The sequence below is a fragment of the Capra hircus genome, chromosome 20 (genome assembly GCF_001704415.2).
Source record: "Capra hircus breed San Clemente chromosome 20, ASM170441v1, whole genome shotgun sequence".
NCBI classification, from domain to species: Eukaryota; Metazoa; Chordata; class Mammalia; order Artiodactyla; family Bovidae; genus Capra; species Capra hircus.
The window spans coordinates 4,458,830-4,529,665 of NC_030827.1; the positions used below are offsets into that span (position 1 = coordinate 4,458,830).

General features: G+C 52.3%; 1 protein-coding gene across 1 annotated transcript; it reads left to right on the plus strand.

Moving 5' to 3' along the window:
- Window positions 10,435–55,319, plus strand: NEURL1B (neuralized E3 ubiquitin protein ligase 1B). Its single transcript, XM_018065684.1, has 5 exons — window positions 10,435–10,616; window positions 32,350–32,895; window positions 47,114–47,833; window positions 50,132–50,257; window positions 50,574–55,319. The coding sequence occupies exons 1-5, from the start codon at window positions 10,586–10,588 to the stop codon at window positions 50,816–50,818; spliced, it is 1,668 nt and encodes a 555-aa protein (XP_017921173.1). The 5' UTR covers window positions 10,435–10,585; the 3' UTR covers window positions 50,819–55,319.

Sequence of the window (70,836 nt, forward strand, 5' to 3'; positions counted from 1 at the left end):
TAATGTCACACTTGTCACAGAACATGAGTCGATTTATGCCTGGCATCTGTCTCGATTCCGTTGGTCTGTTTGTCTCTCCTTGTACAAATACCACGTATCTTACTCCGCTTTCTGATGGGTATTGGGGTCTACAAGGCGAATCCTTTTACTTTGTTCTCTGTTTTTAAAAAGGGCTATCATTTACCCTTTGTGTTTCCGCATGGATTTTTACAACCTGTTTTTTAAGTTACATATGCACACATATCCTTGTTAGCATTTTGATTAGGTTGTGTGCATGTATGTATAAGTCAGTTTGCAGAGAATTGATTTCTTTAAAATATTGTATCCTTCAACTCCTGAATATAATATACCTTCCATTTAGTTTTTGGATTCCTCTCAATAATGTTTACAGTTTTCTGAATATATTTCAGGTGAACCAATTAAAAAAAAAAAACCCAACTCTGAAGCAAGTGCTAACACAGGCAACGTCTGGCTATGGCAAAATCATGAGGACAGCAGCGCCCCCAGAATGTGTTCTTTGTACCCCTGCCAGCTTGGTATCGAGGTGTCTTTGAGCTGTGCCTAGCCTCCCCCCACCCAGACCACCTCCCGTGTACACCCTGCACACCTGGAAGCTGACCCGGATCTGGGACGTAGTAAATACGTGTGAACTAAGCACTCCCCACCACACTCCTGTCCCATTGCTTGAAAAAATTGACAACCCATCCCAACATGCTAAGGATGGGTCAGGCAGTGGTTCAGCTTCCAGATAAAATGCCATCTTTGAAAAGTAGTCTATTGAGTTCTTTCCCATTAGAAAAATTTTATGTGTGCTCATTACAGAACATTTAAAACTTACCAACAGGGATGTCCCTGGTGGCCCAGTGGTTAAGACTACATACTCCAAATACCGGGGGCCTGGGTTTGATCCCTGGTTGGGGATCTAAGATCCCATGTGCCACGCAGCCAAAAAATGAAAAAATAAATAGAAAAATTTTTTAAACTGCCAACAGATAGAGAATGAAAAAAAGAGCCCCCATGCCTTATCACTCAGCGGAAACGACTTGCCATGTTTTGATGCGTTTCCTTTCACCTTGGCTTTTTATACACATGGTGTATTTGCTTACTTTGCTTTCATAAACTTGTCATCATTCTGAGTTAATAGCTCTGTGTTCAGCCTTTCTCATTTGACATGAAAACATAAGTTTTCTCTCCTTTGACTCCAAACTCTCTGGAAACGCCATGGCCAGGAGCTCTGTAAGGTTCTGTGAGTGACACCTGTTTAGCAACCATTACCTGCGGCAGGAGGTGCTAGTGAATTCAAGCTGGGGTGCACAGTGCGTACCGAGGATCTCTTGGCATTTCTTAGCTTAGTCCCCATCCATTCGGCATCACATCCTCAAGAAAGACACTTAGATGCGGATTTCAGACCAAAAAATTGCAAACAGAAGCTTATGAGGCAGGGCTTGCCTGGTGGTCTAGTGGCTAAGACTCCGTGTTCCCAATGCGGGGGGTCCACGTTTGATTCCTGGTCGGGGAACTAGATTCCATATGCTGCAACCAGGAGTTCTCATGCTGCAGCCAAAAAGTCCATGGGCCGCAATTAAGACCCGCACAACCAAAATAAGTAAATAAAGTAAATTTTAAAAAAGAAGCCTATGAGGCCTTAAAGCAGAAGTTAGAACCTGTAACCATGGCTGTCTGTGGGTCACGCGTTTCTTAAGAATTATTTCCAGATGCCCATGTAAATGCTTCAGGTCTGTCAGCTCCTCTCCTCACAACCCTCTCAAGGAGCTTCTATCATTTGTCTCATTTCATAGATACAGGGGCTTCCCAGGCGGCACTAGTGATAAACCACCCACCTGCCAATGCACACAGTTTCGATCCCCAGGTCGGGAAGATCCCCTGGAGGAGGGCATGGCAACCCACTCCAGCATTCTTGCCTAGAGAGTCCCATGGATAGAGGAGCCTGACGGGCTACAGTCCATTGTGTCACAAAGAATCAGACTTGACTGAAGCGACTTAGCGCACATACGTAGATACAGAACCTGAGGCACAACGACGTTGCGTGGCTAGACCAAGGTCACAGGCAGGGAGTGCCCGAGCTGGGATTCGAACCCCAGCCCTCTGCCTCCTGGGCTCCCACTCCGGGAGGATGGGAGATAAAGCGGGCTCTTCGAGACACCCACACCTCCTCTCCTGGTCTCTTTCCTCTGGGCCTGTGGAGCCTCTCCCTTCTGCAGGTGAGAGGTGGGTCCCATGTAGGGGCCCCACGACAGGCATGAGTCCGCTGCGCCCAGCTGTGAGACACAGGCACAGCCTTGCCTTCTCCTGGCTTCAGTTTCTTCATCAGGGAAGCGGGCCAAGAGGCCATGAGGGAAATGTCTCGATGGGCTGGAACCTGCTCCTCGGTGCTGGGCTTCTGCAGCCCATTCATCGCACGAGCTCTGGGGCCTCCTCCCGATGCCCACCCCACCCCTGCTGGCTCAGTCCCAGCTCCTCCCATCCTGCCCGCACGAACTGACTCCCCCACAGCCAGCTAGGGGGCGACACCGCCCCAACATAAAGAGTCCTCTGGAGATTTCCCCAGTTATGGGACCAGTAGGGGCAGAGCAAGTAGGAACCAGAAATTGTGGGTGGGGGGCAGAGTGGGAGAGAGAAGACTATATTTACCTTCCTGTATCTATTTCTCTGAGAGCATTAATGTCCCTTGTTTACAGAGTGTCCTTGTTCCCCAAGAGTTTGGCCTGTCATTGAGTCCCCATCACTCTGAGACACCAGGGCAAGTAAGAAAGTGAATCGCGGTTTGAACCCAGGTCTGTGGGACCAAATCCTAGACTCCAACCTGGCCCTGAACATCCAACTGCAAGGCTGCAATACCCATGGCCTGAAGGTCACAGCCCCACTCATCCGATCCTCCAAAACCCAGAAACTGATTTTTCATGGCCCTTTTACAGATGAGGATGCTGAGGCCCATCTGAGGTCTTGGGTGGGTAAGCGCTTAAGCCCCAAGCTGATTTGGGCTTTCCAAGTCCCAATCAGTGTCTGAGCTTCTCCAGCCAGCAGCCCAAACACCTCCTTTCAAGCTGGGCAGACGATGAGGCAGAAACCTCTGAGTGTGAACCAGACCATGGGGACGAGCCTCCAGCATGGGTTGGGGTGGCTTCTTGGATCCCTAAATAAATAAGGAGTCTAGTCCATCAGCCTAGAGAGCAGGCTGAGGCCCCAGCCTTTCTCCTCCTGAGATGGTTACAATGGCTGCCAGAGATGAGGAGACTGCTCTGAACCAGTCTCCACACCAGGTTCTGGAGCCACAGAAGGAACGCTGACCTCACGTGCTCTTCCCAATCAGAAGGACTGATGCTGATGCTGAAGCTGCAATACTTTGGCCACCTGATGCGAAGAGTCGACTCACTGGAAAAGACCCTGAAGCTGGAAAGGTTGAAGGAAAAAGCAGAGGAGGGTGCCAGAGGATGAGATGATTGGATAGCATCATCGACTCAATGGGCATGAATTTGAGCAAACCCCGGGAGATAGTGAAGGGCAGAGGAGTCTGGCGTACTGCAGCCTATGGGGTCGCAAAGAGCTGGACATGACTTAGCGACTGACCCAGCAGCAGCAGCAACAGACCCTGGCCCGCCTCCCTTTTCAGAGGAAAAATCTGAGGCTTAGTAAAGGAGGTCTCTTGCCAGACATCACACAGCCAAGCAAGGACAATGCGGGAGTTTTGAACAAGCCACCCTGGCCTCAGGGTCCCTGCTGTGCTGCTGTGGTTCCTGGTGTCATCGTCCCACCCCCCACCCCCCAACTTGCCCCACCAAGATCCACTTCTGTTCCCTGGCCATTACCAGCTTCACTGGGCTCCTGGAAAGAAATGCAGCCCAATCGCGCTTGATACTATAGATTGTGGTTTGGAGCAGAAGCGTGCTCCTCACTGGGTCTTACTTCAAACTCGCAGTAATTCTAGCCTCAGCTTGTCTGAACTAAGCATCCACTCTGAGCCAGCTTCTTCCCAGGCTGCTTCTCATTTCATTCTCGTGCTAGGAACTATTGTCCCCATTCTATAGATAAGGAACTTGAGGCTCAGAGTCTGCATGTGACACGCTTCAGGACCCTCGGCTGGGCAGTAGCGGGCTTGTGTGCACCCAGCCAGGGACCCAGAGCTGGACTTTCTCTCCCTGCAGCATACCCCGTCAGAGCCGGAGGAAGACCTTGCTTGCCCCCGCAGCCCAGAGCGCACTGGAACCCATCCATGGTGCCTGGCCTGGCCCTCTGGACAACAGGACCTTGCACACAGAGGCACGCACACCCCAGCTGCCCTGGACCCCAGTCTGCCCCAGATCCTTGCCAACCTGGGGTCCCCATCAGCTTCCTGATGCAGCCCACACGGCCCCAGAGTCTCTGTGATCCCCGTGATGCTCTAGCCAGGGCAGGGCCAGCTGAGGGTGGCAGGAAGCCACGGGTCCTAGGCCTGCCAGGCATAACCCACACCTCACATGATCTAAAGTGGCACCACGGGGCCCCAGGTTGGCACAAGCCCTCCAACCTCCTGCTCAGGAGCCACAAAACTGGCAGCTCTGACCCGGCTCTGAGGAGCCCCGGCAAGATGGGAGACACCACGGTATCCAAGGCTTCCTCCACTGGACCCCGTCATGTCCCCCATGTGATAGTTTCAGGTGAACAGCAAAGGGACTCAGCCGTACATATACATACAGCCATTCTCCCCGAAATTCTCTACAGTGACTGAGCTTCATTGCGTATTTGCCACGTGCCAGGCACTGTTCTGAGCACTTGACAGGTATTACCTCATTTAATCCTCAAAACAATGCCATGAGGCTAGTCCTTTTACTAGCCCGTTTTATCCATGAGGGGAGTAAGGCACAGAGAAGTTGAGTAACATGCTCAAAGCCACACAGCTAGGCAGGAGGGAAGTCAGGCTATGAACCCAGGACCCAAGCCCGCAGCCAGCACCTCAACCTCTCTGGATGAGATCCAACCCCCAGCCCTGGGGCTTACCTATTGATTCGTCAACCCATGCATTCATTCAGCACTGAGCACGTATTCTGTGCCACAAACTTTGCAATCATAATCTCACTGGAAGTTTACAGCAGCTAACAGCTAGGCATTATTAATTATCATCCGCGTTTTACAGATGTGTGCCATGGGCGGAGTTCCTCACGCTGGCCCCCGGCAGATGTGGCAACCGATGTTCAGAGAGGGAAAGTAACTGCACAGAGACACACAGCCAACAAGGTTCAAGGGAAGTAAGCAAGTAGCGTAGCTAGGGTTTGGCCCTTTCCACATTCGTTATTCCAACTTTCCTTTAAAAACCCAGGTCCCCCTGGTGGGGTCTCTACAGCTCTGGGAGGGTAGCAGCAGAGAGTGGGCTCTCACGGGCCGGGACAAGCTGTACACTGGGCTCAGGGGTGGGTCAGCACAGGCCAGCCCTCAGGTTACTCCAGGCTGGGCTCTCTGCGAGCTCTCAGCCACCTGAGCGGTCAACAGAAGAAACACACACACTCTGAGATCAGAGCAGGCTGGGTCCCTGTCCAGGTCCTCCCATCTTGGCTGTGTGGTTTGGACAACTTTCTGCACCTCTCTGAGCCTCCCAGCATACCTTATAGAATAGATATGATAAGGGCCCCTAAACCTGCTGGAGGAGAGGAAGATTTTAAAAGGCAAAAATACAAAACAGCCCCTTAAACTTTAACTCCTTTTCTCCCTCATAGGGTTATTGTGAGGATTAAATAAATCAGAACCTAACATGTTCAGTCAGATTGTTCTCTGTCTGTGTGGCTAGACCAAGCTACCTACAGTCTCTAGGATTTGGTTTCTCCATCCATAAAATGAGCACACTAATAACACTATCTCCTAGGATCACTGTGAGCTTAAAGCACCTAAAGGACTTACCACAGCATACCACACTCAATAAATGTTATTAGCTATTACAGCGTCATGATTAGCATTGTAATTACACAGTGAATGCAAGTTACTGGGATCATAAATTGATTTAAATTCAGCCCCTGCCACAGGCTCCCATTCCATGCCCAGCATGAGCGTGTGTCTCAGAGCATCTACGCTCCGTCTGTATGTTATGAGAAAGCTGAGTCCAGGACATGTACGGCCCCAGTCTGTGGCAGAGCTGCCTCCATTGAATTTCAGGAAAATGTCAGTGTGTGGCCTTTTCAGATGGCCAATATGGGACTCATCCATCTGAATGCTGTCTGTGTGTCTTCAGGGAGACTCTGGAGGAAGGTTCTGTCCATTCAGCCCTCCTGTGTATCAGTGATGAGCTCCCCTTTGGAAATGATGTGGGCACCAAGTACTCTCTGCAAGAGAACAGGACAAGAAAAAGCCACACGCCAGGGCTTCTTTCCCTTTTGGTCTCGGCTGCTGCATAAACTGTGGCCAGATTCAGTGGCTCACAAACATGACTCGCTCTTTGAGGGCAGCAAGGTGTGAATAAAGGTATGGGAGCTAGAACTCAAGACACACGGCACCTCTGCTCAGCGCTGTGCCACACCGGATGAGTGGCTTTGTTGTTCCGAGGCCAGTTTCCTCCTCTGCATAAGCAGAGAGCTAGGAGTCTCTGAGTTCTGCTCCTCCTGGCAGGGTGAACTTGGCAGTTCCTTCCTCACACTGCGCTTCAGTTTCCTCTCCTGTCAGACAGGAATTACATTAATGCTAGGCTGTGAGAGCACTCACAGGGTCCAGCCTGATACCCACTGAGTGGCTGGCACTAAGTAACCAGGAGCTGAAAAAAATATTGCTTTTGTGGGTGAAGACCACTGGGTTTGGAAACCGAGGGTTTGATGATCAGGGTTTGCTGAAAAGTAGAAGTTTCCTGCAACAACTTGAAAACCAAGCTTTGTGGTTTGAGTGTTCTTGAGCTGCAAGGAGGAGCCTGTGCAAAGGCCCTTGGGTTCCCTGAAAGAAGGGGTCTTTTATCCAGGAATCTACAGTGGACAAAACTCCCACCAGCTCAGTGCACCTGACTGCCTGATATGCCTGGGGCAGGATCTGCGAGGGCATGCCCAGAAGAAGCAATGCCAGGGAGCACAGCCAAGGCCCTCCCTCTACCCGCTGCCGTGGGAGGTTGTGCCAGCACTGCACAATCAGAAGAAGCAGCCTCACCCAGGGGCCCCTGCAACCCAAGCCTGGGTCCTGGTGCCGAGGGAGGCTAGCATTGTCTCTTCGATTCTGGGTGTGGCTAAGGGGGAGGAGGCTGTGTGAAAGTCAATGCAAGGGGAGGTTATGACCAGAGGCTGCTGTCCTAGCCCAAGGATGCTCTGCATCCCCTGCTTCTGTTTACACACCTCCTGGGTGACTGGGATCTCCCTCTCCCCCAAAGCCACCTGACTCACCTTTGTGGAGCAGCTTTGTCTTCCTTCTCAAGTGTGGTGCCTGTAACCAAAGCAACTTCTCCCAGAAAGGTCTAATCATGTGCTGGAACAGCAAGCTCCTCCTTCGTTCTACAGACTATACCTCTGTTGATGCATCCCTATTTGGTTTCTCCCCGCACATATCATTGTTGATCACATCCCAGTCCAGGGCTGCTGCTGCTGCTGCTGCTAAGTCGCTTCAGTCGTGTCTGACTCTGTGCGACCCCAGAGACGGCAGCCCACCAGGCTCCCCCGTCCCTGGGATTCTCCAGGCAAGAACACTGGAGTGGGTTGCCACTTCCTTCTCCAGTGCATGAAAGTGAAAAGCGAAAGTGAAGTCTCTCAGTCGTGCCGGACTCTAGTGGCCCCACGGACTGCAGCCCACCAGTCCAGGGCTAATATCAACCAAAACTCATTCCTTCGCAACTCTTTTCCACCCTTCCTTCTCCCATCCCTTCCTCCCTCCCTTCTTCCATCTTCCTTTCCTTTCCTCTCCCACTTCACAGCAATGCCTCTCTGCAATCAGGTTGTTCAAATGTGTGTGCTACCCTTACTGTGGGCACTGGGGATTCGTAAGGGAATATGTCCCGGGTCCTGCCCACAGGACGCTTCTCATCTGCCACTAGAGAGGATGGAGGGGTATCAGGTACAACCACTTGCCCTGAAGATGGAATTAACAGAAAAGACAAAGTGCAGAGGGACCTCAGAGGAGGTGAGCAACTACCATATATGCGCGACTATTTGGTAACCCAAGTAAAGGTTATGGGCAATCTCTATTTTCCCAATAAAAGATGCACAGTAAAGGTGAACGGTATAAACTTTGAGGGGTGGAGGTGAGATAGTCAGAAGTCTATTTGTAATATTTATTTCTTTATTGAGAGATTGTTGTTGTTTAGTCGCTCAGTCATGTCTGACTCTTTTGCGACCCTATGGACTGTAGCTCACCAGGCTCCTCTGTCCATGGAATTCTCCAGGCAAGAATATTGGAATGGGTTGCCACTTCCTCTTCCAGGGGATCTTCCTGACCCAGGGATCAAACCTGTCTCCTGTCTGGCAGGCAAATTCTTTGCCACTGAACCACCAGGGAAGACCTTATTGAGAGATAACTATTTTAAATCATTTTTATATAAAATATTAATTTGGGAAGAATGCTTTTGTCCAGTCTAAATTTCAAGAAACTACTTGGGTTCAAATTCTTTGCACATGGCTTTGACAGCAGTGTCACCATCATCTGGTGGGAAGGCAGGAAGAAGACTTCTTGGTTTTCCACAGCACACCTTCACCGCAGGGACCAAGATGTTAAACACGGCTCTTTTGGATCCACATGTCAGGTGACCACGGGACACTGCTCCCTCTGCAGGTACCATCTGCAGAGCATTTGGACAGTTGGGGCTTTATTTGCAGGCATGCATTTTTTATTTGCACAACACTGCCACTTATTTGAGCACGCTGAAAGTGACCTTTACAAGGCCTGTTGACAACACCCTCCCTTTGTGACCTTCCCTTTGGGACACTTGTAGTCACAAAATACTGTTCGCATTGCACTGTTTTATATGAGTAAACTTTTCTAGACTTCTTTTATAATAATACTGACCTCTATATGCATCCTAAATTCACAAGGACTGAGGGTATGTGAAACTAATGTACCCTTCCCAAACAGGACCCCCTGTTTTAAAAAAAAAAAAAAGACTGACAGAACACCCATAATATGAGAAATCAGTAGCTCAGACACAAGGCAACCTCGTGTTCAAGCATGTGTAATAAATCAGGGGTGGTGGGGAATAGAGACGTATTCCCAGAGGTGGAGGTTTTCACCTGACCTTGAAGAACAAAACCCTTTGGGGTGGACCAGGCACTCCAGACAGAAGGCACCAGAGAGGCTGAACTTGGTGCAAGGGAGGTGTCTGTCCCAGATACCCCCCCTTTCATTCACACAGCTCCGGTCAGCTTCACTCGGAAATTTGAGGCACCTGTTCTCCACTCTCTGAGGCTCAATCTGCCTGTTTGAGAAGTGGGGGTAATAACATATTTCATAAAGTCACAAGGGAAACAAGAGCATGGAAAATAGAGTCAGGAAAAAAAAAAAACAACCTGGGTTGAAATTAGCTTTTCTTGGGCAAGTCATTGCCCCTCCCAAGCCTCAGTGTTTTTATCTGAAAAATGGAGCGCTGTCCTGTGAGGCCAGGGGCTAGCAGGCTTCATGCCCTGCTGAGGGTGATCTGGGTTCCCCTCCTGGGGAGGTGGGGTGAATGAATGAATGGGGAATGCCTGTCGCTCTCTCTGCCTAGGACTCCGCCCCAGCTGTTCCTGTGCTGGTTCTTTGCTGTCCCTCGGATGGAGCTGGCCTTGCTCCCAGGTTCTCCCTAAACCCCCAGAGTCACCCCTTCAGTCCTGTTTTATTTCCGTCCTGGCTTTGATCGTTGTATTATCTGATCCTAACTGCTTGTTATTGCTGTCTTCACTGCTAGCAGGCATTGTCTGTGTCTGCAGTGCCCAGCACAGCGCATGGCACCTAGGATGTGCTCAATACATATTTTAATTAATGATTTATAGGTTCCCTCCTCCCAATCTTTGGACACTGCCTAGGTTTCTCCCACTTGTGGGTGCAAGATCCCACCCCCACCCGTCACCCTGGTTGGACTGTTTCTAAGCTTTTTACACTGCCTAAGGTGACCTTGTGTTCGTGTTTTCTTTCCGGACCCTTCCCACGCCCCCACCCCCGCACAGAAGCTCTGCGTGCGAGGGCTTGGCCCCCCTGTGGCCCAGAGCCTGGCATACATTAAGCCTTCTCAAAATGTTGGAATTAACGACTGAAAGGCCAGCTGGCTGACGAGCCTGACACCCTCAAGGGCACCCAACTGCCCAGCGCGCCTTCCTGACCCGGGCGCGGGAGCGGCGAGAGCGGGATGCTCGGCGCTTCCCCTCCCGCCTCCCGGAGCAAACTTTCAAAAGATGCGGCGGCCGCGGCCCCGCCCCTCCCGGCGTGGTTGGAGGCGGCGGGAGGCGGGGGCGGAGCCGGCGGGCCCGGGCCTGTGGCTCCGCCTCCTCCTGCTGCCGCCGCTTCCCTCTCAGCACCCGCCCCAGCTGCAGCCCGCCGGCTCGCCGGTGCAGCCGCGATGCCCCGGAGCCAGACCCCGGCCCGGGTCCCCGGTCCAGCACGAAACTAGCCTCCCTGCGTCCCGAGGGCGCCGGCGCCACCGCCAACGCCGCGCCCCGACGCAGCGATGGGCAACACGGTGCACAGGACCCTTCCAGGTACGCCGGGAAGCCCTGCCCGAGAGGCAGGCGCTGGGGTTCTCCTCTCCTCGGGGGACCCTCTGGGTGACTTCCGGAGAGCCACCCCACCCCCACTCCCCTTAGCGCTCTCGGCGGGCGCAGTGGGCTAGAGTCTCCAGTGCCTCCCGACTCCCGGCTTAGCACGCGCGGAGCGGCTGGGCTTTGCGCTCCGGGAGGGCGGGTACCGCGTCCTGGTTACCTTGGGGACCCCCGTGCTCCTTCTCCCGGCTTCCGCTAGATGCGCCAAGGGGCAGTTGGGGCGATGCTGCGCGCCCCGCGTTGCCTTTGTTCCAGCCCGGGGGCGCTGATGAAGGAGCCCGGGGCGCTCCGGGGCGTGAATGCAGCCAGGCTTCTCAGAGCTTCCGACGGCCAGAAGCCGCCGGTTGTGCCGAGACTGCAGCGGCTGAGAGTCGAGGGCGGGGGGTGCTCGCAGGGGTACCTCAGTTACCAGCCGCTTAGCGCCCCCGCGGCACATGCTGCTTGGTTTGGCCACGTTCCCACGCGCACCCCGGCTGCGCCCCCCTCTGGTGTCCGCTCAGCTGGGGGCTCTCCAGACCCCTCGCAGTCGCCGCCGCTGAGCGCATCGCCCTCTAGTTAACACAACCCCAGAATGTTCAGGGCCACAGTAGGGGGATTCAGAGCTGGGAAGAGGTGGGCGTGGGCTAGAGCAGGCTTCGCTAGAAAATGCCAGGTAACTGTAGGAACAGACCAGCGCTGCTCAGAGGCTTGGAGGCTCAGTGCCCAGTGTGCAGAGAAGCTTCGCGGTAAAGATGTGTATCCCAGAATTATACTGAAGAAACTGAGGCTCTGTGGAGGGGAAACGGCACACCCAAGGTCATGTTGCTGGTGTTGGGGGGGCCGCGTTGAGATTGGGATCTGTGTCTGTCTGCCTACCTTTCTCCCCTCCCCCAAATCTTTAGAATAAGTCTTTATTCTGCCTTAGGGCTGGGCATTTGTAGCATCCTGGGCAGAAGGTGAGGGTCACATATGTGAGGTTTTAGGAGGAAAGGAAGGTACCATCCCATCTCTGCTCTAGAGCTATATCAAAAAATAATTCTATATAAAAAATAATTGTTTCTTCCTCTGGGAGGGACTGAAATGCATGGTGCTGAGTCCTGCGTTCTCGAAGCTGGATTATAGAAGAGGAGCCTTTCCTTCTGCTTATAAGCCCCTGGGTAGCTTTCAGGCCAATGCACACAGAATTCACCAGTTCTCTGGGAGGTGAAGTTGCCAGCAGAGGGTCACCAGCTAGTCAGTGACAGAGGTGGGATTCGAATCCAGGTCTTCTTACCCGAGTGTGGCCACGCCCCCTGTGGCCAAGGCTATGGCCCTAATGGGGATGGAGAGAACCCACCCACCCAGTTTGGAGGTGTCCAGGGATGTTGGCAAATAGAACAGCAGATGTCCTCCTAGCCACAAAGATACAAGCCCCCTTTGTGGGATTTCTTAATTAAGAAATGTTTATGCTGTTCTAGTAAAAAGAAAAAAAAAGCCATTCTGCCACCTGTGGGTTGGCTTTGGGGTAGATGAAGGGACAGACGCCCGCCAGGAAGGCTAAATATAGCTGGATATTTATGAAGTCTCCATCCCACTCAGCCCTCTCTCTCTGTGGACTGGGTCACCCCGGGGCTGGGAACCTGGGGTTAAGGTTGGTTACTCGCAGCAGTAGCTAAGCGTGAAAAATTCAGACTCCACTGGGACTGAAGCCTGCACTGCGTTTAAAACTGGAATTCCTGCACCACATCAGGCTGCAGGCGCCAAGAACACGAGGAACCATTTATTGTTTTCTGACCTGCCTGTACTTAGTTTCTCACACACGCTGTGCCGTTTTTTACACCTCTGTGCTCAGTACCTGATGCTCTCCACACCCAGAATATCCTTTCACTGTCTAGTCTATCTTTCAAAACCCAGCTCAGTTGTCACCTCCTCCAGGAAGCCTTCCCTGACCACCCAAGCCCAATCCCATCCTTTACTCTGCCACCCCAATACCTTCTTGTCTCTGCACGTTCATCGGACCACTTTGCTTTGTCATCACCCAGCTCCATGACTCTCCTTGGGGCTACATGAGGACAGAGACCACATCTTGACCATCTTGTATCCCTGGTTGCCCAGCACAGAGCTGGGCTCGGTGAGGCCCCAAAGCTGCATCTTAGGCAGAAAGAGCCCTTGGCTCAGCATCGCCCTGTAGAAATCCTTGTGCTTTCATTCTCAGGAAAAGGACACATGCGTGGTGTTCCTTCTATGGGACTTGAAATAGAGAGCTGGCATTTGCTGAGCACCTGGATTCCACGCCAGGCTTCCTGCATATGTGGCTTTATTTACATGCCAAGCACACTTCTCCTTAAAGCTCCTGCACTTGCCGATCCCTCTGCCTGGAACATTCTTCCCCCAGACCTCCACATGGTGTCTGCTCCAGGCAGCTCTTGTCATCGCCCCTGCCCCCAGCATGGCCCACTCCCTCCCCCTGCTTTGGGTTTTTCCTTAGCGTGGGTCACCATGCGCTACATGGCCTGTGCAGTTAGCTGTTTATTGACTGTCTCCCCCAGGAGGATTTTGCCCATTTTGTTCACTGCCGTATATTCAGCATCTGCAGCAGTGGGTAGCACATAATAGATGTTCAGTAAATATTTGTTGAATGAATGAATGAACTGAGTTCTCGCAACAGCCCTATAAAGTGGGGATTATCATCTCTGTCTTACAGATAAGGAAACCAAGGCTCTGAAAGGTAAAATGACTCATTCCCCTTCACATGGCTTATCCAGTTGGCAGAACCAGGATTGAAATCCAGGTTTATTTAGCTCCAAAGTCCTGCAGTCTTCCCATGACATGCAGTAGCCTCCCAACGGATGGTTCAGATACCACTTATTGAGTGCCCCGGAGTACACCTGCTGTGCTATTGCATATGGTAAGGAATGCCCCCCCAAAAGGAATGTCTTTTGTGATCGACTAAGGGGCAGCACCGTGGTGGTCCCTTGAAATGCCCTATAAACAAGCATTAAGGGTTGGCGTGGAAACTCATGTGTGCTATGCTCTTACTGCATCATTACCCATTCCCTTTCTAGTTTCAGTTCAGTCCTGCAAAATAAGTTGTCATTCTCTTCCACTTCACAGAAGAGGAGACAGAGGCCCAGAGAGGTTGCAAAACCTGCCCCAACTCACATAGTTAGGCAGTGGTGAAGCTGGGCTCAGCAGACCCAGGCCTCTCTTTTAATACCACCACATGGCCTTTTTTTTTTTCCCTGCACTCCTTTAGCCTTAATCTGGGTTTTGCAAAGGAAAAAAAATGAGAAGTGTACACAGGGCGGGGGAGGGGAGAGCAGAATTCCACAGGGAGGGAGGGAGAAGGAGGCACTCTCCCCCTTCTCCACCAGCCCATTTCAGTCCCTTCCCTCCATGCACCCCTGGGGCTCACTCTGGGACTCACTGGTAGTTCTGGTTGGAGAAGAGGCTGAATTCAAACTGCTGGTTGGGTTTAATTATTAAGCCAGTCCATGCTTGACCAAATCAACAGCCCTCTCTAGTGTTATGTCAGTGAGTGGTGTCCCGAAGCTCTGGGGTATGGGAAGCGTGCTCGACCTGCTCTGTGCCCTGAGTCAGGGGCTTTACCCACATCACCTATTTCAGATCCTCCTAACACCGTTTAGAGGGTCTGTATTTATCCTCATCTTACAGGGAGGCAGATGGGGGACTGGAGACATAAAGGATAAAGGCACACCGTATAAGGCGGAGATCCAGTCTTCCTAACCCAGACGGTCAGTCTGCAGATGCTGCATCCAGACCGGAGGCATCTGCCACTCTGGGGCCCTCCCTGCCCAGCCTCTCTCTTTATTTGACATGGCTCCAGAGCCATGTGGGTGTTAGGCCTCCTGGGTCTTCTGCCCTCTGGCAGAGGGGGCCAATGCTCCGAGGACCCAGCAGCCACTCTCCTGCCTAGACCTGGACTGGCTCAGCCCTAGGAGGACAGCAGCCTCCCATCCCGGCGGCTGCACGGATGACCCAGCCAGTGCCGTCCCCGTCTCTCTGCGCCTCTCCTCCTCCCTTACCCACTCACAGTACAAAGTTCGGTTGGGCCTGCCTGCCTTGCCTGGCCCCGTCTGCCTCCCTCCCACAGGTCTTGAAGAATCACTTTTGTAGCCCTCCATCTGAGGCCTGAGCCTGAGCCTCTCAAAGTGACAGCAGTTCCTCCGACAGCCCTGAAACCTGCCAGGCTGTCAGCACGCGGTTAGGGACCCTGGCCAGTCAAGGCTCCTTGGTGATGGCCCCGCGAGGATGCTGGGGGCCGGGCAGGGCAGAGTGGAGCAGCAGTCTCACTCATCCGCGAGAGTGAGAAAGAGGGACGGGTCTGTCCAGTGCATAGGGAACGTGGAGAAGTTGCTGTGGAGAGTCCGGAGCCAAAAGGAACTAAGGCCTCCCTCCGTTTTTACCCTCCTTCTGGTCCCACTTCTTCTCCGTTCCTCTCTGTCTCCCCTGGCAGGAAAGGAAGGAGCCCTGGGGTGATGGGGGTAAGGAAGGCTTCCTGGAGGAGGCGACATCTGAAGGAAAGTCCCACTGAATATCTGCCTCTCCCCACTCTTCTGTCTGCCTTCAGGGTTTTCTGTGGCTCAGTTGCCCTGAAGCCACCCTGATCTCTGCTTAAGTGCTGTGCACCCAGGCTGGGGTGACCCTGGGGTGTGCTCTGCTCTGCATTTTCCTGAGTGTGCACCTCTGTTCATTTACCTGACATCTGTTGGGCACATCTTGTGTACTAGCCCTGGAATGAATGAATGGACAGCCACTGGCACCCGCCTCCCCGGGAACTGGCCACTGGTGGAAGAAGGATGGAATGCTCTAGTAAAACAGTCACATGGTTGGTTATATCACCACAGAGCACGAGGTACTGTTACCCTGTGCCTCAGAGAGGGAGGGGCTGACACCCTAAACAAGGCCTGGCCACCAGATCAAGTGGTCTACCTACTGTGGATCGTGTGAGACCAGCTTTTAAACAACCGTTATTGAGACGAAAGTGACAATGTTAGTCGTTCAGTCGTGTCCCACTCTCTGCGACCCCCACGGACTGCAGCCCACCAGGCTCCTCTGTCCATGGGATCCTCCCGGCAAGAATCCTGGAGTGGGTTGCCACTCCCTTCTCCAGGGGATCTTCCCAACCCAGGGATCATACCCAGGGTCTCCTGCGTTTGCCGGCAGACTCATTACCGCTGAGCCGCCAGGGAAGCCCTTTAATGACATAGACTAGGATAAAAAGTAAAATATCGGGTGTGTTCAGGCAGGAAGTATTCTTTTCTCAGAAGTTTTTGCTTCCGGTGTGTGTGTGTGTGTGTGTGTGTGTGTGTGTGTGTGTGTGTGTGTGTTGCGTGTTACGGCGTCAAATGCATTTCTCTCTGGGGGTGGCAGTGGTTAAGGGCTGTGATGAGCATGCTCAGTGGCCGACCGCAGTGGGAGGTCTGGCGTCCTGGTCTAGACACACCTCGTCATCAGACTGCCTGGGTCCACCTCAGCGGGACCACTTCCTAGGGCAGGGATGGTGGGCAAGGACTCCCCTCCGAGTCTCAGTTTCCTCAGGTGAAGTGGGGGTGCACAGCTCCCTCACAGTGGGCGGGGTGAGCGTTAGACGGCATAGAGCAGGCAGAGGCTTTAGCACAATGCCCAGGGCTGCCACTGTCGTGGTTCTTGTTGCCTCCATGGAAAGGAGAGCCCTGAGACCTGTTCCTGGGGTCCCTAGAGGGGGTTGACTGACAAGTGCCCTTTACTTTCTGCCTTGAAAACCCTGCCCCAGGTGACCACAAGGCTCGAATCAAAAGCCTGGATTGGGAGGCCTCCCTTTCATAGCACGAACAGTAGCTCCCCAAGGTTCCTTGAGCCCTGTCCAAGACCTCTCATTTCTGATGAGAAGAATCTGCATGGCAGGTTGCATTTTGCAGTTTCCATTGGCCCCCCAGACCGCCAGGTCTACTGGGAGAGACTAGCAAGGACAGGGCAGTTATCATAAGTTGGGGAGGGGAGCACAGGGGCTGGGAGGAGAAGCAGGGAAGGCTTCCTGGAGGAGGTGCTGTCCAGCCGAGACCAGAAAGCCGAGAAGTTAGCCACAAGGGAATGGGAAAGGCTGCTCAAGGCAGAGGATTCGATGTGCAAAGGCCCAAGGGGAGGGAGAGCAGGGCATGTACAGGGGGAGATGCAGAGTTTGGGGGTCCCCATGCAAGTGGGGGTGGCAATATGAAGTCAGAGTGGTGGGCGAAGATCAGGTCAGAGGAGGAGGGGTTTCTGGCCTGCAGTCAGGAGACTCAGCTTCTCAGATGCCACACTGCCCACTGGGATGAAGCTCTGTGTCTGCTGGGCTGGGCCACAAAGGCTGCTCAGAGCAGGCTGTTTAATCTTCTCCGTAGACAAAAAGAGTCAGCTCTCTCCTCTTCTGGACCAAAGGGCTCTCTGTACTTGGTGGTGCTCTCTGAGGGCTGAAAATAGAAGCCCAGAGGCCAGGTGTGTGGCAGGAGCTTAAAGCAGAGAGGGAAGAGGAAGGGGGCCAACGTGCTGTAGGTTGTGAGCACCCACCTGGGGGGTGTAGCCAAATGGTCAGCACTGCAGCACGCCTGCCCCGTGCCAGGCCCTTTCTCTGTTTCATCCCCTTTAAACCATCAGGACATGTCTTCCAGACGTTGGCTCCCACTTCACAGATGAGGACACTAAGCTCAGAAGGATCCTGAGAACTGGCACAGCCTAGGTGGCAAGGGAGTAGCAGAGCAGAATTGGATCCGAAGTCTGCCTGACCCCAAAGCCCCTTCCCCGTCACTGTGGGACACTGCCCCCGGGGCCTCTTGTCCTCATCCTGAGCTCCTGAACCCCCCTCCCCACAGGCTGTCCTTCCCGCAGGCACACCTTCTTACTTTCTCTGTTCTGGGGAGGTGAAGCACCTCTGTCCTCAGCAGCCAGAGTGAAATTGCCTATAGAAAAGGACCAGCCCCCAGCCCCACCCGCCTCATCCCAGGCCTGGAGACTCTAACTCTTAAGGTGGAGGTGGCCTCTGGGAATCTTGCTCTGGAGGAGAAGGCGTGAGCTGGAGCTCCGCACCCCTTCCTCCCGCCCCGTCTGCCTGATAAAAGCTCGCCTGTGCTTGGTCACCTCCAGCCCCACTGACACCCGCATCCTTCCCACTGACGGGGCTCGCAGCCCCCTCTCACTCAGAGCCACAGGCAGCCCCTGCCAGTCCCGCAGCAGGGGCACGGGGCCCAAGCGAGGGCACTTCGCCACCTCACACCCAGGCTCTCCTGCAGGCCAGGAGAATCCTGTCCCCACGCTGTGCTGTCATCATTAGCAGAGTTGGTGGCCCCATGGGCTGGGTGCCCCCATCCCTCAGTCTGAGTCTTATTATCCAGACAAATGCCTTGACCTCTCTTTGCTTCGATTCCCTTTTCTGCAGAAAGGAGATAATGATGTTAAGTCTCAGGCCTGCAAAGTGTCTGACAGATAGTGAATGCTCGGGGGGCACCTGTTATGATTGTGTAGTCACTAGGCAAGCAAGCCCCTGCTCCCTGCTGAGCCCGACACTCCCAAGGGAGACAGACACAAAAGAATAATAATAACCACCAGCTCGTATCACTCAACCAGTCTGTGCCAGACACTATTCTCAGCAGGCGCCTGCATTTAGCCCTCAGGACAAGCCCTGTGAGACGCTTGCTGCTTTTAGTGCCCTATAACTGTTGGGAGAACAGAGAGGGAAAGTGACTTGCCTAAGGGCACACAGCACAAGTAGTCCAATGCGATTCCGACGAGAAGGAAGGGGTGTTGAAGCTGGATGGATGACTGCCGGGTTGGGACAGGGGGTCAGGTGGGTGGCATTTCACATTTGCCCTGGAAGCCTTCGTAGTGTTAAAACTGTGAGCCTTTATATTTGTCTGGCAGCTTTCTTTTTAGTTGCTCATCAACTTCTGTAGTTGTCTGTCTCACATCCTACATGTCTCAGGTCCATGAGGCAGGGGAACAGACTTGATAGGGAAGGGCACTATGGACCAAGCATAGACACGACCAGACGTGTGGACATCGGTGAGATCTCAGCTCAGTCAAAGGAAGCACTTTCTAACTGTGGAGGCTGTCTGGCAGCAGGGCAGGGGAAGAAGTGTCCTTCGCTGGAGCGGCACTGGCGTCAGGCCCGACTGGGGCTTGACGTGGATGTGGCAGACGCAACTGGAGCAGCAGATGGGTCTGGGATAAATTGTCTGCGAAGGTGCCTTTGACCCAGGGGTTTTATAGGACGTGCTCCCCAGTGCTCATCTGCTGAACGCATGGAGGGCTCTTCATAATCTCTCGCTTATATAATCCCCCTGCCAGTTTTGCATATTGGGAGGTTTTAGGCCCATTTTATAGATCAGGAAGCTGAGGCACAGAAAGATGAAGCAACCTGCCCCCTTCTGGGTCTGTACCTTCCCCCATGACCTCCCAGCCTCAGCACTTTCACACGCTTAGCGTGTGTCAGTCCCAGCTCACTCTTGGGTGTCAGTCCCAGCTCACTCTCATCCCTTGCCTTTCATTCTCCTTTTTTCTGGGACCCAGGGCAGCCTCTCGTCTCATGCTGGACAGAGGGGAGAAAGTTCTTTGATGAGTAAGCCATTCCGGCACATGGGTAGGGTGAGAGAGTCGGGGCGGCACTGGCAGCTGGCAGAATGCCCACAGCCGTGAACACGTGTGTTCTGTTTACGTCCTCAACAGTACGTGTTGTTTATGTCATGATTATGTCCCGCAGACACACGGTTTCTTTCCTTTTCCCCAAGGATGATGGATTTATGAGATGGGTGGGCACCTGTGTGCCCTGGGTCTCCAAGCCGGGTTTGCTTGGTAACTTTCCACCCCACAGGGGCAGCTCCTTACCCTCAGAAGACATTCCCTTCCCCTTAAGACTCTGGGCATTTCAAGGGCAGAACACGGAACAGTGGAATTTCCCTGTCTCTGGGGATGGTGTGGACCTTCATCCCTGCAGGACTCTGTTCCCAGGACTAGAGAATGCTCGGAATCACCACGTCCCACCTCCCATCTGACAGATCAGAACACTGAGGCCCAGAGCCTTACAAAGGGTCACAGAGAGATTGCAGATGGGGTCTTTGGCTGGAATCCCTAAGAGAGGGGGTAGAAAGAGCACTGGTTTTGGAGGCAGTCTTGTGTTCAAGTCTCAGTTCTATATCTAAGCTGTGTGACCCTGGGCAAGCCACTCCCCGTCTCTGAACCTTGCTTTCCCATCTTTAGGATGGGGAGAATGATGGTGCCTCCCTCGTGGGATTTTGATGAGGAATAAATAGGAGACTCCATGAAAAGTCTGAGCCGATATAAGATGGGGACTGCATAAGGCAAGGAATCTGTGCTCCTGAAGCTGATGAAGCAGAGAGGAGCAATAGGACCCAGTAGTGCAGAGTCACACTCTCAAGGCCCGGTGACGAGTCCAAAAGTACTCCCTGGCTGGCTAGGGGGGCGATTCCACATAAGAGCGGGCATGGCTTTGGATTCAGATCTGAGTCAAATCCTGACCTAGCTGTTTGCCTGCACCATGACCCTGGGCCAACCCCTCCCCATCTGGACCTATGTTCTCATCTGAGAAACAGAGTCATAGGGATGTAGAGAGGCCCCAGGGAGCCAGCAACTCTAGGATCAGCAGCGCTGAGGATGTATGAAATGGAGATTCTTATCAGGACTCACGAGTGTGCACTTCCAACATTTGCCCTTTACCCCTTGGGTCAGAGGGCAGAAGGCCATGCAGAATCCTGCAGGTATCCTCAGCCTACACTCACCGACTCTCCGGAGCCCTCAGGTATTTGAAGAAAGGCCAGCCTGACAGGTCTGGAGGGAGAAGAAAGAGAAACCTGGATCTTTGGAGAAAGGAGGAGAGTGGGAGGGGCGCCCTTGAGGCACTTCTCTGTGGGCCTCAGAGCCAAACACAGCAGGGAAGGACTCGACCTTAGCCGAGGACCAAGCTTTGTGCTGTTCCTTCCCGGTAGGGATAACGTCTGCCCTTTGCCCGAAGCACCCAGAGCGTCTTCTTCCTAGCCGTGGGCACCCAGCTGGCATGTGTTCTGACTCTGACTGCACCACTTCCCGGCCCTGTGGCCTGGGGCCGCTCTCCCAGCCTCTTTGAGCCTTCCTTCCTCAGCGGCAGTAGGTCTGGTAGCAGTCACCTCCTTCAGCGCTGTCAGGAGGATCACAGGACATCTGGTGGGCAGAGGACCAGCCCCGGGCTCTACATGGCCCCTGGGAGTTTCCCTCTCTGATCATGCCCATCTCCAATCCCCTCTTCTGACCTTGGGGCCCTTAAGCACTGGGGCTCCCCCCCTTGCTATAATCTGCTTTCTTTTTTTAGATGCTGCTGATTGTTCATCCCAAGTTCTGCCATCCCCTGACCTTTGAGTTGCTCAAAACAGGCTGATTGATGACAAGCAACACCACCCCTGCCCCCCCCCCACCCCCCGAGACCAAGCCAGGCCTCACTCCACCTTTGTCTCTAATACATAGCCAATTTTTTTTTTTTTCTTGCAGTTCAGGGGATAAGTGAGAAACCCTGGGGAGGAATGAGGCATACAACAAGAAGGATGAAACTTCCAGGGTCAGACAGGACCAGACTCAAAGACAGGCACTGCCCTCACAGTCTGGGTGGCCTCTGGCTGGGATGTCTGCCTCTCTGGGCCTCAGTTTCCTCTTGAGGAAGCCACCTGGCAGGGTGAGGCCATAAATGAATGGGCAGCATGGTTTGCCCTTGGTATACATGGGGGTGCCGCAGGGGTAGGCTCCCACCCCTCAGGGCCAGCAAACGCTACCCAGCCCTGATGCTTATGAAGAGCATTTCTTCAGCTCCAGGAGCCACAGCAGTGAAGTTCTAGGAGAGTTTCCAGCTGCATTTGATCCTGAAAAGTAGAGCCAGTGGATCTGCTGATTCAAAGTTGGGACCGGGTCCCTGCAGGTTCCCGCCTGGGGCTGAGGCTAGGAGTGAACAGTCAAGCTTCTGGGCCCCACCCAGGCTGGGGGAGTGGCTGCCCTCAGGGCGAAGAGAAGGAGCCTGCTGGCCAATCAGCTGGCTTATCAGCAGGCAGCTGCCAGAAGCTGCCTGGAGGAGAAGCAGGTGCCGAGGGCAGGACTGTGCCAGCCGTTGGAAGCAGTGTTTGAAACCTGGCCTGGTTTTCCCATTCCCGCCCTGCCAGGTCCTTCTGATAGGCAGGGAAGAGAGGAAAGGACGGTTTCTATGGGAAGACCCAGGACTTGAATCTCATTCTTCAGAGAGATGGATCCTCAGGGATTCCTTCCTTGCTTCCAACCCTTCAGAGGCCCCCAGTCTTCTTGAGGACCTTAACCTCCTCTGCTCAGCCTTTAAGACCCTTTGTGATAGAGCCCTTGACTCCCTCTCCACCCACCCCTCTGCCTTCTACACTCTGTTCCCTGCCCTTCCCCAAGGGAACTCAGCTTGTTCCCTCCTCCAGGCCTTTTTCTGTACTGTTCCCTCAGCCTGAAACACAGTTCCCCACCATTTGTCACCCCCCAGAGTGGCCCCCGTGGGAAGCTTGGCTCCAGCCCTCAGTGCTGGCCCCCTCATGAAATCATGGTGTCTGCGTCCATCCCGCACTGGCCTCAGCTCTGCGTGAGTCGTCAGCGCGTGTGCGCCTGCAGCCAGCGCAGCCCCGGCCTGGAGCAGACGCTTTGTAAATGTCAGATGCAGGAGGAAGTGATGCCCCTGAGAAAGAATGAGGGTGCATCCCCCCACCATCCTCCACAGCAGGGGGCCCTGACCCTGCGTGCCAGCGCTTCTGAAGTCGGAGTTTCCCGGGCCCCTTTATCAAGAAGAGACCTCAACCGCGGGGCCCAGAAGAGGGTCAGAGCCAGCCTGGGAATCCCAGCTCTGTTGAACAGACTTGAGGGTGGGGGGTGGGGATGACCTCACCCCCTGGGAACTCAGTGCATCGGAGCCCACTTGAGCCAAGAGGGCTGCCACTTAGACCTGGAAGGAGCAGCCTCTTCTCCCAACGGGCAGTGCCGCGTGACCTCCAGCCCCCTCCCAGGCCTCCTCGCAGCTGTCGACAGGAGTGTCAGGCCGCTGCACTGCACGGACCGACTCTGTTTGCAAAGAATAGGAGCGGGGAGGAGCCGGGTGGTGGTTCCCAGTGTGGGCTGGCCCCTTTCCACCCTGAGTGCTGCCGACCAGGCCTCGGACACAGAGAACAAAGTCCCGTTAGGCTGGCGTCTGTCTCCTGGGCGCATGTCACTGCTCTTTTTGGCAGAGGTGAGGGAGGCGTGGTTGTTTTCTTTCTAACCCACTTTCAAACCCACCAATAGAAAAGGTGCTCTGTTGCTGAAGGAGACCGACATCCTTGCCCTGCTTTGGGTGACAGAAAGCCTGCCAATACCAGCCTTGCCTTTGCCTCTTTAGAGTGTGTGCACGTGTGTGTGCTCGCGTGCACACACACACACACACACATGTGCACCATGCTGTTTCCTCCCACTGTCACTTGAACCAGAGACTTCTTACTGAAAGTCCATAGTCTGAGGTCAGATGTGTGTGGGTTCGGGAAGCCCCAGACATCATCCATCAAATTGTGTGAGTGGAGTGTGGCTGTGTTCCAAGGGAGAGAGGCCGGCACAGCTCTCATCATCCTTAGCAAGGCCCCGGCCATCTTGGAGAGGGGCGGGGGTGGGGAAGGGCCCCTCCTGCCACTGCCCGGCTCTGCTGCCGTGGTCTCCTCATCTGGAAAGTGAAGGCAGTACAGTCTCCCCCTGAAGGCTTGTAAGACTGTCAGCTCTACACACAAAGAGCCATGAGGGTGTGTACCCAGGGCTCAGTAAAAGGCTAGTTAAATCCTCTGATGAGAGGGAGGGGGCAGGATAGACTGTCCTCAGGGTTGGCAATTCCCTTTCCTGGTAGAGTGGAATCTGCTGAAAATCTCAGCCAGAATGCCATCTGCTGAACGCCAGCACGCTGGAGGCCGTCAGCTCGGCATCCAGAGAAGCCAGAGCTGTGCTTCCTGCCATCCTCCCGGCGGTAAATGCCATCTCCTTGGACTCTTTTTAGATCAAAGGAAAGGCTGGGTTGGGGCGATGAGCGGCATCATTCAGAGGGTGGCACAGCGCGTGTTTGGGATGCTGCTGGGGTGGCTTAAAAATAGGCCTCTGTCCTTGGACATAGGGAAAGTGACCCTGGGGTTCTCAAGAGGCCTTTCCTGGCCCAGGTTTCCAGCCCTCCAAGGGAGAAACGTTGTAGGATGTATTCTCCAGACCCACAGACAGCCTTCTCGGACCCGGGAGTAAACCTTTTCTCCGTAAAGTAACGACAAAAGGTCGCTAAAGGGAGGAAGCCCGGTTAACTGAACAGCTACTCCGTGCCACACGCCACGCCTGACTAATCTGTCCTCACAGCAATCATGCAGGGTGGAGGTGACTCTCACCAGTTTTCTAGGTCTGGTTGGGGGCCCGGAGAAGTTAAGCATGTACCTCAAGATCATACAGCTGCAAAATGACGAAAATCAGAATCTGAACCCTTGTCTATCTGACTCTAGGCCTGTGCTCTTTTTAACCGCCTCTCAAATTGAGATTTAGGAGATAACAGCGTGGGAGAGATGGCGTGAGGGGCTTGCCCAGGTGTCGGACCCCGATGTTGCCCATAAGGGAGGGAATGAATGTTCAGCGCGTGTCCGGTGTGCTGGGGCTCCCGCTGGGCGCCTTCTGTGCTTTCACCGCCCCTCCCTGCGGCCTGGGGGAGGGGCAGGTCTGTGTTCACATGCCATCAACGGGTGGTGACTTGCCCAAAGGCCCCTCAGGCCAGTGAGCAGCAGAGCAGGGGCTCAAACCCAGAGCCCATGAAGGCTGTTCCAAAGCACATGCGAGTAAACCGCAGAGCCACCCCTGAAGGGCCAGCTCAAGGAACAGCTCTGCTGTCCCCCTGCCTTCCGGAACAGCTAGCCCAAGGTTGGCAGTGCCAGCACTTGTTTTTCCCAAACAGAGCCCCTTTCTCCTTAACTGCCACAGCCACTCATCCCCTAACCCCCACATCTCTGCTCATAAAATCTTTGTTTTTTTTTTATTGGCCATATCCCATGGCGTGCAGAACTTCCCCCAGATGGGCATCGAAGCCGCGAGCCTTGCTGTGAAGTGCAGAGTCTCAACGACTAGACTGCCAGGGAAGACCTCTGCTCATACATTTTTGAGTTGGGGCATTGCTTCCATGACTAGATGCTGGAAAGCCCCGCCCCTCTGTTCTTGGCAGGCTGGAGCAGCCTTTGGTTAATTCTGAGGGGTGGGCCAGGACGGTGCCCTCCGTCCTACCCGTAGGAAGGGGCTGAGAGCAGAGATCTCCCCTTGGTTCCCACCGCAGAGAAGTCTCCCCCCCGCAACCCCCGCCTTGTTCTCGGAGTCCCAGGACCCAGTTCCTGGCCAAAGAGCCAGGGGGCTCACTGGCCAGAGGCAGCACCCCCATGAGGCCAGCTGGGACTCGCGCTTGCTTGGGGGGAAAGGTCTGGTCCCTGTCGTGGGCTAGGGCCCCTTCCTGGCAGAACGTTTTATCAGCAGTGAGATGGGGGTCCGTCTGAATCTGGTCCCGGTGCCAGCAGCCAGGAAACTGCTCACAGACCCAGCCATTTGGGGGAACAGCTGACGTGATCCCAGGAGGGGAACAGTGGGGGGCTTCTTGGCTCTCCGTGGAATACTCTGCAGCCATGAAACAGCACAGTGAATGCTTGGGAGCCATGTGGGGAAAATGCTTTTTATGTAATGTTGAGTTAGAAAAGGCAGGAAGCAGAATTAACCGTGTTCTCTGATTGCAAGGAAATTAGAAAGGGTACTCAGTACTACTTCATGCTTAGTACTTCCACACTACAAATGGAGGAAAGTCAGGCAAGAGGAAAGAACACTCGGTTTGGGGTCAGACCGCGCTGGGTTCACATCTCAGTGCTGCTCCTTGGATCTGCAGGAAGTGTTTTCTCCTGGAAAATGCAGATGAGAATCCTGTAGGTGAAGATCTGTTGTGAGAATTAACTACAACCATGTTATCAAAGGCTTCCCTTGTAGCTCAGTTGGTAAAGAATTTTCCTGCAATGCAGGAGACCCAGATTCCATCCCTGGGTCAGGAAGATCCCCTGGAGAAGGAAATAGCAACCCATTCCAGTGTTCTTGCCTGGAGAATCCCATGGACAGAGGAGCCTGGCAGGTTATAATCCATGGGGTCGCCAGAGTCGGACACGACTTAGCAACTAAACCATCACCATGTTATCAAAAGGTTTCCCAGGTGGCTCAGTGGTGAAGAATCCACCAGCCAGTGTAGGAGACGTGGGTCCAGTCCCTGGGTCTGAAAGATCCCCTGGAGAAAGAAATGGAAACCCACTCCAGTATTCTTGCCTGGAGAATCCCATGGTCAGAGGAGCCTGACAGGCTAACTTTCATGGGGTCACAAAGAGTAGGATACGACTTAGCAACTAAACCACCACCACCACCGTGATAGCAGCAACAGCCAGCTCCAGACATGGTACATAGTGAGAGCTCAGCTGATGGTGCTTCTGGAATAAGGGCCAGTCAGGGACGACGCAAAATGTATCATGAGTTCAGGTGAGACTGTGGGGAGATGGGAATTTTCTCCTTCTCCCCAGACGTCCTCTAGTAAGGCTGTCGTGTTCAGTGCTGTGACTTAAATAATAAAGTGCAGGCTTTCTGTTGACATCCCTGGACTGGGGTGTTCTCCAAGGCCCCCAGGGTCCACGCCGCAGTTTTCTGTTTCATGGGGAAGCTGCTTCCCCTAAGCTGACGCGGGTGTACAATTTAAAGATCGCTTCATGTTGTTCTTTTATTTTAAGCAGTGTCAGTTTGTGTAAATAACACATCCTCTTACAGACTTTTTCACTCTGGTTTTCTTTATCTCCCATCAGGACTCTGGCCTCAGAGGAGGAGGGAAAAATAGTGTTTATCCCTCATTCCCTGAAGGAAGCTGGATCTTATAATCAAAATTAAACAAATACGTAAACTTCCCTGGTTTCTTGGCTGCCTTTTATCCTAACATATAGCTGGTTTAGCAGGAAACTTCCCCTTATAGTAACAAGGCAGCATTTCTCCTGACTCCAGCGTCCACTGAAATCGCCAGGCCACTCTGAAGGGACGTCTACTCAGGGTCCCCAAGCCAGTTTTGCAAAGCAACTCTGATGAAGAGAAAAGGTCAGAAAAACAGATAAAAATCATCAAATAAGGGCGGCCTGTGGTCTTTCGTGCTTTTGATCTGTGGTCCTGTTTAATGTTTCCTGGAGAGTCTGCCAGCCGCGGGGACCTTGGAGGGAGTCCGGTCTCTTGGACACTGGAGGACGCTGCCATCCAGAGTCAGGTGGCTGGCACAAGGCCACAGCGGGCGTGGAGAATGCAGGCTCTACCGTCCTGGGCAGCCTCTCCTGACGGTTCACACCGGGCAGAATTTCTCCCAGCTGCTTCACTTTTGTCCCGCGGGTATTGCTGTCTAGCAGGCCCTTGCTTTCATCCTTGTAGTCCTGCAGATGGCCCACAGCCTGACCCTGTGTGCACCCTCCTTGCCGCCTCAGGGACCTTCCCTAACAGACAGTGCTGGCCTGCTCTGCCAGAAGCCTGTGGCTCCCTCTGCCCATGCTGTGTACTCTGAGCCTCCCCGGCGGGCATTCAGGGCCTTCCCATCTGGTCCCCATGACGTTGACCGCACCCTCACCCCTCAGCCCTCACCCTGCAAAGCAGCGGCTGCCTAACCTCAGATGCTTTCTGCTACACCTTCCATAGGACGAAACCTTCCTCCCAGGTCCAGCTTGCCCGACCTCTGTCCCTATTGCCTGGAGTGTTTCATCTCCTCCCTTAACGCCTGGCTCTGTGGGCATCACCCCCTGCCCCCCCAGCCCCTGGCTAAATCTGGGATCTCCTCTGGGCCTGATAGCTCCCCAGTCCCAATGCCTAACGTGGTCTCTATTGTTATTATTGGTCCCTAATGTTCATGTCTATCCACCTGTGTGTCTTCTCTTCCATGGAAAGACTCAGATTTCCAGAAGGGCAGGATTGTATCCTCACCTCTGCTCCCTCAGTGCTTCACTTCAGCAGATATATCTTCAGAAAAGATGGACAGATGGGTGGATGATGGATGGATGATGGACCGATGGATGAATGAGTGGATCGATGAATGCACTGATGGATGGCTGGATAGATGGGTGGAAGGATGGTTGGATGGATGGATAGGAAGATGAATGATGGATGTATGGAAGGATGGATGGATAGGTAGATGGAAGATGATTGGATGGATGGATGGATGGATAGGTGGGTGGATGGATGCATGAATAATGGAGTGAGCATCTTGCTGCTGCCCTCATACACCTGTCCAATGCTTAGCAGACCCGCCTAGGGGTACAGGAATCAATAGGTGGCTTCTTGCTTCCCTCTCTCCATCAGGGATCTACAGCTCAGTCATTCTGTCTATCCTGTGTCAATTCCTAAAGGGCAGAGAGAATATGGTAAAATAGCTCAAAAGGCCGATGGAGGTCACACAAATGTGGCTTCAGTCACAGCTCTGCCTTTAGCTAAGCCTCCGGTGTGACTTTAGGCAAATAACTCAACCTCTCTGAAACTCCATGTCTTCATCTGCATAATGAGGTTAATGGTCGTCCTTAACTCAAAGGGTTATTATAAAGATTAAATGAGGAAATGCATGGTAAGTAGCCAGGCCAAAGCTGGTATTCCATACAAGGTAATTGAATGCATGGTAACCGTCAGTCAGAACAGTTTTGTTTGCAAGTATCAAAAACCTAGCTCAACCTGGCCTATAAGCAAAAGAAGGCTCCCCTACCTGAAAAGTTTACAGTGATCTGATTGGCCAGGCTTGAGGCACACCCCAGTTTCTGAGTTGGGATGAGATCAACCCACTAGTTGGAGAGAAGCTAGATCTCTCCTCCCTCTGGAGGAGGAGGAGGGGCAGCACGTGCCCACAGGGCTGCCCTGCATGGGATCTGCAGAAACCTGGACCTCTTTCACAATAGCCCAGGGCCTGTGGGAGGTGGTGCATGGCCAGCACCCCCCAATCCCCGCCCAGGGCTCTCCTTACCCTCCTTGGGTGGGAGTGACCGCTGATATTCTGCCTCCCTGTGTCAGGGGTAGTTGGCCAGAAGAACCCACAAGGAAGGGGTTCCTGCCCAGGCCCTTAGTGACCTTGAGATTGGGCGGGTTCCTTCTCCCTCTGTGGACCCATTTTTTTCATCTGCAAAATGGACTTATTCAAGGAGATGCTCTCCAAAGTCTGCTCTAACTATAATAAAGCCAGCAGCTGGCATTTATCAAGTACCTGATGTGTGCCAGGCCTTTGCTGGGCACTGGAATCACAGATGATATAGACAAGCCCCTGCTTTCCAGGGTCCACGCCTGGTATCGCCCAGCCTTTCCTTGCCACTTCCAGTATCCGTCATAGAACCAAGACGCCTTTTTAAAATTTTTGTATACTTTTAAAATATAGTTTAAGCTGTATTTATTGTATACAGTTTAAACATCCAAAGCAAATACGGTCATTACTTTTAAAATATAGTTTAAGCTGTATTTATTGTATACAGCTTAAACATCCAAAGCAAATACGGTCATTCCTCAGTATCCTGGGGGCAGGAGGATTAATTCCAGGACCCCCCACAGATACCCCAACTCTGATGCCCAAGTCACTTATATAAAATGGTGTAGTATTTGCATATAACCTACACGCATCCTTCCTTATACTTTAAATCATCTCTAGATTACTTATAATACCTAATACAATGTAAATGCTATGTAAATAGTTGTAAATACAATGCAAATGCTATGTAAGTAGTTTCCGATTCACAGCAAATTCAAGTTTTGGTTTTTGGAATTTTCTGGAATCTGTTTCCTCTGAATATTTTCAATCCGTGGTTGGTTGAATTCAGTGACACAGAGCCGGAAAACACAGAGGGCCTACTGTGTGTTGAATGTTTTTTATTTCTCTCATGAAAAACTAAAACCTCCAAATCTCTACTACTTTGAAAACATATCCAGAATCAGACCCCTCACCACATTTACTCACAGCTCCCCGCCCCAAATTTGAGGCACCATCGTCTCTACCCTGGAGGAATCCCACAGCCTTGTCCTAGCCCCTGGCTTCCTTGCCCAGACCCCACCCCGCCCTCCCGCCCCCCCCCACCAACAGTCTACTCTCCACCCTGTGGCCTGAACTTTCCTACCATTTCTTTGCTCTGCGGCTGCTGCTAAGTCGCTTCAGTCGTGTCCGACCCTGTGCAGCCCCATAGATGGCAGCCCACCAGACTCCCCCGTCCCTGGGATTCTCCAGGCAAGAACACTGGCATGGGTTGCCATTTTCTTCTCCAGTGCATGAAAGTGAAAAGTGAAAGTGAAGTTGCTCAGTCGTGTCTGACTCCTAGCAACCCGATGGACTGCAGCCCACCAGGCTCCTCTGTCCATGGGATTTTCCAGGCAAGAGCACTGGAGTGGGGTGCCATTGCTCTAAATCTCCAATAATGTGCTGTCTCACTCAGTGAAATGGTGAAAGAAAAAACAGACCACAAGCAGAGGATCTCTTTCCCACCCCACCCCCCACTCCCCACCATTCCAGCTCTGCTGGAATTTCCAGCTCTGGTCATTCCCTTCCACACCGAACCCAGTGACACGATTCCAGCCACACGGGCACATTCCCGCCTCAGGGCCTTGCACTTGGTGCTGCTCCTGCCTGGAACGCTCTTCCCCCAGTACCTTTAGCTTCAGGTCCACTCAGTCACTCATCAGAAGGACTTCCGCGGCGATCCAGTGGTTAAAACTCCACACTTCCATTGCAGGCTTGCAGGTCCCACCCCAGGTCAGGAAACTAGGATCTCAGATGCTGAAGGTATGACCAAAAGAGTAGAAAAAAAAGGCACTCGTCAGAGAGGCCCTCCCTGGAAACTCCTGTCTGGCATAACACTCCTTTCTGCCCCCTCCTCTGACTGCATCCCACCGGGTATGTTTTGTTTATTGTCTTGCTTTGCCCACTGGAATGACAGCGCCGTCCAAGTGGGAACCTGATCAGTCTTGGTGACAGCTGTGTTTCCAGTGCCTAACGTGGCACCTGGCACTTTCTGGGTGCTCGCTAAACGTCTGTTGAGTGGATGAGTGACTGAAGTCCCCAGGGTTATTTTTTCCTATTTCCTCTTGGCTTTCCTGCTTGTTATTTGTCTTCCGTGGGTCAGTGGCTTGTGTCTGGAGCAGGGCCTCCAGCAGGAACCCCTGCCTCGGTGACCGGGGCCTCCCTCCCCTCAGGCCTGGGGAGCCCTCATTCTCACTGCCTGTCCCTCTTCGTTTCCTCCTGTCCTCACTCCCCAGAACCTCAGTGTTAATGGAACCCCACGATGCCCCCAGAGCACAGTGAACCCCAGGGCTGGTGTGGGAAGCCCTGCAGTGGGCTCTCATTCCCCGTGGTCGTCATTCTACAGACTGTTGTGTGCCAGGGGCTGCCTGTGTGTTGTGAGCCTTTGCCTTGAAAATTGTCCTCAGCTGCTGTTGTGAGCAAGCACCAGAGACTTGTGCAGTAATCACCCACCTGGCTACCTCCCAGGCTACCGGAGCCTCCCAGGAGCTTGCCCCCTTGATGGAGGAGGAAAGCTGGGAAGGACGATGCCCCCACCTCCAGGCCAGGTCACCCTGGTTTGTGGCCAGCAACCAGATGCTTTGTAAGGAGACTGTCCCAAGTTTCTCCAGGGTCTTCAGGGCACAATCCCATAGAAATGAATTATGAAAGGTGTATGTTCTAGAAAAGCCAGCCTTGCTTATAAAGAATGCCTTCCTCTTATGTGGGTAAAGGGGAGGAGAAGTCAGAATTCTGGCTCGGGTGTCCTTTGGAACTCAGTATTACACTCGTGTTATTGGTTGCGTATTAAATACATGCTCTGTGCCAGGCAGTCTTCTAGGAACTCACCCACATGATCTTTTAGCAGCTGTGTGAGTTACGCTGATGTTCCCATTTTACGGGCAAGGAAACAGGCTAGAGAAGTGATTGGGTCTGCTGTGTGTCGCACAACCAGGAAGTGCCAGAGAACTGAGATTCCAGGCTGTACTGGGGATCCCACGAGGGCCCCCAAATTGCCTTTTTAATAAAAATTACACAGAGGAAAGCAGCCAGACACCTTCCACTACTCCTCAAGAATCCAAGGCTGCTGTGGCCTTTAGAGGGACTTTGCAGTCCAGAAGTGGCTTTTGGAGGAAGCCTCTAGAAGCGGCTTCCCTAGTGGCGCAGCTGGTAAACAATCCACCTGCAATATGGGAGACCTGGGTTCAATCCGTGGGTTGGGAAAATTCCCTGGAGAAGGGAAGAGTTACCCACTCCATATTCTGGCCTGGAGAATTCCATGGACTGTATAGTCCATGGGGTCCCAAAGAGTCGGGCACGACTGAGCGACTTTCACACAGTTTCTAGAAGTGGAGGGTTTTGATGGGGACAGAAAAGCCAGTTGGCCCCACGCTGGCAGTGGTGACAAGCTCACTGGCTTGGCCCGTCCGCGAGTGAAACGCCTTTGAACAGTGCTTCACTGGACCGGCACACACCAACCCTTGCTCTTCACTCATCTGTGAAGGGGGCAGAGTGAGTTTGCTGTAGCGGTCCTGGGCAGTTTGCAGTGACTTGAGATTACAGGTCAAATTAAGATGGAATTTTAAAACGACATGATTAAAGACAAATTGGGGCCACAACGTCGCCAGGGGGCCTGACCCTCCTGTTTGTCTCTTCCCGCAGAGTCCAGCCCGCCGGCGCGCCTCCTGGCCACCCGGCCTTGCTGCGGCCCCGGCCCGGAGCGGCGCCCGGTGCTGGGCGAAGCGCCGCGCTTCCACGCGCAGGCCAAGGGCAAGAACGTGCGGCTAGACGGCCACTCGCGCCGAGCCACGCGGCGCAACAGTTTCTGCAACGGGGTCACGTTCACGCAGCGGCCCATCCGGCTGTACGAGCAGGTGCGGCTGCGCCTGGTGGCCGTGCGCCCGGGCTGGAGCGGGGCGCTGCGCTTCGGCTTCACAGCCCACGACCCGTCGCTCATGAGTGCCCAGGACATCCCCAAGTACGCCTGTCCTGACCTGGTCACGCGGCCGGGCTACTGGGCCAAGGCGCTGCCAGAGAACCTGGCGCTGCGCGACACGGTGCTGGCCTACTGGGCGGACCGCCACGGCCGCGTCTTCTACAGCGTCAACGACGGCGAGCCCGTGCTCTTCCACTGCGGCGTGGCGGTGGGCGGCCCGCTCTGGGCGCTCATCGACGTCTACGGCATCACGGACGAGGTGCAGCTCCTCGGTAGGCGGTGGTCCCCACTGGAAGGGAGATGGGGCGGCCCCGCCGGGACCAGGTAGTGGGCCCTGGTGCGCATGAGGGTGTGTTTCTTTAATATTCACGAATACCCAGGCCTCCCTCTGCCAGGCGTCTTCTAAGCAGTTTACACATTTCCATTCATTTATCTTTGGCAACAACCCACCATCCCCGTTTTACCGATGAGAAGACTGAGGCCCGGAGTGATTAAACTACTTGCCTTGCAAAACCTGGATGGGAGTCCACACGGGTGTGGCCCAGAGTCCACGCCCGGCCCAGGCCCCTTCACTTGCTCCTTCACCCAGCGGTGTGCTCACTCGCGCTCATTCTTTCCTCCGTTCCGTGTGTGTCCCTTCACTCCCTTGGTCACTTGCTCATTCATTCCTTCATGCAAGCATTTATTCTTTTGCTCACTCATTCACAGACCTGTTTATGCATTTGCTTGCTCATTCACTCACAATGCACTTCCTCACTCAGCAATCAAACCCATGACCTAATCTTCCAGCCCCTACACTGCCCAGGCAGTGGACAGTAAGTATCATCTCAAGGTCCGTGGTTAAGGGGGTCAGGGCCCACTGGGGATGCTCAGGCAGGTAAGTGTGGCCCCGGCTCCAACAGAGGAGGAGTGACTAATGCTGAAGTCCTGGTGGTGAGAACTCACGGGATACAAGTCTGTTGCCCTTAAGACCCCATTTCTCTCTCTTTTTTTGGGGGGGGCGGGGTCCGGGGTCTCTCTCTCTTTTTAAAGGTTTTTTTAAAAATGGAGGTAAAATTCCCGTAACACAAAAGTAAAGTGTCCAGTTTCGTGGCATTCGTCATGCAGGTTTGGCAACCATCACCTCTGTTTAGTTCCAAAACATTTTCATCACTGCAAAGAGAAATCCATACCCATTAAGCTGCCACTCCCATCCTCCCCCCAGCTCTTGGCCTGCTTTCTCTTTGTGACATTAGCTCTTGAACTCAGGTTGCACGTGAGCAGCCCAGCCTCCACTTCTGGGGGAGAAAAAGGAGAGTAGGTTTCTCAGGGGACACAACCCGATATGTATTTATCTGCGGTGAATGCACAGATCTAAAGTTTGAGTTTTGATGGAGTTATACAATGGCACACCACTCCAGTACTCCTGCCTGGAAAATCTCATGGATGGAGGAGTCTAGTAGGCTGCAGTCCATGGGGTCGCTGAGTCGGACACAACTGAGCAACTTCACTTTCACTTTTCACTTTCATGCATTGAAGAAGGAAATGGCAACCCCCGCCAGTGTTCTTGCCTGGAGAATCCCAGGGATGGGGGAGCCTGGTGGGCTGCATAGTCCAGTCTGTGGGGTCGCATAGAGTTGGACACGACTGAAGCAACTTAGCAGCAGCAGCAGCAGCATACACAGTACACCATAAGCCAAGTTGCTGCCTGCCCCTTTAAGGCAGCCCCCTCCCCACCGGGGCAGCCACACCATAGACTGTTGCACCACTACTTGAGCGTCACATAAATGGAACCTTGCAGTATATGCATTTGTGTCTGGCCCCTTAATCTCAGCACAAGGTCTTTGAGATTCATCCATGTTGTTACTGTATCAGAAATGTGTTCCTTCTTCATTGCCCAGGAGTATGCCTTGATTTGGATGGAGTACATTTTGTGTATCTGAATATCTGGGCAGTTTCTGGTCTTTCAGCCCTGCATCCTGAGGGAAAACCCTGGCCCTGGGCTCCTCGCTGCCCCCGGGCTCCTTGCTGCCCCCGGCACTGCCCACACCACCACTGGGCAGGGAGGGGAGATGCATGCATTCGGGCTCCCAACTCCCCAGAAGAAGAAAGGCAGCAGAACCGAGCAGCTAGGAGGAGAGGGGTGGGAGTCACATGGATCTCTGCTGCACACCTGGCTCTCCACTTGCCAGCTGTGTGGCCTTGGCTAGGTGACCAAACCTCTCTGTGCCTCAGTCTCTTCATCTGTAAAATGAGTTCATGATAGTACCTACCTCATGGGAGTGTTGGCAGGATGTATGAGATGGTGTATGAAAGGGATGCTGCGTGAAGCCTGGCTCATGGAAGGCGCTCAAGAAATAATAGCTAAGAAATGAGAATCTCTGCCCGTCTGCACAGGCGCTGAGGCATATGTCTGAAATCCAGGCTTAGGCAGACCAAAGTATAAGTAGCTACCCATCCTCCAAGCTGGGGCCTTACTCGGGCATTTTAACTGAGTTCCCCATGCTCTTTTCCATGGAAGGTTCTGGTATTTTACCTGCAGGAAATGCAGGTTTCTAAAAACCTCCTCTAGATCCCCTGTCTAGACCCCACTCTAGACCACTCTTTTTTGAAGCTCTTTATTCCTATGGAGCAGGGAGACAATCGGGCCTCATTCACCTACTCCTTCAGACAGCCCAAGTCTTGGTACCATCTGAGAAATCACAGCCACTCCATAATCAGCACAAGTGGATTAGGATTTAAAAAAAAAAAAAAAAAACAAATTGGAAGCAGCCTCTCCTGATGACTTAATGAACTGAACAGACGTGTGAGGAGTCGTGGACCCTCTCCTCCCTGCCTTTACTGAGCCTCTCCAGCACCCCACGCCCCTGGGAGGAAAGGAGAGGGCCCGTGGAGCACCAGCGTCAGGGGGCAGATGGGAGCCTCCGTTTTCTAATCTGCCAGTGGTGCCCACGATGGGCAGCTGACGCGGAGCACCCAGCACTGGTGTTGTGGGACAATGTTCACAATGACATGCGGGAGGGAAGATGAGATCGGAAAGAATGCCATCCAAGGGGGAAGGGAGCATAGGTGAATCTCACTTCCTTCTTTATACCTCTCTGAGTTATCTTTTTAATATATATGGAAAGGGCTGATATTGCTTTTACAAGCAGAAAGGGCAATAAAGTTATTTTCCTTTCTGAAGGTTATATGAGATAATGGAGAACTTACTGACATGTGATCAAGGCTCAATAAATGTTTCCTTCCCAGGGAGAGAGCAAATTGACGTTGGTTATATCAGGGTGAAGGGGTTATGGGTGTTTTTATTTTCTTTTTTTTTTCCTCTCCCAAGTTATCAACAATGATTTATAATCAGAAAAAAAAGTTATAATAAAAATAAGGAGGCAAAGTAGTCAAGATTCTGTATGGTTTGAGTCCGGGCAGTAGGTACTCAGCTGTTGCCAGCACAGCGCAAAAACCACAGGAATCCCACCGTAAGTGGGGTCCCTCCCTCCCAATTCCTGGAAGAACTGGGCTTCTGAAGGTGGTGTCCACTGTACCGCCTGGATAAATAAGAGGAGGCTCTGGCCTCCTTTTTCTCATGAGGAACAAGAAGGTTAACACAGTTCCTTTAAAGTCTTAGCTGTGAGACTCCAGAATAGGGACCCCTCATCCCCGGCTCAGGCGGCGCTCGCAGCGAAGGATCTACCTGCAGAGCGGGAGACACAGGTCCAAACCCCAGGTCCAGAGATCCCCTGGTGAGGGAAGTGGCAGCCCACTCCAGTCCTCTTGCAGGGACAATCCCATAGACGGGGGAGCCTGGCGGGCTACAGTCTGCGGGGTCACAAAGAGTCAGACATGACTCAAGTGCAGCAATGTCCATCTGTCCCTCCCTCGCCTCTCTCGGGTCCCACTGGATACAGCCTCAACACCAGCAAGCTACAGCAGCCTCTGGGTAAGGCTGTCGGGTTTAGGATGCCCAGTTACACTTGAATTTCAGAAAAACGATGAATAATTGCCTTAAGTATATCCATGCAATTTGGGGGGCATACTTAGAATTTGGTTTTTTAATTTTTATTTTGTATTGGAATATAGTTCATTTACAACACGTGTACAGCAAAGTGATTCAGTTATACATATATCCATCCTTTTTCAGATTCTTTCCCCATATAGTTTATTACAGAAAACTCGGTAGAGAAGAATGTGTTGTTTATCTGAAATTCAAATGTAACTTTGCTTCCTATACTTTATCTGGCAGCCCTCACCTGGGAAGTGTCCTTCTCATCTGATGGAATGGGGGTGCCCTGTATTCACCCTGGATCTTGAGCCAAAATTAAGTCTCAGAAATAAAAAGGGATTCGTAGTCCTTGCCTGTTTCTTTCACATGCTGGAATTGTGCTTTCAGCCCAGCATCCTGCAAGGGGGTCCAACTATAGCCGAGAGCACCGCCTCTCTGTGGCCGGACCCTGAGGTTCCCCTTCTTGTGATGTTCAGTCTTTCCTCAAGATAGGGTGACTTAGCCCCTATTTATTTATTTTTATAGTTCTACTATATATTACAATTATTTTTTAAGTAGATAAATTAAGATTTTTAGTTGGAGTTTCAGTATCAAGCTCTCAAAAATTAATAGGATGAATATGCAGGAAAGCAGAAGGATATAGTAGGCCTGAAAAGCACCATGAACCAAGTCAACATAATTAAGATTTATACATTTTTACACAACAGTAGGATACAAATTCTATTCAGGTTCCCATAGACTGTAAACTAGGAGACCCTGGACATAAAGTACAATAATTTCATGGTCTAAAAGTACTGAAATCAGAGTCTGTTATCTCATCACTATGGGTTTCTGTTAGAAAGACTTCCTTGATGGCTCTGTGGGTAAAGAATCCACCTGCAATGCAGGAGACAAGGATCCTTTGATCCCTGGGTCAGGAAGATCCCCTCGCGGAGGAAATAACTGAGGCCCTTCTAGATGAGCAGTCGAGGGCTTGGAGAAGGGAATATCTTGGTTTGAGAGCGACAGAGCCAGGATTAGAGGCCAGGTGTGTCTCCCTTTAGTTTGGTGGTCTCAGCCTTGGCTGCATACTGAGGTCACCTGTCGGGGGGTGTGGGGGTCGTGCCTCTCAGAACTCCACTTTCCAGGCTGCACCCAGGCCAATTAGATCAGAACCTGGGGGTTGGCTCTGGGCATCCAGACTTCTTTAGGCTCCTGGGGTGATCCCCGGGTGCAGCCAGGACTGTGATCACAATGATCCTCTCTGCACGAGCGCCTGTTCCTCCTCCCTTTCTGGTACCGAGTTGAGTTCCTCAGACCTCTAGCTCAGGGCATCGCAGCATCACACAAGCTCCTTCTCTTGTTTTGACTTTTCTGCTTCATCTCCAATCCCGACTCCCACTCACACTTTCCCCTGCCCAAATAAGCACCACTCTTGATGTTTGGCGTAAGTCCTTGAGCATGTATTTTTAAAAAATACGTAGAGCTATTTTGTATGATTGGCATGCATAGGTGGATGGCATCATGCTAAAGATCTTACTGTTTTCCTTTTTCACTTGCCCCATTTTAAGATTTATCAGTGTCTGTCTGGTTCTGTGTTTCCTAACTGATGGATACCTGGGTTGCCCCCGTGCAGACAGCATTACTGGAAACATTCTTCCCCAGGGCTGCCCTGTGGCTGCTGGGGTTACATTCTCTGGGGCACTGATCAGGATGGGCTTACTGGGGCCCAGAGTGGTCTATCCTGAGAGCCTGTGATTTCCCTGGATGCTCCTCTGGACCAAAGAGGAGCAAATTACTTTCTGCTGAGTCGAGCAGTTCTGGGACCCAGGAGAGGAAGGTTCAGCCAAGTCATGCACACTTGTCCCCCCTCTTCTGGCTCCTTTTCCTCTGAAGAAGCCCTTTCCCCGAGCTCTGGAGTGTAGGCCTCATGCTGTCCTGGGGCGGCCCTCTCCCTCTTCCAGGCAGCTCGGGAGTGGTCCACATCAGGGCCGCTGCCCAGTGGCAGAATGCTGGTCAGACTGAACATAGGCCACCAGCCCAAGGCCATGGCATCACAGACTGGGCTTCAGAAACCTTTGCTTTCAAGAGATGGAAACTGGTTCAATCTCACTGAAGCAAAAATAAAGGGAATTAATGTCTCATGGACTGCAAATTCCAGGAAGCAGCTGCTTGTTAGCCTGGCTCAATGCAGGGGCCCGAGGAATAGCACCCAGAATATTGGCCTGCCTTTATCCCTTTTCCTGTCTTTGTGTCATCCTCCAGCAGGCTTTCCCTTTGGGGTGGGGGCAAGGCCACCAGTTCCATATCTCGTGAACTTAACAAGTCTAGCAGGAAAGCTGCTGTGATCTCAAGATCTGGCCTCACTGATCTCCGTGGCCAGAGGGATGAGCCAGAGGGACTGGCCAAGTTAAGGCTCCCTGCTCAAGGTACTGAACGGAAACGGGGCGGGGAGAAGTTCCCTCTAAAGAAAAGCTGGTGCTGAGACCAGAAGCAGCAGGGACTGGATGCCAGAAGCCAGTAACAGCAGCTCTCCAAAGGCTTTATATGGGAGTTATTAACCGACCTTGAAAGCGGTGAGCCCTTCTGTTAACTTACTGGACCTACTCAGCCCAGGCACCATGCTGAGGGCTTTACCTGGTGATGTCCTCCAGTCCTCACAAGAACCCCGTGAGAAAGGAAACAGTTTTGTCCCCATCCGCACAGCCAGCATGGATGGATAACTTGGCCAAGGTCACCTAACGGTTGGTGGTTCCAGAGTCAGTATCTGTTCGTTAGGCTTATGAACAAATTATGTGATAAAGACAAACTTGTCGATCTAAATCATGGCCTGCGGATCTGAGTGCATCACTCCAGATGCTGCAGATGAGGAAACTGAGGCCCAAAGAGGGGCAGGGACCTGCCAGCTCACCAGTGGCCATGGGGTGATAGGGTGTGGCCCGGGACGAAGAGAAGTGCCTTGGCGTGGGACCTGTGAGCACCCGCATCAGGCTGGCGGTGGCGGCTGCTGCTGGCTTCATCTGGCCTGAAGGGGACCCGCTCAGAACAATGGGCATCGGTATAGTTTCCTTTACAAACAGCCCAGCCCAGCGCCCAGCCCCGCCCCCACAGTCAGGCCTCTACCTGGCAGGCTGGCATGAAGGCTTCTTTCCCCGTCAGGTGTGGGATTGCCACTCTGTGGCCATGTCCTGCTAGGGGCCCTGAAGGCCCACTGTGTGCCGGGTGCAGCGCGAGGCACACGGTTACTCTTTCTACAGCTCTGCCCTCCGTCCTCCCCACAGGCCTGTGAGGCGGGGGTGGGGCTCCCCACACTGCAAGGGGAAGCTGAGGCCACAGCCAGCACTGCCAGGGACCAGCCGAGGCCTGTCTGTCGACCTGTCCAGCCGCCTTTGGGAGGCATGCAGAAAAGCGCAGGCTCGGTGCCCGACATCCTCACTCCGTCTCGGTCCCCGGCACCCTGCCTGCTGCCTGCCCTCCCGCGCCCATGGTGGAAGGAGCTCTGCTCCTGTCCCCTCTGCCTGTGTAGGGACATTCTCTGGTCATTTACCCATTTCTCCAGCCCCCCGCTCCCGCTCCACAGAACCATCCCCATGAGCACACATAGGGTTCTGGTAGCTCCCATCTTTAAAGAAAATGCCCTTGACAATCTCTTCCACTGGCTGCTACCATTTCTCTGCTCTCCTTCAGAGCGAAACTTCCTTAAAGGTGTTGTCTATACCGCCCCCTCCCGATCCCTGCTTCAGCTCAGCCCAGTGAAATTTAATTAAAAAAAAAAAATGTTGAATGTGAAATTTAAAAGACACAAATAGAAAGCAACTTTCTTTAACATTGTACAAAACAGTATGAGTAGACCCCAAAGGAAATGAACCATTATCACCTTTACAGCCCCCTCTGATTTCTCATAATTACTATTCAAACAATAGAAAGTACAGCTAGCAATTTTAAGAACAGGGAAAGAGACAAGCCCCAAACCCTCTCCGACCATGTGTGTTCTACACTGCGTATCGCTGTGCTTCCAGACCGTTTCTGCTGTTTCTGCACTGGCACAGGACCGCAGTCGTGGGTAAAGCTGAACCTGCTTAGGAGCCGAGGGAGACGAGAAACGGTGGGTCCGTAGGCTGGTGTATCGTCCATTCAAACAGTGGGGCAGGTACCAGCCGGTAATTTTTAGGTTCTGCCAACAAGGCTTTCTCTTGAAGTTAAACCAAAAACAGCTGCTTATATTCCCCAGGCTTTGTCGTATGTGCAGCAATGGATGGGTACCGAGGAGGTTCAACACTTGATCTCTGCCAGTTACCCACACAGTCATCAGTGATCCGATCTGGCCTGACTCACCCCATGCCCCAGCTGGGTCAGTGTTAGCCCTTCAACTTCATCTCCTCCTGGCCACGGCACCCTCAGGTGCCATGAAGAAAGGTGTTCCCAGCCGCCACAGTAACACACGGGAAGCCAGTGCTCGTGGACTGCCAGGAACCCTTCTCCCATCTTAGGCAATGTCTCCCTCGTGTACCAAAATCTGGCTGCAGCAGAGCCGTCCCCGCTGCTCCGCGGGCTTCGGCCTCGTGCTGCCAAGCCCAGAGCGGTCGTCCCCATTCTCTCACCAGGCCTCACTCCTGCCCCAGGTGACCTCTCCCGCCTCACCACCCTGCTTCTGGCCCCAGGCCTCCAAAGCTCCTGGTTCTCCTTCCACCTCCTGGGCCTCTCCTCCTTGGCCCACTTGCTGAAAGCCCCAGCATTCTGTCCTAGGCCCTCTTCATTCTCTTTCCTTCTCACTATTAAAGTGTCCTCTTACTTAAATATGCATGGAGGAAAGTGCATATACAACTGTAGAGTTTAACAACTGAGGCAAGGCCATTTCTACTTCAGTTCAGCTCAGTTGCTCAGTCGTGTCCGACTCTTTGCGACCACATGGACTGAGCATGCCAGGCCTCCCTGTCCATCACCAACTGCCGGAGCTTGCTCAAACTCATGTCCATTGAGTCGGTGATGCCATCCAACCATCTCATCCTCTGTTGGTCCTTTCTCCCACCTTCAGTCTTTCCCAGCATCAGAGTCTTTTCCAATGAGTCAGTTCTTTGCATCAGGTGGCCAAAGTATTGGAGTTGCAGCTTTAGCATCAGTCCTTCCAATGAACGTTCAGGACTGATTTCCTTTAGGATGGACTGGTTGGATCTCCTTGCAGTCCAAGGGACTCTCAAGAGTCTTCTCCAACACCACAGTTCAAATGTATCAATTCTTTGGTGCGCAGCTTTCTTTATAGTCCAACTCTCACATCCATACATGGCTACTGGAAAAACCATAGTTTTGACTAGACAGACCTTTGTCGGCAAAGTATTTCTTTTTATCTCCCCTTTCTCCAGATGATCTGAGCTTGTCATTGGCCCTTGAATCCCATGTCTAAGCTGCTGGCTCCCAAATCCACATTCCCAGCCCTAACGCCGCCCTTGAACTCCAGACTTGGCCTGCCCACTCACATCTCCTCCTGGCGTCTGAAGAGGCTTCCCACACAGAGCACATTCAGACAGCCGTCACCGTGGATGGCACCACCCACTTGGTGAATCGGTCCAGACTTCAAGAGTCATGCTCGATTTCTCATCCAGCACCCCTTCTGTGAGACTGTTCTGGCACGTCTGCCTCCAGGACACATCCCAAAGCGGTCCTTCTGACACACTGAAGTGACTGGGGGGTGGTCCCTTGTCTCCGGTTCTTCAGTCCTCATTTTCATCTTCACACAAAGATAGTTTCTCTCGTGGCATAAATTCTGCTTTACTGCTAGGCCCAGACATGGTTGACCTGAGAAAGCCAGGAAGAAGGGGAGGAACTGAACTCCATCGCAGACCAGAAGCAGGCCTGGAGGTGGTTTAGAGAGTGAAGTCAGGGCGCCAGCCCAGCTAGTCCAGCCTCCACGTGCCGCACAGGGACTGCCGCTCTGTGGCGGTGCTTGGCGGATGATCGTGGAGGGAAGGGGCGCCTGTTGGACGCTTCCTCAGGGAAATCAGGCCCCCTGGGGGCAACAGCTCCAGCTGGCCTGGGACTGAGTCCTCGTGCTGGGCAGCTCAAAGAACAACAAGGATAGCTACATTTGGGGGCAGTATTACTAGTATAAAGGAGCCTGGCTTACGAGTCACATAGCCTGAGATGGAATCCCATTTCCATCAACTCTGGCTAGGTGACCTTGAGTAACACCCTACCTCGCAAAGCCTCAGTGTTCTCCCACTGTGAAATGTGCTTGCATGGGATAGTGGTTAAGGATTGCTAAGGATAATGAATGCATGGAGTTGCTTCTGACTGATGCTTAAGTAAATGGCTGTATATACTTTCACCAGGTCCAGAGAGCGGGTTTGGAGTCGAGTCACAGGTTAGAGCCAGGCAGTTTTGATAAGCTTCCTTGGTGGTCTCTTGATGTGGCTGGATTTCTGCCTGTAGCCACCTGTCAGATGCTCCACAGGGAATCTTTGATAGGTAGATTCTCGTGTCAGGCGTAAGCCAGCACTCTGCCATCCTGGGCCTGTCTCGCCCAGGTACAGTGCTTGATGGGGACACAGCGCCCTGAATAAAGCAGGGAGACCCAGCCTTTCTGAGGGACTCCTGGGTGCCAGGCCCGGGGTGAGGTGCTGTCACACACTCTGATGCTAGCCTGGAAAACAGACCAGCGTGCACTGCCTCTGACTTCGCACACGCTGTTCTTTCTTCTGGAATGCTCACGCTCCACCCCCAGCCACCATTCCCCTCAGCCTTTGTGTCTTGGCTCCAAGAGAGCTGTTCTGACCCCTTCTCGGGCCCTTCTGACCTTTGATAACACTCAGAGAATACCAGTTCTGTCGCTGCCTGGATGCGGGACTTGGAGTAACTCACCTTGCCTCTCGGAGTCTCCAAAACCCCCTACTGGCATGTTCCCATTTTTCAGAGCATCATGAGACGGCAGCTCTCACCTGTGATGGCAGCACTCATCAGAGTTGGGAAGAAGAGTTAGTTTTCTGTCAGATGCTTCATTACTGTCTGTCCCTCCCACTGGAATGGGAGCTCCGTGCCTGCTTGTTGTCCTCTTCGCCCAGGGTCCAGCACACTGCTTGGCACATGGCAAGCACTCTATACATTTTGTTAGTAAATGTTGAAGGAATAATGATAATCAACAGCTTTTGAGCACTTACTTTGTGCCATGCTGTGCTAGACTCTACAAAAGCATCTAATTTAATCTCTGTAACACCATGGGTAGGAGTGTGGAGGGCAGGTATCATCATTATTCCATTTTAAGCTGAGAAAGTTGAGATTCCAAGAGGTGAAGTGACTAACCTAAAGTCACGTAGTCAGGAAGGGCTGAAGCCAAGACTTGAACCTAAGTGTAGCCATCTCCAAGCCATGATCTTAATTAGGGTGCTCTACTGAAGAAAGGGTTCTTCTGTGGAGCTGTTAGGGGCAAGGAAGAAGAGCTTTGGGCATGGCCTCACAGGATGACTGTGGTGGGCAGGGAACCCTGGGAAAATGCATTACACCAACAGGCTCCCGGAAACATCCACTTGTCTTTAAATGCTTTATCAAAAAAAAAGCAAAAAGTGCTTGTGTTAGTCTACTCTTATTCATTTTGGGTTTGTTTGTTTTTTTTCTGATTACAAAATCAGTTGCTTTGTTGTTTGAGGCATTAAGTCATGTCCAACTCTTTGCGACTGTAACCCACAGGTGCAATCCTCTGTCCATGGGACTCTCCAGGCAAGAATACTGGAGCGGGTTGCCAATTCCTTCTCCAGGGGATCTCCCCAACCCAGGGATCAAACCCATGTCTCCTACATTAACAGGTGGATTTTTTTTACCACCAGCTCCTAGGGAAGCCCCAGAAAATCAGTATCTGTTCATTAAAGAAAAATGAAAACATCTGAAAACTCTTAAGAAGCAAATTTCTACCCAGAGACAATCACCCTCAAATCTCTCTGTATTTCGTCCCTTCCTGCGCATCCCATGCACACATCTCCCACGTAATTAGAACCAAATCATACAGTTCAGTATTCTTTGTTGTTCAGTATCACAGGCATTTTCCCACATTGTTAAATATTAATTGAAAACTTGATTTTTAAAAATATCGGGGGTTTTGATGATAAAACTTTGTAGTATACATGTTTACTGTAGAAAAGTTGGAAAACACAGAAAAATCTGAAGACAATTCCTCATAGCCTTACCCACCTGAGAAACAATAACCATTAGCATTTTGTTTTCTAGACCTTGATTTCCTCCGCACATATAGTAGTGCAGACAGACACAGAGACACAAGCGCCAAACTAAGGACCAAACTGAAATCGTTCTTGTTCCTTCATGTTACAGGGAAACATCCTGCAACACAAGACAAGCTCAGATGTCCACAGAGCCCAAGCAAGTAGCCGAGATGGGTGAAGGGGCCAGCTCAGGGCCATGGGGAAAGGGAGCAAGCTTTCACCCACTGGTGACATGCTGGAATCCAGACCCTTGCTTTACCAGAACTGATTTTCCAAAAGAGGCTGTAAATCCAGTTTAAAGTGAAATATCCTGACTCACAAGTCTTGGCCATGAATTTAAAAAAAAAAAATTTTTTTTTAAAGACCAAGGTTGATTTAACAAACCAACAGAAGGGGGAAAAAGAAGAGACATCCATAGCTTAAAAGAGACCAATGACAATGAGTGGATTTTATTTGGATCTTCATTCAAACAAACTGGGAAAAAAGCATATTCTCACACACAATATGACAAGAAGTCTTTAAATTTGATACAGACATACTGAAATTTCTTTAAGATAAAATGGCATGTCTAGGATTTGCTTCAAACTAGTAATAGGAGGGAGAATGATGGGGGCATCAATGAAACAATATTGGTCATGAATGGTAACTGTGGACTCTGGGGAAGAACCAATGATTAGGTATGTTTTCTATAATCAATTGTATGCATTTATTTTTTTTCAAAAAGTTTAAAAAACAAAACCAAGGGAGAGCACCAGTAGGCCAACCAGACAGGTCTGTGAACCAGCATCAGAACTTGGATGGCCAGTGTGCAGCCTCTGCCCTGTACGTGGAGGGGGTTGTTCAGTCCCTCAGTCATGTCTGACTCCTTGCGACCCCGTGGACTGCAGCACACTGGGCTTTCCTGCCCTTCACCATCTCCCAGCGCGTGCTCTAACTCACGTCCACTGAGTTGGTGATGGAGGGAGTCAGGGTAGGGAATAACATATGAGGCTCTCACCAGCGGTTCGGGCATGCTTTTTGAAAATCATGTTCACGTTATGATTTAATATTTGAAAAACTAAAGAGAAACAAATATTTTTTCCCATGATATAAACGACAGAACACTAAGAAAATCTTAGCTGGAGTGGTCCCATTTTAAAAGTTTGAGAAAACACTTTTTCTTGCTTCATTTACTTGTTAACAAGAATTCTTTTTATCACAAAAACAATTTCAAACGAATTCTTTCTTTCCCTGATATCTGTTATTGACTGGCAGTCAGACCTAGAGATCTCATTCACTTCCTCATCTAATATACTACATAATAATGAAGGCTATCTGCCAAGCACTCTGCTAAGCCCTGAGACTTGGTGGTAAACAGACGGTCACAGACGCTGCCCTCCAGGGACTCACGGTGTAGGTGGGGAGATGATCAACAAGTAATCTACCAAAGCATGAAGACCTCTATTACCTGAATGACAAACACTATTTTTATTTGCTTTTTTACTTAATATAGATCAGGAGCACTTTTTCATATTACTAAGTTACTCAAAAAAATATCTTCATGACTGTGACTTTTAAAAAACTCCCCCTTGGTGTCCTGTTCTATAAAATGAGTCCCTTTCCTGCAGAAACCTTACAAATTAAAAGTTCGAATAGCACCCAAGTATCGTGCTCCCTGCTGCAGACACAGCAGTGAGGACAGGCCTTCTTTCAGAGGCAGAATGAACTTGACAGCCCCGGGGTCCAGTCCTGACTTTGTCACCTGGTTGCTGGGCGACCCTGGTCATGTTCCCTAGCCCCTCTGTGCTTCAGCTCCCTTCTTTGCTGAATGAATGGTGGGTGGGAACGGTACACACCTCAGAGGTAGCATGAAGACTAAATGAGAATCTGTGGAAAGGCGCTTACTTAAAGTAACACCCTGTCAGAGTAAGGCCACAAACTCAAAGGGTTTGCTCCTTCCCTAAGAGCTTATGTACTCGTTGGGGAGGCAGAGAGTAGTGATTTTTAAACGCCCTCTAAATCTTCAAAATCTTCGGGGCGTGGGGGGGGGGTAGGGAGGAGGAGAAGCTGCAAAGGTGGAAACTAGAAGAGAGTAAAGAGGGAGAGGAAAGGATGGAGGGATGCGGGTAAGAGGAGGGAAAAGGGAGGAAGGGCCTGGTCGCACCATCCCAAAGATACGATTATGCCAGTGCTCTCGGGGCGATGCTTAATTCAAGTCTACGCTCCGGGAGATCTTAAATAAGGAAGGAAACAGGGAAGGAAACGGCGGGCCGGGCGGGGTGGGGCGCGGGGAGGTCACGGCCTGCTCTGCGGGCTCGCGCTCACCGCCCATCTTCTGCCCTCCTTGTGCAGAGAGCGGGTTCGCCGACACGCTGACGCCCGCGCGCCTCGGCCAGGCCCGCTTCAGCGCCTGCCTGCCGCCCAGCAGCCACGACGCGGCCAACTTCGACAACAACGAGCTCGAGAACAACCAGGTGGTGGCCAAGCTGGGCCACCTGGCGCTGGGCCGCGCCCCAGGCCCGGCCCCCGCCGACCACGCGGCCGCCGCCATCCCGTGCGGGCCGCGCGAGCGCCAGCGGCCCTCGTCGTCGCCGGCGCTGCTCGAGGCCGACCTGCGCTTCCACGCGACGCGCGGGCCCGACGTGAGCCTGTCGCTCGACCGCAAGGTGGCCTGCGCGCCGCGCCCCGACGGCGGCCGCACCCTCGTCTTCTCCGAGCGCCCACTGCGGCCCGGCGAGAGCCTCTTCGTGGAAGTGGGCCGCCCGGGGCTGGCGGCGCCCGGCGCGCTGGCCTTCGGCATCACGTCGTGCGACCCGGGAGGACTCCGGCCCGCCGAGCTGCCCGCGGACCCCGACGCGCTCATCGACCGCAAGGAGTACTGGGTGGTGGCGCGCGCCGGGCCGGTGCCGAGCGGCGGCGACGCGCTCAGCTTCACGCTGCGGCCCGGCGGCGACGTGCTCCTGGGCGTCAACGGGCGCCCGCGCGGCCGCCTGCTGTGCGTCGACACCACGCAGGCGCTCTGGGCTTTCTTCGCCGTGCGCGGCGGCGCCGCCGGCCAGCTGCGCCTCCTCGGTGAGTCCCCGACTGCGCGTGCGCGGGGCTCGTCCCCGGAAACCCGGCGCCGCTGGATAGGTAGCCGCTCCTGCGGCCGCTGAAGGCCAGCCAGCAGTCCCCCAGACTTGAGCGCTTAGCAGAACCTTCTGGCCTCCACTTAGAGTTTCCGATTCAGTGCTGGTGGGGCCCCAGAAGATGCATTTTTAACCAGGGCCCTGCGGATGCCTATCCCTGGACCACACCCTGTGCATACCAACCCAAGTAACCCGCTGGTGTTAGGACCTGGCATTTTTTTTCCCCATTAGTATGCTTTATTATATGCATATTTTCACATTATATAGAGTATGTTACGTGCCAGAGATAAAGAAAATACAGCTACATTTAAAAGAGGAAAATGAGAATAACATCATCTACAGAAAATAGGGTGCAGGCTTGACCCACCACCTTTTGAGATGGAGTTTTGCGTTCATTCATGCCACACATAAACACACAGTGCACCCCGCCTCCAGCTATGGGCCAGTCCGTGAGCTCCCAAGATGGGCAGGGCAGAAGACTGGTTACAGACCTTGGACCTCCTCACATCCTCTGTGGCACCCAAATGGAGATTTGCACGGTGTGATGTTCACTACAGCAGAGGGGCTTCTCCAGCTTGGTGGAGCCGGGCTGGTGATCAGGGAAGGCTTCCAGAGAGCATAACTCTGTTTTCAAGTTTTAGAAAGTCCAAACAGTGACAGAAATAATGAACGCTTCATATGTCACGTCATTCAGTTTTATCCTCCTGATACCCCTGTAAAACCAGTATCATTATCCATGAAGATGTCTTCCGTGTAGAAAGGGAGCGATGACCCGCATCGTGCGGTTGTGAGGATGAAATGATGTATACAGCGCTTTTAGCATGTGCCTGCCATATGCAGCGTGTTTAGTAAGTAGCATTAGTAACAGCAGTGACATGCTGTTTAACTGAGGACAGAGGAGGAACAGGGTGGCAGTGGTTGTCATTTGGTTGATTTGGGGTTTGTTTAAGGGACCATCAGATATAGTCATCATTTCATCCTGAAATAAGTTGCCCAAGTTCCCACTGGGGCTTTGCAAGCACTAAGCCTAGGGTCCTTCTCCCTCTCCCCAGCACCCCTAGGAGAACCAGGATGAGCCTTGAGTGGTCAGGAGGAGAAGAGAGAGCAGCATTCGGAGGCCAGAGACCTGCCCTCCTGACCCCTATCTGACAGCAGCCCTGGTGCTGTAATCTGCCCATCAGTCCTCTAGTAGGGCACAGGACGGGGCGTGTCTCTTCACATCAGAAATAACCATCATTTCCTGAACCAGCAGTTCAGGGAAGAAAACCCATCCACGTTGAACACTAGTCAGGAGTCTTGTAGTTGCAAGTAACAAAACCCCACTCACAGTGCCGTAAGCAAAAGGAATTTGGGGAGTACCCACGTACCTTAGAAGTCTGGGAGTATATTGGATGGATTCAGGAACAGCTGGACCTAGGTGTTAAAAGTATGTCATCAGGATTCTACTTCTCTTTCCATCTCTAAGCTCTCCTTCCCTCTGTGTTGGCTTCCCTCTCAGACACACCCTACAGCACCACGCTTTTCCCTCGATGGAATGGGTCCCTTCTTTCCTATCGGTGCTAGTGAAAGTCACAGAATTTGGGCTTGCAGGCCTTGCTTGAGTTTTGTGCCCTTCACTGGTTAAGAATCCACCTGCAATGCTGGAGACCCTGGTTCAATTCCCAGGTCGGGAAGATCTGCTGGAGAAGGGATAGGCTACCCACTCCAGTATTCCTGGGCTTCCCTGGTGGATCAGATGGTAAAGAATCCACCTGTAATGCGGGAGACCTGGTTCAATCCCTGGGTTGGGAAGATTCCCTAGAGAAGGGAATGGCAACTCACTCCAGTATTCTGGCCTGGAGAATTCCATGGACAGAGAAGCCTGGCAGGCTATAGTCCATGGGGTTGCAAAGATTCAGACACGACTGAGTGACTTTCACTTCCACTTTCCCTGAACCACCGCTGAGACCAAGGGTAGAAGTTCTTTCTTATTGGCTTGGCCTGGATCGTGCGCATGAGGGTGAAGTAGTACCTCCAACAAAATTCCAGTGCTGTTTCTGAAACAGGAATGGAGGTCAGGCAGACACAGACCAGATGTCTACCCGACTTGTACGATGCCATCAATTCTTAGCAGAATCCTACACAGTAGCTCTTGTTCTCCATTAGATCCATGAGGAAGTGAAGGTGCAAAGCAGTAAAGAGCCAGGGACTAGCAGAGCAGAGCCCACCTCCCACGTCCCTGATGGATTCTCTTTGATCTCAGGAACCCTGCAGTCCAGCCCTGCGACCACATCCCCGTCAGGGTCCCTCAGCGGCTCCCAGGATGACAGCGACTCCGACATGGCCTTCAGTGTCAACCAGTCCTCCTCAGCGTCTGAGTCATCCCTGGGTAAGGACGTGTGGCCCCTCGGGGGAGCAGGGAGATGGGCTGCACTGGTGGCTGTGCCAGCCCTTCCGGACCTTGCCCCCAGCCCCGCATCCTCTCCTGGAGGGAGGAGAAACATCTGGATGTGGCGTTCCAGAGGGTGATTGCTGTGCTGGCTGCTTGGGGGTAGGAGCATAGGAGAAGGAGGAAACCTGAACTCCACGTCTCCCAGAGTTATCCCCCTTGGGTTCTGGCACAGAAGCTCTGCCCTCGTGGGGTTGCCCAGCAGAGCCCACCTGGGAACCGCGAGTTGAGGTCTGCCTGTTCTCCCTCCCTGCAGTGACGGCACCCAGCTCCCCGCTGAGCCCACCGGTGTCGCCCATGTCCTCCCCGCCGGAGCTGGGGGGCGGCAAGAGCAGCGAGTGCACCGTGTGCTTCGACGGCGAGGTGGACACGGTCATCTACACGTGCGGACACATGTGTCTGTGCCACGGCTGTGGCCTGCGGCTCAAGAGGCAGGCCCGGGCCTGCTGCCCCATCTGCCGGCGGCCCATCAAGGACGTCATTAAGACCTACAGGCCGTAGCCTGGCCCACCCACGGGCCGTGGCCAGAGCAAGGCCAGCTTTCTGAAGCCCACCCCCTGGGCCAGGCAACCACCATGGCCGCCAGGGAGCCCAAGGGCACTGCCATCTCGCCCGCCACCCTGCAGTGGTGGGCACGGCGTGACAGTCATGGAGATGAGGCCCCCGGGGGCCCGAGTTCAAGTGAGGGTTGCTTCTGGCCTGAAAGTGCTGTGCCCCCAAAAGGCCGTCCCCCGGTGGTCTCAGCTGGGAAACTGTCCCGTGTGCAATGCCTTCTGCTGGGGTTGGTTGAGTGTGTGTGCGAGAGGGGGCGGGCTGAGAATGACTGAGAGAAGCCCACTGGTATTTACCCAGGGATCCTGGCTCTGGGAGGCTATTTAACACTAAGGAATGTGCAATCTGGAGCCCAGACGGCAGCGGGACAAGAAGCTGTTCACTTTCTGGGGCTATGACGTCAGCTGGTTTTGAATATACGGAACCTGCACCTAAACAGAACTCCCACGGATGGTATAGGAAAGGGACACTCAGATTTTCTAAGGCGAGGGAAAAATAGCTCATTGTTTACAGCTCCAAAGCGGCAGCTCCTTAGAGGGGGGCAGGGGGTAGGTGGGTGGAGAACCTAAAAGAACAATTTGCTTTTTTAGTAAGTAACTCAGTCTCTCAGGCTCGGAGAGCAGTTTTGACGGGTGCTGGGGCCAGAGCTCTGGGTGGTGTCCCCTCTAGAAGCCTTGTCACCCCTCCACCCCCAGACCACCTAATAATAAGTACTACACCCCTTGACTCCACCCATAAATGCTTTCAGTCTGTACCACCGTCACCATCTGCAGGAAAATAAAACAGCAGGTCCCCTTTTCCTGGGGGAGGGAAAGAATCCTAGACTCCAGTGAGCCCCCTGGGGTTGGAAAGGGCCACTCCTCAGCTCTCCACATTTCCTGCTGAAATGCTAGGCCTGGCATTCGCCAGCAGCTGTGAGCATCACCAAGGTGACCTGCTGCCAAGTAGAGGGAGGAAGCGTGGCTTTGCCACCATCTTTGTTCTGATTCTCAGTTCATCTTCCCCTGCTGATTACTGAGATGTTAACTGATCATTAGGATGTTAGCTAGGAACTGAGACACTCTCTGAAAATGCTGACCTTGCGACTCTCCCCCTCCCCAGGGCAATTTGTTGGGCATTTTCTAGGCCCCTGGCCCTGCTTCCCCTCCCTTACCCGCTCACCCCTGCCCGGGCCCATCTCTGCAGACTCCCAGACCACGCCTGGGTTGACGAGTTGGCCGGCCTGCAGTTCCCATCTGGGCCCCAGTTCTGGGCCCCACCTTCTCCCTGTCTTGTGCTGTATCTTTAGAGGGCCCTGAGCCTCTGTATTTCTCACTTCCTGATCTGTCTAAGAAGAAACCTAGTACCTGCCCACTCCGGAGCTTTTGGGAGGACCAGCACAACATTCTACAAAGTCCAAGATACCTTGTGAAGAACAGGTATTTTTAGTCCAGTTCCTAATCTGTTCATCTATTGAGGCAGACAAGCAAAGGAGGACTTTCAGAGTTTATGCGTTCATATGACACATTTTGCTGGGTGTCTGGAGGCCCCTTCTGTAGATCAAGTCTCCTGAGGCCAGTCAGTCCATGCCCTTGTGGTGCTCTGGGTCTTGGACTATCTGCTTCTTCACCTGGTATTCTGACCTGCTCTCAGCTTCAGAAATCCTCCTCTTGCCCCTGCAGGAATCCCTGATTGTTTTTTTTTTCCCCTCATGAACTTGGGAACTACACCCAGATTTTAATTTCACAGCAGAACCTTCAGGGGAGCAACTGACACCTCACCATTTGCCAAATTAAGAGTTTGCAAACCTAGGCAGTGCTCAGCGGCCAGCAGAATTCTCTTCCCCCTCGTGTTGGGTGTGGGCAAAGCCATGCACAGGCCCCAGGAGAGAAGGCTAATCACCCCCCTGGGCTGGTGTTCTCCAGGCAGCAGCTCCCCTGGCTGGACTGAACCACAGTCACAAGCCCCAGAAGTCTCTGCAGCCAGTGCCTCTCTCCTGTCACCTCGGGTTCCAGCCAGGCTCAGTGCAGCCACAGCCAGGAATCCAGGAACCTGGGGCCTGGACCCAGGGCAGACCAGGACACGTGCCTGGTGACTTGTCACCTGGGAAGGAGGGAGCTCGTGGCCTGTGTAACTCACTGTGCAGCCGCTATTAGTAGCATCCCCGTTTCCAAGAGGAATTAAAGGGGTGTTTATCTTTTCAAAACCAGACATTTCCAGTTTAGACATTTCCTCTAAACTGATTTATTCAGCACTGCAGAGAAGCTGCCCACACTGCCCTCTAGGTTCTGTCTGGAGAAGGGGCAGGAGTAAAGGGACGGGAACCATGCTCCTTTATTTGGCAGCCCTATGTGCCCTGCACGGCGCTGGAGAGGTGCTTCCCTATGTCAATCCTGCAAGGCAGGTCTTCATACTATATTGAAAACACCACCAATTATAAAACACCATTCTGTGTGCCACTAAGGGAAAAACACTGCCAATTTTAACTGTAAGGTGCCACAGCTATACAATTCATTTTATTCAGACATGTTATGTAGAAAAGCTGTGTTCTTTAGAATCAGTGGAATCTGCTATTGCCCCCATTTGGCAGGTGAGAAAACTGAGGTCCACGAAGTGAAGCAGGAGGTGGCAGGACTGGGCTTCAAGCCTGGTGGTGCCTGGTGCTGAACCCCACGCTCTCTACTGCCTCTCCCCAGGTCCAGAAAGCTCAAGAAATTGCTTGAGTTTTCTTTCTTGAAATTCACCTGGGCAGCCCCTAGAGAGAGCTGGGCACATGCCCCTGTGTGAGGGTTCCAGCCCCAGACTGACGCCTCTTTGCCACCCGAAGCCTGGGAAGACTCACGTCCTTTCTTTTAGGCTCATCTGCCCACTGCCACCTTCTCCTGGCCTCTTGCTATTACACACAGGCACCCATCTGGGCAGCCTGGGGGAGAGCCTTGTCCCATTCACCTTCCTGGGCCCTGTGACCACCACCCTGTTAAGCAGGGCCCCCTGGGGAGTGGGGAGGGGAGACTGGAAGATGCCCCCTTTGTTGTGATCTGGTGCCACCAGAGAAATCTGGCTGTTTCCGAGTCAAGACAAACTCCTTTGTCTAGCCCATTTTCAGCCTGGGAGTCTTCTGGGATTTAGCTACCTGGGGCACTGCTCCCTGAAATGTAGCAAGACTTTTTCAGCCATCCACAACTCCTGGTCAGCGTGGCCTGTGTTCTGGACACAGGGACGGGAACTGGGTCTAAAGACAAGCCTACGGGCAGCTCGTGGCACAGAGCAGGAGGTGGACAGGTTTGTAGACGTGTATTTGGCCCGTCCAGCACTGGGTCCTGTGATGGCACATAGTAGGTACTCATTAAAGGTTTCCTGAGTAGTCCAGAGATCCGGTTATGAGTGTTCAAGGATCTGGTAAAACATCATGTATACATGCGCACAGTCATTCAGTGAACATGTGCTGAGCGCCTGCTGCCTGTGAAGTGCAAGGAGGACCGGCCGAGGGACGGGAGCCCAGCTCTGACATCAGAGGATGGGCAACATGAGACATTTGGGGCAGAGTTCGAGGGCTCTCTTGCCCCTTCTGTTGCCTCGGGGGTCTATCTTGGTCAGTACACAACTGCTTTCCAGACCCAGAGACCCCTGCACACTTCAAAAACCCTTCTCTGCATTAGGAATGCCAGGCACCTTACAGGCAGCAAACTTCTGCTGAAATGGCCTTTGGAAGAACCGTTCAGGGCCCCACCAACTAATGATCGCCCTCAGGCCTTGCCAGGGAGGGAGACGTGGGGAGAGAGGTACCTGCTGCTTTCAGGCCTTGGGACTGGTGGCTGGAGATCAGTCCCCAAGTGGCCAGGGAACCCGCAGTCATTTCCAGAATAGGAGTGTACAGAGTTGGCAAATGAGAGGCAGACTCCTTCCACCGCTCAATCTCTGCCCTGGCTCTGGCAGAGAGGCTCTGGCTCAGGAACACGGGGCCTCTCTCCGTGTCTAATTGTCTCACCGTCTTTCTAACGAGATGACTTGTACCACAATCTGTCTGTGCCTTATGAAAGTGTCTGTGCACTTTTAACCCTCGTTTAAGAGCAACTTTAAAAAGTGGGCCAGGAACTAGCATACATGGTGGTGTTCTAGAGATCTGTGGCAATCACTGAAGCTTCTGCCTTGTGTGTTTGATGTTGGCGTGAAGAAGTGTATGTTCCCCACCCCACCCCTCCACTACCTGTGTACAGACCTTTTAAAACATGTGTTTTTCTTATTTTTCTGATTCAATACTGTGACCTCTCCAATACAGACTAATCTTTGGGGATCTGTAATAAAGGTTTCAAAACCTGAGGGCAGTGGGTTGGGAAGGGTTTGCGCTGGTCCTGTGTGTTGTGCTTTTGCGTGTTGTGTGTTTCTATTTTTGTCTGTTTTTATTTGTTTTATATTAACAATTTTCCTGTTTAAAAAAAAAAAACAAATACAACTTTGGCTTGTTAAAAAAGAAAGTCTCTTCAGGACTGTTTTAAAAAATCACAGTTACCTACATTGTCAGGGAGTGGAGGTGAGGGATACAAATCATCGCCAGCCTTGAGAAAATAATTTGCAAAATGTCTATAGACCCCTGAGCATATTCAAACCTTTTGCTTAGTAACTCCTAAGAAAATATCCTCAGGAACTAATTCTTATTGAGGATAAGCTCCATATTTAAGGATGGTCATTACAGCATTATTTATAGTAGTGAAAAACTAGAAACAACCCTAATAACCAACAACTAGGGTTTATAGTTGCCCCTCATCATTCTTTGCTCACAGAACTGGCTCCAGGACCACCACCACCCCACCTTGGGCTACCCACAGATGCCCAAGTCACTTATATAGAACAGTGTAGTATTTGCATTTGACCTGGGCACACCCTCCGTATACTTTAAATCATCTCTGGAGTACTTATAATACCTAACACAATGCATATGCTATTTAAATGCTGCCAGTGCAACAAATTCAAGTTCTGCTTTTTGGAAATTTTCTGAAATTCTGGTTTCAAATACTTTCCATCTGAGGCTGGTTGAATTCACAGATGCAGAGCCTGAAAATACGGAGAACCAGCGGTACTCGTCAGAGTTCTTGGTTGCAAGTGACAGAAACCCAGCTGGCATGAAGACTGGTTCAAGATGGGGAGTCGAAGGACATGCACTCATCTCCCGTGAGAGCACCCAAGTCACAGCTAGCTGTTGGACAGTTGACAGGAGGATGCTAGGACCCACAAAAAAAACATACCCCCACATCCACAGACGAAGGAGAAGCCACAGTGAGACAGCAGGAGGGACAGAGTCATAATAAAATCACAATCATAATAAAATCAAACTCCATGCCCACTAGGTGGGCCACCACACAATGGAGGACAGTTCTACCGAAGAAATCCTACCAGTGTCGTGAGGTTCTGAGCCCCCCAGCAGGCGTCCCCGCTTGGGGATACAGCAAAGGTAATAGGAATCCCCAGGGAATCTGACTGCAGGCCAGTGGGACTTGACCACAGGGCTTACACAGACTCCAGTCTTGGCACAAAGTCTTGTGCACACCAGGACCCAGGGGAAAGGAGCAGTGACCCCATAAGACACTGAGCCAGACCCACCTGCTAATGTCGGAGGCTCTCCTGCGGAGGCACGGGTTGACAGTGGCGGTGGCTCGCTGTGGGGACTGGGACACTAGCAGCAGCAGTCCTGGGAGGTGCCCCTTGGCATGAGCCCTCTTGGATGTCACCATTAACCCTACTATAGAGCCCATAGACTCCAGGGCTGGGTCGCCTCACACCAAACAACTAACAGGGAGGGAGCAAAGCTCCACTCATCAACAGACAATTGTGTTACAGTTTAACTGAGGACTTCCCTGTCCACCAGAGCAAGACCCAGTTTTTCGCATCGCTGGTCTCTCAATGGCACCCCACTCCAGTACTCTTGCCTGGAAAATCCCATGGACGGAGGAGCCTGGAAGGCTGCAGTCCATGGGGTCGCTGAGGGTCGGACACGACTGAGCGACTTCACTTTCACTTTTCACTTTCATGCACTGGAGAGGAAATGGCAACCCACTCCAGTGTTCTTGCCTGGAGAATCCCAGGCACGGGGGAGCCTGGTGGGCTGCCATCTATGGGGTCGCACAGAGTCGGACACGGCTGAAGTGACTTAGCAGTAGTCTCTCCCATCAGGAAGCTTACACAAGCCTCATCCACCAGAGGGCAGACAGAGTAAGCAAGAAGAACCACAATCCTGTAGCTGCCAGAATGAAAACTATATCACAGAAAGGTAATCAAAATGAAAATGAAGAGGATTATGTCCCCAGAGGAAGAGACAAGATAAAACCCTAGAAAAACAACTGAATGAGGTGGAGATGAGCAACCTCCCAGAAAAACAAGTCAGAATAATGATAGCGCAGATGGTCCAGGATCTCGGAAAAAGAAAGGAGAAGACGCAAGAGATGTTTACCAAAGACCCAGAAGAACTGAAGAACAGCCGGAGATAGATAATACACTGGAAGGAATCCCTAGCAGAAAAACTGAGGCAGAAGCACGGATAAATGACGTGGAGGACAGAACGGTGGAAAGCGCTGCAGCAGAACAGGATAGGGAGGAAAGAATGAAGAGAAATGAAGACAGCCTAAGAGACCTCCGGGCCAACATTAAACACGAACGTTTGCATTATAGAGGTCTCAGAAGAAGAGAGAGAGAAAGGACCTGAGAAAATATCTGAAGAGATAGTAGCTGAAAACCTCCCTAACGTGGGAAAGGAAATATTCAACCAAGTCCAGGACGTGCAGAGTCCTGCAGGGTCAAACCTAAGGAAGAACACACTGAGACACATACTAGTCAAACTCACAAAAATAAAGTATCAAAAGCAACAAGGGAAAAACAACAGGTAACATACAAGGGAACTCCCATAAGATTATCAGCTGATTTCTCAACAGAAACTCTAAAAGCCAGAAAGGAATGGCGTGATATATTTAAAGTGATAAAAGGGAAGAACCTACAACCAAGAGTATTCTACCCAGCAAAACTCTTGTTCAGATTTGACAGAGAAATCAAAATCTTTACAGAGAAGCAAAAGTTAAGAGAATTCAGCACCACCAAACCAGTTTCACACCCAATGCTAAAGGAACCCCTCTAGGCAGGAAATGCAAGAGAAGGAAAAAACCTACAAAAAATAAACCCAAAACAATTAAGAAAATGGTAATAGGATCATACATATCAATAATTGCCTTAAATGTAAATGGATTAAGTGCACCAACCGAAAGACAGAGACTGGACTGGCTGGGTGGATGAGAACATGTTCATGTATGCACTTCCACTTACCACATCACTCTCCTTCACCCCCCAGATTGTAATTACTTTATATTGTTAGGTTAATCATGTTTCCATTATGGCTTGCAATTGTAATTATCTTTTACTTTTGATAAACATATTTTACTATTCTTAAAAAAAAAAGAGAGAGAAAAAGAAACCCAGCTGGAACTGGCTTTGGGGAGATTAAAAGGCTCAGGTAACTGAGGCATTCCATATCGAAACCCAAGAACTCACTTTGGGTGCCTTTGACCTGGAATCTGAAAAGCTGCGACAGGATGTGGCCTGTCCCCTTTTACCTCTGCTCTCTTCTGTCCCCCGTTCCCAGGAAGCTCCACGAGACAGCTGACAGCAGGTCCAGGCTACATCCTGCCTTTGAGGAAATCCCCGAGTGGACCAGACTGCATCACGTGCCCCTTCCTTAGCCAGGCATGGAAGCCAGGGAGATCCAGGGCACTGACTGGTCAGACCCAGGACATGCACTCACCTGCGCCCCATAGCCACACCTGTTCAATTAAGAGTTGGGGGTGGGACTCACCGACTGGAGGGGAAAATTGGAGCAATGAAGAAGGAAAGCTGGGCAGGGGGGAACAACAGATGTCTAAAGAATGTTGAATAAAACATGATACAGATACATCCCCAGGTAATAATATGGACTGTGGAGCCGGACAGCCAGGTCCTCACCGCAACACTGGGCCACTTAACCTTTTTGTGTCTCAGTTTCCTCACCTGCAAAGCAAGAATAATAAGAGCTCCTGGTTTTAGGATGAACGTATTACTGAGCTCATTCAAGTGATGTGCTAGGCACAGCATCTGGAACTCAGCAAACAGTTTATAACACAGGAACATGTTTATATTAAAATATACTGGGGAAATCAAGATATAAAACTGCACATACAAAAACAACTCAACAAAAAATGGGGGAATATCTAAATAGACATTTCTCCAAAGAAGACATACAGGTGGCCCAAAAGCACATGAAAAGATGCTCAGCATCACTAATCATTAGAGAAATGCTAATTAAAACTACAGTGAGATATCACCTCACACTGGTCAAAATGGCCATCATCGAAAGATCTACAAACAATAAATGCTGGAGATGGTGTAGAGAAAGGGGAATCCTCCTACACTGTTGGTAGAAATGTAAATTGGTACAGCCACTATGGAGAAAAGTACAGAAGTTCTTTAAAAAACTGAAGATAGAACTACCATATGACCCCGCAATCCCAATCCTGGGCATATACCCAGAGAAAGCCATAATTCAAAAGCATGCATGCATCCCAGTTGCAGCGCTGTTTACAAGAGCCAGGACATGGAAGCGACCTGAATGTCCATCAGCAGAGGAATGGATAACAATGTGGTACAGACACACACTCAGCCATTAGAAAAAGTGAAATTAGCCATTTGCAACATGGATAGACCTAGAGATTAACATATTGAGTGATAGTAAGTCAGACACAGAAAGACAAATGTAATATTGCTTATATGTGGAATCTAAAAAAAGGGGGGGTAACAAATGAACTTATTCACAAAACAGAAGCAGAGTCATGGATGTAGAAAGCAAGCTTATGATTCCCAGGGGATAGGAGAGGAGGGTGGGATAAATGGGGAGATTGGGGCGGACATATACACACTGTGATGTGCTGTGCTTGGTCACTCAGTCGTGTCTGACTTTGCAACCCCATGGACTGTAGCCTGCCCGGCGCCTCTGTTCATGGGAATTCTCCAGGCAAGAATACTGGAGTGGGTTGCCATGCCTTTCTCCAGCGGATCTTCCTAACCCAGGAATCGAACTGGGGTCTCCTGCATTGCAGGCAGTTCTTTACCTGCTACCTGGAAAGCCCCATACAGACACTACTATGTGCAAAATAGGTAACAAATAATAACCTGATGTGGAGCACAATGAACTCTACTCAGTACTCTCATGGCCTACATGGGAAAAGAATTTTTTAAAAAAGACTGGATCTATGTGTATGTATAACTGACTCTGCTTTATACCTGAAACTAACACAACATCGTAAATCAACTGCACCTCAATAAAAATTCAAAAGACAAAACGAAAACAAACAAACAAAAACCAATGTTGCACATACACTCTGATCTCATGGATGTTGTAAAAAATTAACGACCAATAGCCTCAAAATCTGACCAAGCATTGGAACGATCAAAAGAAAGGAAGCAAAATGCCCATGGGGATGTATCCGGTTGCTGGTATTATTGGTAACTTTTTTCCCATTATGTTTTCCAACTTTTATTTAATAACCGATTATTACTTTTAAACTTCTTAGGAAAAATTATCTCTCTACTCTGCAAAAACCAACAGGAACAACTGGCCCTTGCTACAGTTCATCAGAAATTCCCAGGCTGATTGTCTGCATTTGAGATCCAAATTTAGTCATGGTAGAGATAAGGACCTGTAAGTTTCTAGGTGAGGCCAGGCCAGGCTGACCAGTTTGGTTGGGCTTCCACCAGGACAGGCTTTAGGGACCAAAGTTCCAGGGTGGAACTTTGCAGTGGTATCAGGCGTGGGGCAAAGGGGAAAGTGAAATTACTGCCCAGGCATGTTCCTCCTGACTTGTTAGAACAGCCCAGCTTGGTGACTGAATTTTAGGGGCAAAAGAGAAATGAACCAGGATTTATTAAACAGAAGAAATCATGGTTTGCACACATTCTCTCAATGAATCTTCACAAACATATCTGTCTCCCTAATTGACAGGGAGGGAACTGGACCCCCTCCAAGGTATAAGAAGTGTTAGGCCCCAGGTGTGCCTGCTCCCACAGAGGGTAGAGGAGACTGGCAGGCTGCAGTCCCTGAGGTCACAAAGAGTTGGACGTGACTTAGTGACGACAAATGCCTGCTCCTGAGGACAGGCAGAATCCTTCAGAGGTACAATCTGCACCTATCCCTTGGGTCTCGACGGCAGAGTCTGCCCAGAACATAGGCATCTTTCTCGCCTCCTATGTATCCTTTTCATGATATCAGCCACTTGTACTGGGCCAGGAGATATTTTCATGGATGCCATCTAATAAGACTTTTTTAAGGAAACTGGGGGCGGGGGGAAGACTATATTTATCTTGGTCCTTTTGGTTATAAGAGCCTGAAACCCAGCTGCAAAAAAAACCTAACCTAGGAAACAACTCACACAACTAAACAAGTCCTCCAGCTTCAGGCCAGCTTCAGGAATGGCTGGATCCAGGTGTTCACATGATGCTATTGGATATCTACCCCTGTCTCTCTCTTCTGCTGTCCTCTTGGTTGACATCATGCTCAGGCAGGCTCTCCCTTTGTGGTAGCAAAGAAATCCTCCAGGAGCTCCTAGCTCATACCATGCCAGGTTAGTAACTCTTTCGAAAAGTTTCAGGAAAATTTCAGGGCTGTCTGTATTTCCATTGACCACTTCAGTGAAAAGCTTAATCCCCTGAACCAATCTCTGTCACATACCCACACCTGATACAAAACTAGGTATGACATGGCCTTTTCCCTCAAGAATCAACCAACCTGGAAAGGGAAGGAAGCCCCCAAACCAGACATGTTCAGAGCAGTGAAGTTCTGAGGCTCCTGGATCAAATCCAATAACAAAGGCTCTGGACCATTTGGTGATAATTACATTAAGCATCCCTCTTTTTCCTGGAAGTTCAAGCTGAACCATGCACCCAGTCACATCATATTCTTGTCTAATGCTTCAGCAGGCAAAGCCCACGCCCTGACCCTGAGCATCCCTGATGCAGCTGGCCTCAGAGGAGTTTTGCCACAGTGTATACATGGAGATTTCTCTTTCCCTCGTTCCCTGGGTTCCTGCATGACAACAATCAATGATAATAGCAAATCATTTAATGACCACTTACTATGTGGTAGGGCTTCCCAGGTGGTGTTAGTGGTAAAAGAACCTGCCTCCCAATGCAGGAGACAGCGGTTCAATCCCAGCATTGGGAAGATACCCTGGAGAAGGAAATGGCAACCCACTCCGGTATTCCTGGGAAAACCCATGGACAGAGGAGCCTGGTGGGCTACAGCCCATGGGGTCATCAAAGAGTCGGATACAACTTAGCGACTAAAACAAATGGAGAGAAAACCAGGATTCAGAGAGCTTAAGGAACTTTTTCCCACGGTCTATGGCCTCTCAAAAACAAAATAATTTCTTCTCTTTCTTTTAGTAATGATTTCCCAGAATCTGAATTTAGTGATTTTTCAAGGGCAAGTGGGCCTGAAACATATGTACCTGTGTTTTCATTGACCTACAAACAGCCATTCAGGGAAGTATTATGGTCCCATTTTACAGACAAGGAAAGAGAGGCTCAGAGAGTACAATGCCCTGCCTGAATCACACAACTTGTGAGCTGTGGAGCCCAGGATATGAATCAAGTCTGGTTTCTTCCATGGCATCACAGCTTGTCTGTGAGTAAATTATGTGTGGGGTGGGGAGGGGGGTGCGGAGGAAGAGAAGAAGGGGAAAGAGAAGAGAGAGCAGGAAAAGTGAGAGAGGAGGGGGCGGAAGAGAAGCAGAGGGGAGGGAACCAGACTCAGCACCTAGAGGGGGAAGGAGCGAGAAAAGCTGTGTCAGGCTGGGTCCTCAGCTTACATAATGCCCACTAGTCCAACTCCGGGGACAGGAAATCTTTGCCTCTCCCTTCAGGCTCAAGTCTCCTGGCTCTTGGAAGCTGATCTTGGCTCCCACACAGAGATGTGGAAAACATCAACTTTCCAGGCATCCAGCTATGGGAACCAAGCCCAAATCTTGGCTGTTAAATGCACCCAGGAGAAGCTTCCAGAAGCCCCTGGGGCAGCTGCAAAAGAGTGCTCTGAGCAGGCTGGTCCCACTTCCTCAGCCCCTGCTCCTCCTGGCTATGACTTGCCCAGGTCTAAACCTTTCTCTCTGAATTCAGAGCCTCAGACTCCCCTCTCGCCTCTCTTCCGTGCTAGGGAAAGACTTCAGCCATCCTTTGAGGAGTCTGGGGGAACTACTCAGGAGTCAGCCAGACAGGCCGGAGGTCATGGCCACACTCAGAACGACAAGCTGGGGCACTTTGGTCTCCCCAAGATGCCTCCAGGGAATGCCGTTCATCTGGAAGTCTGTGTGGATGAGATTAGGAGGCGCCTTCTCTGCGCCTCGCTTCACTGCCTCTAAGTGAGGCTGTAGAGCACTCACTCCCCAGGTCGTGACCGAGCTGGTGTGAAAGCGTTAGTGGCTCTGTTGTGTCCAACTCTTTGTGACCCTGTGGACTGTAGCTCGCCAGGCTCCTCTGTCCATGGGATTTCCAGGGCAAGAATACTGGAGTGGGTAGCCATTCCCTTCTCCAGGGGATCTTCCCGACCCAGGGATTAAACCAGGTTCTCCTGCGATGCAGGCAGATTCTTTACCATCTGAGCCACCAGGGAAGCCCTTTGAGGGGGCTACACCCCGGCTTCTCGGTTCCCAGCAGGTGGATCCAGTGTGATGAAGTCTAGCACGGGGTGGGGGTCGGGGGATGAGAACGCGGGCTTGGGAGACAGACAGGCCTGAAGGTCCTGCCCCGCCTCTGCGGTGGAGCGAGTTACGGGCCCTCTCTGAGCCTCCACATCCTTGAGGGAAGGGTGTCAGCCCCCGTGGATGATCAGGACGCTTTGTGTCAGGAAGTGGCTGGCACGTCGGCGGCACCCAGTGTGGCGGCCACTGTCCCTATCGGGACTGTAGGCCCACCACGCCACTCCCCTCTCCCTGTCCCAGCCTAGCCAGGGGCCACCTCTGCCCGCTGCAGCCCCTTGGACCTCCCTCTGGGCCTGCCCTCCCTCAAGGAGTGCGCTCAGGACACTGCTGGCAGCCCCTGCTGGTGGCCAGCCCAGGGCTCCCAAACAGCAGAACGTTGACTTCAACGTCTCCCTCCCGCAGCGTGGGATTTCTGGCAGTAGCCCACCTCTCACCCCCAAGGAATGAAAGTGAGGGGCCACCAGGTGGCGGGGGCCCCCAGGCCTCTGAGCTGGCCCCAGCCCCTCACCCCGGGCTTGTTTTGGCTCCCTGTCAAGAATGCTGGCCCAGGCCTGGGAGGCTGACTGACCTCAGACTCCAGAGGGAAAGTCACACTTTCGTTCAATTCCCGGGAGCAACCCTGCATTCCAGGAAGGGCGTGGGAAGGGCCAGGCCTCCCCCACTGACTGAGCTGAGTAGGGAGCTGCCCGCCCCCAGGCCATCCTCAAATCGGCACTGGCCTGCATCCCCTCTGGCATCCCCTAAGGGGGACCTGCCCCACCATGGAGCCATGGAGACGGGGTTCCGAGAGGGGATGCCCAGTGCCACCACAGGGCAGGAATGCAGGGAGGTGCCGGGGAGATGCTCTAGCGGTCCCCATCTACCCTCAGCTCCTGGCGGTAGCTGATTCGCCGCCCCCTTTGCTACGGTCATCCCCACCTCCAGAAGAAAAGGAATCTTCTCTACAATTGTGAACAATCCAGGTCTCCCTCGAGCCTCTGTCCCCCAACAGGTGGTCCCAAGGCTGTCTGGAGCCAACTGCAGGGCCATCTCTTCCAGCCCAGCCTTGCTGTCAGCCCTACTCCCTACCCCCAGGGTTGTTCTCAGAGGCGCCAGTGCTGGGGGAGGCTTCCCTGGGGAGGTCGCCCAAGAGCTGGGCCCTGGAGGATGGACAGCTGTTGGCAAGCAGAGAGGATCAGGCTGAGCAAGTGGGGTCAGCAACAGAGTGGTGTGAGCACAGAGGCTGCGGGCAGCTGTTTAAGGAGCTGTCCACGGCGGGGCAGAGGTCCCCAGAGACATTTTCCTTCTGCTCCAACCAGCCTCTCTTTCTCCAAGAGGTTCCCACGACTCCCCTACCCGGAGGCTCCTGGACAGACTGAAGACAGGGCTCCAGGAGGGCCAGACAGAAGGGTGGGCCGAGGGCAAGAGAGTAGCCCTTGGAGGGTGGCCTTGTGATGCTGGGTGGGGGCGCCCTCTCCTGGGATCACCTTTCCCCATTCCCACCGTTAGGCAGTGACCCTGGAAGTCCCACGCTCCAGAGAAGGGGGTTTTCTTGGCTCCTCCTTGAGAGGGAGCGGAGGTTTCTTTCTAGAAGATGGAGTACTGTTGCCCTCTAGTGGCTTTGGCACAAGGTGGCAAAAATCAAAGTCAAGGTCCACGTGCCGGGTGGGCTCTACTGCCCCCGACCCCATCCCCAGCAGTGTTCGGATGTCCCCAGGTGACCCAGGAATCCAGGCTTCTGCAAATGGCATGGCGGATCTGCATAAGCTTGAGGAGGCATGTTAGGGTGACGGTGGGCTGAGGTTCCATTTGAGTCTGGGGTCGGGCTAGAACCGAGGTGGCGGACACAGTGGCAGTGGACTCAGGCTGGGGCCAGGACGGGATCCTTCCCAGATCCCACCTCTGGTCCCCACCTCGGGCCACTGGTCTGACTGGCTCCGCTTAACCCACACGCAACCCTGTGTCAGGCACAATAAAGGAAGGCAAGGAAGACAACAAAGAAAAACCCTCGAGTCCTTACGCTAAGTGAGATAAGCCAGTCAGGAAGTCTGATGTAGGTTTGTGACAAGCTATGAGCCAGTAAACGCAACCATTTTGGGGTGGAAGTGGAGAAATCCCAGCACAAGTAGCCTGCGGGGTGGAAGCAATGGATGGTACTGATGGCCAGGTGTGGAGTGGAAAACCCACAGGTGAGGCTGGACGGGTGTGTCCGTGACTGCCTCTGCATACGGGAGTCCTGACCCTCCAGGGCCACACCCTCCCAGCCTCCGCTCAGAGCTCCTCTTCCCGGCATCTCAGTTCAATTCCTGCGAGTCCACCTCATCGGAGCACACTTAACAGGAGAGGAATATTGATGAGCTATTAAAAGCACAAAATACAGACCCTCTAAACAAATCGGTAACATTAAAATAAACACGAATGATTGACACGGAAAAAAAGCTGGAAGAAATATGCCAAAATGTGAACAGTGATTCCCTTGATAGAGAGATGATGGTGGTGCCCTGAATGGTTTGATTTTCTTTGGCTTCTCTGCATGTAAAAAATAAAGTTCTATCAGGAATATATATCACCATTAGAAAAATAAAACTACTATTACAGTTATTTAAGGCAAGAGAATGCAGTTATACAAAGAGAACTGGCAGGCTGAGACAGTGGGCAGAGTGCGGCCCTGTGAGCAGGCTCACTCGTCTAATACACACAGACTCTGTCCTCACCAGCCTCACCGTCAGAGGGCAGGGACAGACGCGGAAGCAGACGGTGCAAGAGCGGCCCGCGCTACAGCTGGGGTAAGCCCAGGACAATGTGGGCGCGCTCATCAATGCTGAGACGGTGAGGGAGGCTTCCAGGAGGAGGGAACTCTTGAGGAGCATCTTGAAGGGGGACAGGTGGTTTCCAGGCAGAAGAAACGTTGGTGCGGAGGCCCCGAAGCAGCTTCCCTCCAGCCTTGGTGGCTCATGGGGCCAATAACAAACAAACAAAACCCGGGGCCCCCCGGTGGCCTACTGGTTAGAGCTTGGTGCTTTCGCTGCTGTGCCCCAGGTTCGGCCCCAGGCAGAGACTCCCGCAGGCCCTGTGGTATGGCCAAGAAACAAACAAAACCAGCAAAGATAAAACAGGAGCCGGTTTGGAGAGGGTGATATACTCCACTTTGAGGATAGCTTTTGAATATGTTTTTAAATAGTCCCTTTTATTTTCCCTTCACTTTTGTTTTCTACTTCACATAGAACAGTAAACACTTAAGCTCTAATTCACTTGTTAAACCTCTCCCCAGAGCTGCGGTTTCCTCGTTAAATTGCAAATTGCCCAGCTAATGCTCAGAGGGTATGTTCAATTAAATCAGACGTGGGAGTCTGCTTCTCCAGGGCTGTGTATCATTCCCTACTTGTCTGCCAGGGAAGACGTGGTGCCCTGGGTTGGGGGTAAGAGGTGGACTAGTCCTCGGCACCTGTTCCCCTCAGTTTCTCCGATGGCAGGATAGATACGTGAGAACCCCAAACAACCTAGACAACCTCTTATTGCGTGATTTGGTTAGAGTGAAGTTGTGAGACCCCAGGTGGCCTTAAAAAGCCCACCCACATCCTCTGGAGAGAGCAGGGACGCCTGTCAAGTCCTGGCCACCCCCGTCTTCATGGATGAAGGACAGAGGATGTGTGGGGTCCACCCTCCCCGTGCTCCTCCACCCCCACCAGCCTCCACTTCGCTATGCACTCTGCTATGCAGAGCACACTGCCTTACGAATGCAGCGGGCTCCCACTTGTTAAATACTGCCTGAGTCTCCCCGAGTCCCGGAACTTCCCTCCCTCTCACCGGGCAGGGAGCAGCCAGGGTGTAAAGACGCAGTGCTCACAGATGGCCTAGCACTCTTCCGCTGCCATGTGGGCAGCTGGGACTGAGAACTGGCTCTGTGTCCCACGCCTGCTCCCCAGCAGCATCTTGGCATGGCACAAACCCCTGGAGCCTGGCCGTGACCCTGCGGGAAGAGAGAGAACCCCAGCGGAATGGGGTCTCGAAATAAAAATGAAGTTCATGCATGCCTGGGTTAATGGAGCGAAAGTCATTCCCATTGTCCGCATGCTTCTCCGGAATGTTCCCCCACCCACATACCAAGTGCATATACTCACACAAACACACACACACACTGTGTCTCTCACACACACACAAACACACACACTCTCTCTCACACACACTCTCATACACACACACACACACACACACACACACACGGTTTGCCTGGATCACGCCTACTCACCTGCTCTCCATTCAAACCTCACAGTTTCCGTATGACCTCCTTCAGAAACCCTTTCCTGGCAGATCCCACCCCTTACTCCCACACCACCAGGCTGGGTGGACCTGCGGTAATTTGCTTACTTCTCCATCACCTTCAGTAAACCCTTAGCTTCTCAAGGGCAGGGGAGATACCTGGTTCATTTCTTCAAGCATTTAGTTTGTGTATTTTTGACTGCGCTGACTCTCCGTGGCTGCGGGTGGGCCCTCTCTAGCTGTGTGAGCAGGGGTAACTCTTTGCCCACTTGTGGCGAGCAGGCTTCTCACTGCCGCGGCTTCTGTTGCTGCAGAGCACGGGCTCCAGGTGCGCAGGCTCAGTAGCTGTGGCTCACGGGGTCAGTTGCTCCTTGGTACGTGGGATCCTCCCAGACCAGGGACAGAATCTGTGTCCCCTGCGTCAGCAGGCATATTCTTAACCACTGGACCACCAGGGAAGCCCCTCCAGTTCATCTTTTCCCCAGGATGCTCAGAACAGTGCCCAGCTCCTGGTGGGCACCCCACAGACGCTTCTTCACTTTAACAAACGACCGCATGGTGGGTGAGGCAGACTGGCCCGGGGGAGGCCAGGCCAGGCCCAGGGCACTGTGACTCCTCCGGGAATGTTTTCTGAAACTCTCTTGCCTCCCACCTGCCCAGTGTGTCCCACTTTTCCCCTGTCTCCTTTCTGGGAAGATTCTCAGCAGAAAGGCAGAGTCAGGGAAGCACCAGAGGCCTGCAGGGAGGACGGTGGAATTCGGGAGACAGGGCAGGAGCACTATGGGTGGGAGAGGAAGGCAGGAAGTTAGTCCTTTCGGTGGTGACTGGGAGATACAAGGGGAGGAATCGCACTGCGTTGGCACCGCCTTTTCTGTTTATTGGACTCTGGTCTTGATCTCACAGCAGTGTGCTCAGGCTGGGCCAGGTGGGCCACAGCTCTGTAGGCAAGACATCCTTAAGGAACCACCGCAGAGAGCTCTCGCCCCTTCTCTCACCCTCCTCCCAAATCAGCAGAAGAGAAGAAGGATTCTCTTTCCTGGTCTGCACAGCCCTTCATGCTTTAGATCTGTGTTAGCTTTTCATTCAGTAAAGTTTTCTTGCTGTTGCTCAGTCGTGTCTGACTCTCTTCAACCCCATGGACTACAGCACACCAGGCTTGCCTGTCCTTCACCATCTCCTGGAGCTTGCTCAGATTCACGTCCACTGAGTCGGCGATGCCATGCAACCATCTCATCCCCTGTTGTCCCCTTCCCCTCCTGCCCTCAGTCTTTCCCAGTTTCCTTGAGCCCCCATATATCGCAGCTGCAGAAGACCCTTTACTTTCTCACGCTCTTCGTCAGCAGAATGCTGCCTCTGATGCACTTCCCTTGGTCCCCGAAGTGGGTAGCTCTGACCTTATTTCCCTGCCCAGGCTTCTTTCCGTTTATGTTGGAAACAGCCTTCAGCCTTCCCCAGGGGAGCCACCCACCTGACCCCAACCCACCCTACCCTACCCCACCCCATCCATGTGGATCCAGCTGGCTGATCTCCATGCCGAGGCTGAGAGCTGTGCACACGGCCTGGTCAACAAGTGCCTTCCTCCTCCTCTAACCTCGCCCCACCAGATTCACTGTCCACACAGCAGTTGGAGGGATTTTCTTAAAACATAAACCAGATTATATAATTCTTCTGCTTAAAATCCTTCAAAGAGTCTCCTAGAAAGCCCAAAGCCCCTTAGAGAGGGCCCACAAGGCTTTGCCAACTCAAAGTTTCAGCCTGAACAGCATTTACTCTGAATACCCCTCATGACCACGCTATGTGGATTTTTGTCTATTTCCATAGCATTTATCACATTTTGTTCACTCTCTCTCCCTCACCCTATTGGACGTGAGGGAAGCAGAGATAGTCTATCTCATTCGCTTTGTTCCCCTGGCACCTGGCTCATGGTAGGTGCTCAGTGAAGAGGGCTCTTGACAGTGACCTGATCTGCGGAAGAGCGAGGCAGGCAGACGTGCAGGGCTCCCTCAGGGGTCCAGGGGAGGAGGTGGTCTGCACTCAGGAGACTTGGGGCCAGCAGACACAAATGGACAGGGGGAGGGTGTGTTTTAGGGGCAGGGATAACAAAATAGCTTCCCTGGTGGCTCAGAGGTTAAAGCGTCTGCCTGCAATGCGGGAGACCTGGGTTCGATCCCTGGGTTGGGAAGATCCCCTGGAGAAGGAAATGGCAACCCACTCCAGTATTCTTGCCTGGAGAATCCCATGGACGGAGGAGCCTGGTGAGCTACAGTCCACGGGGTCGCAAAGAGTCGGGCACGACTGAGCAACTTAGCTTAGCTTAGCTTAGCTTATAACAAAATATGCTGATATATTGGGGAAAGGAAAGGAAGGAATCAAGAATGACTCCTAAGTCTCCAACTGGAGCAGCTGTGTTGGTGGTGGTGCTGGTAAATGCGGGCTGAGAGGGCGAGTTTTAGGCAGGAGCCTAGGCTTTAGGTTTGAGACGTATACATTATGAGCTGTCTGCGACACATTCAAGAGGAGGTGTGGCCCAGGCGGATGGACGTATGAATCCAACCAGAGCTGGGGCAACAGTCTGGATCTGAAATATAAACAGAAGGTGCTTAAAATCGTGAGATTGTGCGGGCTCAGCTGGAGGGAAAGAGGGAGCTCAGCACCACACTTGGGGATCCCCAAGATCGGAGATCAGCAGCCAGTGGAGAAGCAGGCTGCTGTGGTGTCCTGGGCTGAGCGGAGCTTCTCGAGCAGAGGCACGAACTGCCACAATGCTGCTAGAAGGTTCTGATGGTGAGAACAGGGAAGGGCTGGTAGATTAGCAGTGGGCAGGGGGGCGGGGGGCTGGGGCTAGGGAACTTGGGAAGAACAATTTCTGTGGGATGGTGGACACAGATGTCTGGTCAAAGTGTCGTGGAAAGTGACCGGGGAAGGGAAGGTGAAATCTTTCTGCAAGTTTGGTTGCAAAGGTGAGTAGCTGGGAGCATACCGTGTCTG

What these genes read in the sequence shown, in the direction of transcription:
- NEURL1B (XM_018065684.1), top strand. Translation starts at nt 10,586, where the DNA reads ATGGGCAACACGGTGCACAGGACCCTTCCAG. An exon ending in GGTGCACAGGACCCTTCCAG is followed by an intron (nt 10,617 to 32,349) that starts GTACGCCGGGAA and finishes CTCTTCCCGCAG; the next exon opens with AGTCCAGCCCGCCGGCGCGC. An exon ending in AGCGTCTGAGTCATCCCTGG is followed by an intron (nt 50,258 to 50,573) that starts GTAAGGACGTGT and finishes CCCTCCCTGCAG; the next exon opens with TGACGGCACCCAGCTCCCCG.